General features: G+C 45.6%; 3 protein-coding genes across 10 annotated transcripts; all 3 read left to right on the forward strand.

Moving 5' to 3' along the window:
• The first annotated feature begins 6,093 nt into the window (after nucleotides 1-6,093).
• Sp1 (Sp1 transcription factor) lies at nucleotides 6,094-30,791 on the forward strand. Of its 4 annotated transcripts, none has more exons than XM_045152474.1 (6): nucleotides 6,094-6,219; nucleotides 7,812-7,966; nucleotides 8,425-9,937; nucleotides 20,921-21,089; nucleotides 27,212-27,411; nucleotides 29,416-30,791. In XM_045152474.1, exons 1-6 carry the CDS (start codon nucleotides 6,213-6,215, stop codon nucleotides 29,727-29,729), a joined length of 2,358 nt encoding a protein of 785 aa, XP_045008409.1. In that variant the 5' UTR covers nucleotides 6,094-6,212; the 3' UTR covers nucleotides 29,730-30,791. The 4 variants fall into 4 exon arrangements, with proteins under 4 accessions (XP_045008409.1, XP_045008413.1, XP_045008410.1 ...); XM_045152478.1 differs by having other exon boundaries at nucleotides 8,569-9,937; XM_045152475.1 differs by lacking the exon at nucleotides 6,094-6,219 and adding an exon at nucleotides 6,283-6,300.
• Nucleotides 30,792-46,531: 15,740 nt separating this feature from the next.
• On the forward strand, nucleotides 46,532-61,553 carry Amhr2 (anti-Mullerian hormone receptor type 2). Of its 3 annotated transcripts, XM_045153396.1 has the most exons (11): nucleotides 46,532-46,580; nucleotides 46,888-47,070; nucleotides 47,282-47,473; nucleotides 47,743-47,817; nucleotides 48,021-48,133; nucleotides 48,218-48,448; nucleotides 55,282-55,396; nucleotides 57,460-57,632; nucleotides 59,560-59,707; nucleotides 59,846-59,982; nucleotides 61,284-61,553. In XM_045153396.1, exons 1-11 carry the CDS (start codon nucleotides 46,532-46,534, stop codon nucleotides 61,551-61,553), a joined length of 1,686 nt encoding a protein of 561 aa, XP_045009331.1. The 3 variants fall into 3 exon arrangements, with proteins under 3 accessions (XP_045009331.1, XP_045009334.1, XP_045009332.1); XM_045153399.1 differs by lacking the exon at nucleotides 61,284-61,553 and having other exon boundaries at nucleotides 59,850-59,932; XM_045153397.1 differs by lacking the exons at nucleotides 59,560-59,707; nucleotides 59,846-59,982.
• Nucleotides 61,554-63,697: 2,144 nt separating this feature from the next.
• On the forward strand, nucleotides 63,698-69,191 carry Prr13 (proline rich 13). Of its 3 annotated transcripts, none has more exons than XM_004649899.2 (4): nucleotides 63,698-63,782; nucleotides 64,310-64,348; nucleotides 64,869-65,233; nucleotides 68,557-69,191. In XM_004649899.2, the coding sequence occupies exons 2-4, from the start codon at nucleotides 64,330-64,332 to the stop codon at nucleotides 68,596-68,598; spliced, it is 426 nt and encodes a 141-aa protein (XP_004649956.2). In that variant the 5' UTR covers nucleotides 63,698-63,782; nucleotides 64,310-64,329; the 3' UTR covers nucleotides 68,599-69,191. The 3 variants fall into 3 exon arrangements, with proteins under 3 accessions (XP_004649956.2, XP_045008651.1, XP_045008652.1); XM_045152716.1 differs by having other exon boundaries at nucleotides 63,710-63,782; nucleotides 64,866-65,233; XM_045152717.1 differs by having other exon boundaries at nucleotides 63,772-63,807; nucleotides 64,866-65,233.
• Nucleotides 69,192-69,967: the final 776 nt, after the last annotated feature.

Consider the following 69,967-nt stretch of genomic DNA (forward strand, 5'->3'; position numbering starts at 1 on the left):
TCTTAGAATCATAGCAAAACACAGGCTTTAGAAATAGCTACAGAATAGTTATAATTTAACAAGTATTGTTTTGTTGAGACATTGTCTCACTCGATGACACAGGTTCTCTCACTTTCCCCGTTTAGCGTCCATAGTACTAGGATTTGGGGAGTGTGCTACTATACTCACCTTAACACACGGGACCACAATTCTATGAGCTTAAGAGACTGGGGGCCAAGGGATGGCTTAGCCCCTAAAGATACTTGTTACAAAGCGTACTGGCCATGTTTCAGTATCTACATATATCCACATGCACAAAGTGATGCATGTATCTGGAATTCCTAAACAGTGGCAAGAGGCCCTGGTGCACTCTTTGGTCCCTCTCTCAAATAGCTGGGCATGGTGGCACGCACCTTTAATTCTAGCCCTTGAGATGCAAAGGTTGGTGAGGCAGGAGGATCACCAAGAGTTCAAGGCCAGCCTGAGACTACATAGTGAATTCCAGGTCAGCCTGGACTAGAGTGAAACCCTACCTTGAAAAACAAACAAACAAACAAACAAAAATAACAGAAAAAATTACCTGAAGCCAGGTGTTGCGGTGTACACTTTTAATCCCCACAGTCAGGAGGCAGAGGTAGGAGGATCATCAAGTGTTGGAGGTTACCCTGAGACTATATAGTGAATTCCAGGTCAGCTTGAGCTAAAGTGAAAACCTACTTTGAAAAACCAAAACCAAACAAACAAAAAAACCCAAAGTTACCTGGGTGTGGGTGTGGTGGTGCATGCCTTTAGTTCCAGCACTTGGGAGGAGTGCTGTGAGTTCAAAGCCACTCAGGGACCACAGAGTGAGTTCCAGGTCCGCCAGATTTTCAACTGGGCATAGTGGTTGGTGCACAGGAGTGATTATCCCTTTCACTTTCAAATCTGAGAACTTTGGTTGCTCAGGACAGCTAGGCTACAGTGAGACTGTTCAAAATACATGTAAAATAATAAGATAAAAATAAACTTGAAGTAATACAAATAAGGCCAGTGTAATGATCCACTGCTTTAGTTCCTCACCCCTCCACCTCCTTGGCAAGTTAGATGTGAACTTCTGAATACACTAAACAGCTGTTAGAATCTTCAGAGCTTGGTAACCAGGATGAGTAATGCCGTTTCTTCCTTCCAGGAAGTTTCATCCATTTTGGAAGTTTCTGCTCTCCAGTCTCTTATATTTTAAATTAATTATTTATTTTTTGAGGCAAGCTCAACAGACTGGCTTTCTTTTCTTTTTCTTTTTCTAATGCTGGAGAGCAAGCAAGTGAGAGAGAAAGAGAATTGGTGTACCAGGGCCTCAAGCCACTGTAATCAAACTCCAGATGCATGTGCCTTCTTGTGTACATAATTTAATTTTGTTTTTGTTTTTTGAGGTAGGGTTTTGCTCTAGCCCAGACTGACCTGGAATTAGTCTCAGGCTGGCCTTGAACTCAGAGATCCTACTACTTCAATCTCTTGAGTACTGGGATTAAAGGCCTGTGCCACCACACCTGTCTTACTTATTATTTTTAATATATTTGAATACATTTATATATACTTATTTACATTTATATAATACTTATTTACGTAGTTTTTTTTGTTTTTTGTTTTGTTTCTCAAAGTAAGGTCTCACTCTAGCTCAGGCTAACCTGGATTTCACTATGTAGTCTCAGGGTGGCCCTCCTACCTCTGCCTCCCTAGTGCTGTGACACCCGGCTATTTATGTAGTTTTTTTTTGTTGTTTTTGCAAGGTAGGTTCTCACCCTAGCCCAGGCTGAACTGCTCTGTAGTCCCAGGCTGGCCTGGAACTCAGAGTGATCCTCCTACCTTTGCCTCCTGAGTGCAGAGATTCAAGGCATCAGCCACCATACCTGGTCCAAAATACTGTCTTTTTCTTGTTTTTTGAGGTAGAGTCTCACTCTGGCCCAGGCTAACCTGGAATTAATTATGTAGTCTCAGGGTGGCCTGGAACTCACAGCAATCCTCCTACGTCTGCCTCCTGAATGCTGGGATTAAAGGTGTGTGCCACCACACCCAGCTCCAAAATACTTAAAATTATTTATTTTTTGAGAGAGAGAAACAGGGAGAGAGTGGGCACAACAAGGCCTCCAGCCACTGCAGTCACACTCCAGATGCATCTAGCTCCTTGTGCATCTGGTTTACATGAGTCCTGGAGAATTGAACCTGGGTCCTTTGGCTTTACAGGCAAACACCTTAAGCAGTAAGTATTCTCTCCAGCCTCCAAACTACTTTTGCAAAGGGTTTTAATGTTTTTGTCTCTTTATTTTCTTTTCTCCAGGTAGAGGGGTCTCACTCTAGCATAGGGTGACCTGGAATTCACTATGCAGTGTCAGGGTGGCCTTGAACTCAAGGTGATCCTCTTACCTTTTCCTCCTGAGTGCTGGGACTAAAGGTGTGTGCCACAATGATTTATTTGAGAGCGATAGACAGAGAGATTGGGGGGAGGGAGGGAGGGAGGGAGAGAGGGAGAGAGAGAGAGGGAGAGAATGGGCGCGTCAAAGCCTCCAGCCACTGTGAAGGAACTCCAGACGTATGCGTCACCTTGTGCTGCTGGTTTACGTAGGTACTGGGGAACAGAGCCCCGAACTGGTATCCTTAGGTTTACAGGAAGGCTCTTAACTGCTAAGTCATCTCTCTAGCCCCTACTGTGATTATTTTTTCCCTAGTGTGATTTTTTTGAAACAATGTTTTATTTATTTATTTTATTTTAATTAATTTATTTATTTGAGAGTGACAGACACAGAGAGAAAGACAGATAGAGGGAGAGAGAGAATGGGTGTGCCAGGGCTTCCAGCCTCTGCAAAGGAACTCCAGATGCGTGTGCCCCCTTGTCCATCTGGCTAACGTGGGACCTGGGGAACCGAGCCTGGAACCGGGGTCCTTAGGCTTCACAGGCAAGCGCTTAACCACTAAGCCATCTCTCCAGCCCAATGTTTTATTTTTTTATACAGGCTGGTCTGGAACTCATTATGTAATCTAGATTGTTCTCAAGATTTTTTTTCTTTTTTTTTTTTTTTTGGTTTTTTGAGTTAGGGTCTCACTCTGGCTTAGGCTGACCTGGAATTCACTATGTAGTCTCAGGGTGGCCTCGAACTCTCAGTGATCCTCCTACCTCTGCCTCCCGAGTGCTGGGATTAAAGGCGTGCGCCACCACGCCCGGCTTGTTCACAAGATTTTGTAGCAATCCTTTGTCTCAATTTAGCAAGTGCTGGGATTATTGGCAGGGGGGCACCATGCCAAATTATAGAGGACTAGGTGTCATACTAGTTAGCTTTTTAGTTTTTTTTAAACTTTATTTCTTTTTGTAGCTTTGTGATCTTGAGCAATATGCTTCTTAGCCTCAATTTTTTTTCCACTTAAAATACATAGTATCAAGCCGGGTGTGGTGGTGCATGCCTTTAATCCCAGCACTCGGGAGGCAGAGGTAGGAGGATCACCGTGAATTCAAGGCCACCCTGAGACTCCTTAGTGAATTCCAGGTCAGACTGGGCTACAGTGAGACCCTACCTCAAAACAACAACAACAACAACAAAACAAAACAAAAATCAAAAAACCATAGTATCAAGCTGGGGGTGGAGGCAAACACCTTTAATCCCAGCCCTAGGCAAAGGTAGGAGGATTGTCATGAGTTGAGGCCACTCTGAGACTACATACTGAATTCTAGATCAGCCTGAGCTCTACAGCAAGACCCTACCTCAGAAAGCCAAAAAAAAAAAAAAAAAAAACCCACAACAACCACCCAGAAAACACATAGTATCAGCCAATCTTGATGGCTTACTTTTTTTTTTTTAAATATAAGGTCTAGCCCAAGCTGACCTGGAATTCACTATGTATATGTAGTCTCAGGGTGACCTCAACTCATGGCAACTCTCCTACCTCTGCCTCCCAGTGCTGGGATTAAAGGTGTGTAATACCAAGACCAGCTCCACCACATTTTTTTGTTTTTCAAGGCAGGGTCTCACTCTGGCCCAGGCTGACCTGGAATTAACTATGTAGTCTCAGGGTTGCCTCAATTCATAGTGATTCTCCTACTTCTGCCTCCCCAGTGCTGGGATTAAAGGCGTGTGCCCCCACGCCCGGTTCCACCACATTATTAATCTCAGCATTTAGGAGATTGAGGTAGGATTATTTCCATGAGTTTGAGGCAAGTTTTGGCTACAGAGTGAGTTCTAGGTTAGCCTGGGCTAGAGTGAGACCCTACCTTAAACAAGCAAACAAAGCATAAAATAAATAAAATACATACTATCTCTAATGTGTAATAATATTTTTTTACGAGGATGACAAGTAATGTCTACCAATAACACTCAGCATAAGTAACAGCTAAAGCAACAGAGGGCTCAGTTCCTACTTTCAAAGAGCTTCTTTTAGGAGAATCCAGTTCTTCAAACATGAGGAAATACTAGGAAGTTCTGAATTGTAGTTAATGAAGTAACACTGCATTAAGATAAAAGTGCTAAAGCAAATGACCACACATTGAAAAGCCATCATAGGCCCGAGTGTGGTGTTGCCTTTTATGAGTCCGAGTTGGGAGAATCACCCGAGTTGCTGACCAATCTGGTACTACAAAGTGAGTTACAGGTTAGCCAGGGCTAGAGTGAAACGCTAAGGGGGTGGGGTGGGGGAAGACGGCGACGGACATTATAGGGGCTGAGGATATGGCTCATTGATTACAAAGTCTGTCAGCCTCGGTTCATTTCCCCAGTCATCTACAGAAAACTGGGCATGCATTTGTTTTCTGTTGCAAAAGACCCTGGTGCGTCCCCCACCACATACATACACACCCCAATAAATTTTTAAAAAGTCATCATGGACGACTCCACTCAAACAAGGTATCAAGATGGAGGTCAGGGATTCAAGTGCTCTGGGTAAAAATCTCCTTTAACTTTTGTGATTGCAAAAAGCAGGAACTAGGTTGCCTAGCTTTAAGCTTAGACGTTATTTACTAAGTTGGTGGGGAGGAAGTGGTTTAGGAGAACTTCACCCCACTAGGTTCTCCAATGCCTTGTTGAAAAGTTAAGTCTATCCTGAATATAGGGTTAGCTTAATAATGTGGCGTTTGCTGGTGTATTTCTTTAAAGAGCTTGCATATCGGTTAGCTAAGAATAAACTTGAGTTCGTAAGCACTATCAGCAGATCACGACCCGCCCGCAGCCGCAGGGTGAGAGGCATCCGCCCGCCCGCCGGTGGACCGGAGAGGTGTTTTATGCCAAGGATTAGATAAACCCTCGACCAGCCCCGCTGGCGAAACAGCACCGCGCTCGAGCGGCTCAGCTCTGACACTTGTTGAGTCGCAGGCCTCTGCCGAAGCTTACTATCTAATTACTGCAAAGATGTCCCCTGAGGAGGGCCAACATGGCGACGAACTCCTCTTGGCACAGCCCGGTTCCCTCTCATGATGGGCGGCCCCAGTAACGCCCATTGGCCCATTTAGAAGGCGGTGACGGGCTGCCTGCGCTCCCTCATTGGGCCGAGTAAACTGGTGGAGAAGCCAATTTTCCTCTGCCCATTGCAAGTTCCAGCCTTCGCATTTCACCCGGCCTTTAATTGGCTTTCAGTTCATGTCAATATACCTTCTATTTCAGCTCATTTCAGTGTTCATCCAATCATAACTTTCCGAACTGCCCGCCCGATTTCTGATTGGCTAGAATCACTTCGTTCTATCCCATTCCGGCCTTACTTCTTACTCTTTTTCCTAACCAGGACTTTGCCCAGGCATGCTCAGGGTTCTGATTGGTTGTTGTTCTGTCATTCCTGTCCAACCTCAACCTATCCCTATCGCCCAGGGAGGCCACTTGGTGGATGATTGGTTTATCTTCAAGTCACTCGCCGCCACTTCCCGCCCATACTCACTTCCTGAATTTCCCATTAGCTCTTAAAACTGAGAAGGGCGGTCTTTCTGGGCGGAGACCGCGAACGCAACTTCGTCTTTACACGCCTTAGCAGGGGATTGTGTCTTGCCATTGGGTAGTCTTCCCGCTTTTCTTCTGCAAGTCCCACCCTTCTCCCTCCCTCATTGGGCGGGGCGGTAGATAAGGGGCGGAGCATAGGCCGGGCTTGTGGCGCGCTACTCCCGCCTCCTTACCCCCCCCTCCCTGTCCGGTCCGGGTTCGCTTGCCTCGTCAGCGTCCGCGTTTTTCCCGGCCCCCCCCAACCCCCCCGGACAGGACCCCCTTGAGCTTCGTCCCTCGGCTGCCACCATGAGCGGTAAGGATGAGTCCACTCCGAGCGTAGGGGTGGCAGGGGAGTCAGGGGGCGCGCGCGAGGGCCGACCGGGCGGTCCCCGCGGTGAGGGGGGGCGGGCGGGAGGCGGCGGCGGCGGCCTTGGTCCCGCCCGGGGCGGAGGGAAGGGAGGGAGAAGGGGCAGTGGCGGGGCCTCGGAGGAGGAGGGGGATGGGCCGCCCGCCCCGGGGGAGGGGGCAGCGTGGCCTCGCCCGCCCCCTGCCCGCCCCGGCTACGGGGAGGGGGGGGACGAGCCTTACCCCCCACTTCTCGTCCCTGTGCCTGAGGCTCCTCCCGCCGGGGGTTGGTGTCGCGGGGGCGGCCCGATCACTGCAGGCCCCTCCTGGGCCAACCGCCTCCCTGGACCGCCCTCTGGTCACCGCCTGCCCCTAGGCCCTCCCTCCCCCTCCCCACGTTCCCCTCCCCCATACCGTCCCGCCCTTTCCACGCCCTCACCCCGAAACCGCCCCTTCCTTCTAGGGCCCGCCCTCTCAGCCCCAAACCTGAAGTTTAAATCTTAGACCACTTTCCTTCCCCCCCTTACCAGTATTCTCAGATGGTTCTCCACTGCTCTCTTGTTACTTTTTACATTCATATTTGTTTCATATTTTTCTTTCTCCATCCATCTTAACTTTAATTTGAGCAAGCTTTCTGTCACCCACATGTTGTGTCTCCTTTTTGCTAGGATGAGTTCTCTCCTTTGTTTGTCTCTGTCTCTCTCCTCCTCCTGCTACAGTCCTAAGTGCTGTGATTACATGGTGTGCCACTCTGCGACATTTCCTATCCTCAAAGCAGTTGAGTGTTTGCTAAGTTTATTTTTCGACTTGGCCTAGTTTTGGCAGCATCAGGACTAGTACATGGCCTGCATGGCTTAGGACTCTGGCACCTCAAATTCATCTTTTTTGTTTGTTGGTGGTTTTTGAGACAAGGTCGCACTGTAGTCAAGCCTGACCTGGAACTTACTATGTAGCCAGTGCTGGCCTTGGTATACTTTACCCCCAAAGCACAAACATCACCACATGTAAGTCCCTCTCCCCCCCCTTTTTTTTTTGAGGCAGAGTCTCACTGTAGCCCCAGACTAATCTGGAAGTCACAGATTCTCTTCTTCCTCCCTAGTGAGTGGTGGGATTATAGGCATGAATCATTGTGCTTGGCTTCCTTGCCCCTTCCCCCTTTTGGTGGGTTTTTCAAGGCAGGGTCTCACTGTAGCCCAGGCTGACCTAGAATTCACTCAGTAGTCCCAGACTGGCCTCAGACTCACAGTGATTCTCCTACCTCTGCCTCCCAAAAGCTGGGATTAGGTTTTTTCAGATTAGCTCTTTGGTAGCTCAGCCTGGCCTTGAACGCATTGATCCTCCACTATATGGCAGAGGGTGACCTTGAACTCCTATTTCTCCTGCTGCCACCTACTAAGTGTTCTGATTGCAGACCATCACCACACCCAGCTGCATTTTCATTACACTGGCACCTTTCACTGTCCTGTTAGTCATTGTTGTTTCATAGCTTCCTTTTACCCTTCCCCTCCATCTCTTTTTCTGCCTTCCACTTCAAGTTGTTTATCTTGTAATTCTTTTTAGACCAAGATCACTCCATGGATGAAGTGACAGCAGTGGTGAAGACTGAAAAAGGCGTTGGTGGCAGTAATGGGGGTAATGGTAATGGTGGTGGTGCCTTTTCTCAGACTCGAAGCAGCAGCACAGGCAGTAGCAGCAGCAGTGGAGGAGGAGGGCAGGTGAGTGATCATCAGAGTGGGGAAGGTCTTAAGGGCATAAGTGTTCTTAGAAATTGCCTTAATCTCACAGAAAACTCAGGAAAAAGACCAAATCATTTTTGCCAGATGTGGTGGCACACACTTTTTATCCCAGCGCTGGGGAGGCTGAGGTAGGAGATTCACTGAGTTCAGGACCAGTCTGAGACTACAGACTGTGTTCCAGGTCAGCCTAGGCTAGAGTGAGACCCTGCTTTGGGGCAACAAACAAAGAAAGATTAAATCATTTTTTTTTTAATAGGGAAATAAGCACATGTTTAGGAACATACCCAAAGATTAGTTTCAGCAATGCACATGTTAGAGCTCTTTTTTCTTCTATATTTTGCTCTTCATTTGTCTGCAGTGTTGCTGTTTATCCATTGTATACTGCCCCCTAGGCTGGCTGCTGGGTATTACTAACTCCTTTCCTCTTTTCTGGCCAGGAATCCCAGCCATCTCCTTTGGCTCTGCTGGCAGCAACCTGCAGCAGAATTGAGTCACCCAATGAGAACAGCAACAACTCCCAGGGTCCGAGTCAGTCAGGGGGCACAGGTGAACTTGACCTCACAGCTACACAACTTTCACAGGGTGCCAATGGCTGGCAGATCATCTCTTCCTCCTCTGGGGCTACCCCTACCTCAAAGGAACAGAGTGGCAACAGTACCAATGGCAGCAATGGCAGTGAGTCTTCCAAGAATCGCACAGTCTCTGGTGGGCAGTATGTTGTGGCTGCCCCTCCCAATTTACAGAACCAGCAAGTTTTGACAGGTCTACCTGGAGTGATGCCTAACATTCAGTATCAAGTAATCCCACAGTTCCAGACTGTTGATGGGCAACAACTACAGTTTGCGGCCACTGGGGCCCAAGTACAGCAGGATGGTTCTGGTCAAATACAGATCATACCTGGTGCAAACCAACAGATCATCACAAATCGAGGAAGTGGAGGCAACATCATTGCTGCTATGCCAAACCTTCTCCAGCAGGCTGTCCCCCTCCAAGGCCTTGCTAATAATGTGCTCTCAGGACAGACTCAGTATGTGACCAATGTGCCAGTGGCTCTGAATGGAAACATCACCTTGCTACCTGTCAACAGTGTTTCTGCAGCTACCTTGACTCCTAGCTCTCAGGCAGTTACTATCAGCAGCTCCGGATCCCAGGAGAGCGGCTCACAGCCTGTCACCTCAGGGACCGCCATCAGTTCTGCCAGCTTGGTGTCATCGCAAGCCAGTTCCGGCTCCTTTTTCACCAACGCCAATAGCTACTCAACAACTACTACCACCAGCAACATGGGAATTATGAACTTCACCACCAGCGGGTCTTCAGGGACCAGCTCTCAAGGCCAGACACCCCAGAGAGTAAGTGGGCTACAAGGGTCTGATGCTCTGAACATCCAGCAGAATCAGACAAGTGGAAGCTCACTACAAGCAAGTCAGCAAAAAGAAGGAGAGCAAAACCAGCAGACACAGCAGCAGCAAATCCTTATTCAGCCCCAGCTAGTTCAAGGGGGACAGGCTCTTCAGGCCCTCCAGGCAGCGCCATTGTCGGGGCAGACCTTTACAACTCAAGCTATTTCACAGGAAACCCTCCAGAACCTCCAGCTTCAGGCTGTTCCAAACTCTGGTCCCATCATCATTCGGACACCAACTGTGGGGCCTAATGGACAGGTCAGTTGGCAGACACTTCAGCTGCAGAATCTCCAAGTCCAGAACCCACAAGCCCAGACAATCACCTTGGCCCCGATGCAGGGTGTTTCCTTGGGGCAGACAAGCAGCAGCAACACCACCCTTACACCTATCGCCTCAGCTGCCTCCATTCCTGCGGGCACGGTCACTGTGAATGCTGCTCAACTCTCCTCCATGCCAGGCCTCCAGACTATTAACCTCAGTGCTTTGGGCACTTCAGGGATCCAGGTGCACCAGCTTCCAGGCCTGCCATTGGCTATAGCAAATGCCCCAGGTAAGACATCCAGTTTTTTGCATTTATTGTAAACTAGCTGAACCTAATGAATGTAAAGGAGGAAATAGACTCTTCTGAGATGTTTCCTCAGGTACTTATCATTTAGACAAGTGGATTATAAAAATAATAATTTGGGGGCTGGGAAGATGGCTTAGCAGTTAAGCACTTGCCTGTGAAGCCTAAGGACCCTGGTTCGAGGCTTGATTCCCGAGGACCCATGTTAGTCAGATGCACAAGGGGGCACATGCATCTGGAGTTGCAGTGGCTGGAGGCCCTGGTGTGCCTATTCTCTCTCTCTCTGCCTCTTTCTCTCTCTGTCACTCTCAAATAAATAAATAAAAATGATTTTTAAAAAATATTTTAAAAAATAATGATTTGGGGCTGGAGAGATGGCTCAGCAGTGAAGGGACTTGCTTGCAAAGCCTAAGGATCAGAGTTTGATTCCCAAGTACCCACATAAAGCCAGATGCACAAGGTGGCGCATGTACCTGGAGTTCCTTTTAGTTACTCAAGGCCCTGGCGCACCCACTGTCTGTCTCTCTCAAATAGATGAATAAAAATTTGCCAGGAGTGGTGACACACCTTTAATTCCAGGCTGAGGTAGGAGAATCATTGTGAATTGAGGCCAGCCTGTGCTAGAGCAAAATCCTATTGGACAAAAAAATAAAAATACAAACCAGGGGACTAGGTATGTAGCTCAATTGGTGAGTGGCTTATCCACCATGCACTCAAGCCCCTAGCCTTGATCTCCAACCACCACTAGGAGTGGAGGCAAATCCAAAAGAAGATGAGCCGGTAAGCCGGGCGTGGTGGCGCACGCCTTTAATCCCAGCACTCGGGAGGCAGAGGTAGGAGGATCGCCGTGAGTTCTAGGCCACCCTGAGACTACATAGTGAATTCCAGGTCAGCCTGAGCCAGAGTGAGACCCTGCCTCGAAAAGCCAAAAAAAAAAAAAAAAAAAAAAAGAAGATGAGCCAGGTGTGGTGGCGCATGCCTTCAATCCTAGCATTCCAGAGGCAGAGGTAGGAGGAAAAGAGATGAAACCAAAGGTCTTAAATAAAATAAAATTATTACCATGTTTTTTAAAATTAAAAATATATTTTATTTATTTATTTGAGAGAGGGAAAGAGGCAGAGAGAGAGAGGGGAATGGATGCTCCAGGGCTTCCAGCCACTGCAGAGGAACTCCAGATATATGTATCCCCTTGTGCATCAGACTTACATTGGTCCTGGGGAATCGAACCAAAGTCCTTTGGCTTTGCAGGCAAGTGCCTTAACCGCTAAGCTATCTCTCCAGTCCTGAAATTATTTTTATTATTATTTTTTAATTTTTTTTTGGTTTATTTTTATTTACTTATTTGAGAGTGACAGACAGAGAAAGAGGCAGAGAGAGAGAGAGAGAATGGGCACGCCACGGCCTCCAGCCACTGCAGACAAATTCCAGATGCGTGCGCCCCCTTGTGCATCTGGCTAACGTGGGACCTGGGGAATGGATCCTCGAGCTGGGGTCCTTAGGCTTCACAGGCAAGCACTTAACCGCTAAGCCATCTCTCCAGCCCTTTATTATTATTTTTTGTTTTTGTTTTTCAAGGTAGGGTCCTGCTGTGGCTCAGGCTGATGTGGAATTTACTATATAGTCTCAGGGTGGCCTTGAACTCATGGCAATCCTCCTACTTCTGCTTTCCAGGCACTGGGTGTGAGCCACCACAACCTGGTTGGTTTGCTTTTGTTTGTTTGTTTGTTTGTTTTGTTTTGTTTTTTGAGGTAGGGTCTCACTCTAGCTCAGGCTAACCTGGAGTTCACTCTGTATTCTCAGGGTGGCCTTGCTCGAACTCGCCACCCTCCTCCTCCTACCTCTGTGCTGGGATTAAAAGCACCACGTGCAACCATTAGTATAAGGGTAATATTTTTTAAAAATGCAAACCAAAGCCAGGTATGGTGGTGCACGCTTTTAATCCCAGCACTCAGAAGGCAAGACGTAGGAGGATCGCCATGAGTTCAAGGCCAAAACCGCAAAAAGGAAAAAAAAAAAAGCTCTAGGGGCTGGAGTGGTCAGGTAGTTAAGGCACTTGTCTGCAAAGCCTGCTAGCCCAGATTCAATTCCTCAGCATTCACATCAACCCAGCCACAAAGTGATGTGTGCATCTGGGGTTCATTTGCTACAGCAGCAAGAGACCCTGGCATACCCATGCAGACAGACCGACAGACAGACAAACAGACAGACACACACACACACACACACACACACACGCAAATAAGGATCAAAAAAATAATTTCCACTGGATGTGGTGGCTCATGCCTTTAATCTTAGCACTTGGGAGGCTGAGATAGGAGGATTGCTGTAAATTGCTGGTGAGACCCTACCCAGTAAACAACAAACAAACCAAAAATTCCTAGAAATTTAGGCTTTCAGGGTTTAGTTGCTACAAAGTATCAAAGTGGAAACAAAGTATCTCATTTTCCCACCTTTTCTGATTCAGTATTGTTTATATAATGGAAAACTCAAACTTCCTCAGCAACATTTGTAACCTTTTTATAGTGTAATGTATTAGAAAACCCATTGAGGGCTGGAGAGATGGCTTAGTGGTTAAGGCTCTTGCTTGCAAAGCCAAAGGATCCAGATTTGATTCTCCAGTACCCACATAAGCCAGATGCACATAAGGTGGTGCATGCATCTGCAGTTCATTTACAGTGGCTTGAGGCCCTAGCATTCCAGCTCCCAAATAAATAAAAAGTAGAAAGTTGATTGAATGTGAAATCATGTTGTAAACTACGTGTGTATGTGTGTGCGGTACAGATAAATCCTACAAGATGAGGTATTGTTGTTAATGATCATGGAAGACTGCAGCTTCCATCTATACTCAATCTTTTTACATTATTATCTTAATTTTAATTTTTTTGTTTATTTATTTATTTGAGAGCGACAGACAGACAGAGAGAAAGAGGCAGATAGAGAGAGAGAATGGGCGCGCCAGGGCCTCCAGCCATTGCAAATGAACTCCAGACGCATGTGTCCCCTTGTGCATCTGGCTAACGTGGGTCCTGGGGGATCGAGCCTTGAACCAGGGTCCTTAGATTTCACAGGCAAGTGCTTAACCGCTAAGCCATCTCTCCAGCCCTATTTTAAATATTTTTATTTATAATGAAAATGAGTTAGAGAGAATGGTCATGCCAGGTCCTCTTGCTTCTGTGAATTAACTCCAGATGCATTGCTTTTTAAAATTTATATATTATATATACATGCATACATACACACACACACACACACACACACACACACACACACACACACACACATATATATTTTTCCCCTTTGGTTTTTCAAGATAGGGTTTTCAGTCTAGCTCAGGCTGACCTGGAATTCACTATGTAGTCTCAGGGTGGCCTCGAACTCAAGGCTATCCTCTTACCTCTGCCTCCTGAGTGCTGGGATTAAAGGTGTGCACCACCACCACTACGCCTGGCTGTTTGTTTCTTTTTTTTTTTTTTTTAATTTTTTTTTTAATTTTTTTTTTATTTATTTGAGATCGACAGACACAGAGAGAAAGACAGGTAGAGGGAGAGAGAGAGAGAATGGGCGCGCCAGGGCTTCCAGCCTCTGCAAACAAACTCCAGACGCGTGCGCCCCCTTGTGCATCTGGCTAACGTGGGACCTGGGGAACCGAGCCTCGAACCGGGGTCCTTAGGCTTCACAGGCAAGCACTTAACCGCTGAGCCATCTCTCCAGCCCCTGTTTGTTTCTTTTTTGAAGGTAAGGTCTACCTGTAGCTCAGACTGACGTGGAATTTACTATGTAGTCTCAGGGTGGCCTCAAATCCACAGCTGTTCTCCTGCCTTTGCTTCCTGAGTGCTGAGATTATAGGCCTGTGCCACCATAACCAGCTACCTTTTCCTCTTTATCTGCAACTGTTTCTCACATATATATTTTTTTGTCTTCATAGCTTACCTCTTCTTTTGGTGTAAGGCTTCAGAATTTCTTCTCAGCTCTGCCAAGTACTGAAAACTCTTGCCATGGGTTTAGTGGGCAGCTTTGAAAAATTAAGTTTGTTGACTTCTTGGGCGTTCTGTATAATAGAGAATGCAAGGCTGGGTTTTGGCATTAGAATAGAACAGATTTTCTTGATGTCTTTAATTCATTCAAGAGCATTTTAGGCACTAAAAATAAAATTTTCACATCTGCTAGGTTTTATTGGGGTCAGGCAGATGTTTTGTCTTGAGTTAAATTGAATGTAATACCAGTATTGGTTTGCCAACAGTCTCGTTAAAGCTGAGGTCAGATTGCTGAGATGTAATTTGTTTAAAATAATGTATTTCAGATAGTGCATGTAAACATTAGTAATTAGTAAATTTAGACTGCAAAAATGCTTTCAAAATGATTTTTTTTAAAGAGTCCTGTGCTGTATAGTCTAGGCTGGCCTCAGACTCACTGTATAGTCCATGTTGTCTTCAAACTAGTGGCAATCCTCCTGCTTCAGCCTCCTGAGTCCTGGGAGTACAGGAGTGATTGAGTATATACGAACAACTAAAATAATATTTTGTACAAAGGTCATGTGATATAATAATTCATCTTCTCAAAGAAAGCACCAAAGGTACTGGGTGTGGTGGCACAAGCCTTTAATCCGATGTTAGTAGGCTGAGGTAGGCAGATTGCTGAGAGATTGAGGCCACTCTGAGGCTACATAGTCAGCTGGGGCTAGAGTGAGAACCTGCCTCAAAAAAAACCAGCTTTTGGGCTGGAGAGATGGCTTAGTGGTTAAGCACTTGCCTGTGAAGCCTAAGGACTCCAGTTCAAGGCTCGGCTTCCCAAGACCCACATAAACCAGATGCACAAGGTGTCGTACGCATCTGGAATTCATTTGCAGTGGCTGGAGGCCCTGGTGCGCCCATTCTCTTTATATATATCTGCCTCTTTCTCTCTCTGTTGCTCTCAAATAAATAAAAATAAACGAAAATGTATTTTTATAAAAAAGGTGGTTTTTTGCCGGACGTGGTGGTGCATGCCTTTAGTCCCAGCACTTGGGAGGCAGAGGTAGGAGTGTCACCCTGAGTTCGAGGCCATCCTGAGACTACATAGTGAATTCCAGGTCAGCCTGGGCTAGAGTGAGACCCTATCTTGAAAAACCAAAGAAAAGTTTTTTTTGTTTTGTTTTGTTTTAGGCGGTCCTCCTACCTCAGCCTACTGAGAGCTGGGATTAAAGACGTATGCCACCATGTTCTGCTTCCTTTGATTTTTTGAGACAAGGTTTTACTACCCTTGGTTGGTCTGGAATATGCTGTGTAGACCAAACTTGCCTCATACTCTTGGTAATCACCTTGTCTCCTCTTACTGAGCACTGGGATTATAGTGTGACAGTCACACCTGTGAAAAAATACTGGTTTTTCAGGCCAGAGAGATGGCTTAGCAGTTAAGATGCTTGCCTGTGAAATTTAAGGACTCAACGTTCAACTCTGCAAGTCCCACATAAGCCAGTTGCACAGTATGACGCAAGCACACGTGTCTGGAGTTCAATAACAGTGACTGGAGGCCCTGATGCACCACTTCTCTCTCTCTGTTAGAGAATAATAAAAAATATACATATTGGTTTTCAAGTAAGGCATGATGGCACATGCCTTTAATCTTAGCACTCTGGAGGCTAAGGTAGGAGGATCACTGAGTTTGAGGCTATCCTGAGACTAGATAGTGAATTCCAGGTCACCTGGGCTAGAATAAGACCCTCTCTTGAAAAGTCAAAAAACAATACTAGTTTTTATAAGGAAGCAAAAGTTTGCTGCAGATAATTTTAGTTAGATGCTAGATTTTACCAAGAAAAATTTCTGAAAACAGAAAACTTAATTTAGTAGAGAGTTGCTATATAATAAAAGCACGAGGAGAAAAAGCAAGCAAGTATATACTTATAGAATAGTAACATTTATACTTTTTTAAAAATATATTTTTTAGCTGGGCATGGTGGTGCATGCCTTTAATCCCACCACTAAAAACTAAATTATTAATATTAAATATTTTAAAATATATGTATTAGCCGGGCATGGTGGCACACGCCTTTAATCCCAGCACGCAGGAGGCAGAGGTAGGATCGCAGTGAGTTCGAGGCCACCCTGAGACTACATAGTGAATTCCAGGTCAGCCTGAGCTAGAGTGAGACCCTACCTCAACCCCCTCCTAAAAAAAAAAAAAAAATATATATATATATATATATATATATATATATGCATGCCTGTGAAAGTTAAGGACCTGGGTTTGATTCCCCAGTACCCACATGCAGCCAGATGCACAAGGTGGCACATGTGTCTGCAGTGGCTGGAGGCCCTGATATGCATGCATGCATGCATGCATGTATATGCATGTATATGTGTGTGTATGTGTGTGTGTGTGTGTGTGTGTGTGTGTGTGTGTGTGTATATATATATATATAATTTTTAACTGGGCTGGAGAGATGGCTTAGTGGTTAAGGCACCTGCCTGTGAACCCTAAGAACTATTCAAATTTCCAGGTCCCACGTGAGTACGCAGACAATGTCACACATGTGCATAAGAGGGTGCATGTGTCTGGAGTTTATTTGCAGCGGCTGAAGTCCCTGGCATGCCCATTCTCTCTCTCTCTGTCTCTCTCACTTTCTCAAAAAAATATTTATTTGGGCGGGAGGGGCAGATAAGAGAGAAAATGGGAAAAAAAAATTTTAAAAATTTAAAAACAGAGAGAGAGAGAATGGGCACGCCAGGGTCTGTAGCCACTGCAAAAAAAATCCGGGCACATATGCCACCTTGTGCATCTGGCTTATGTGGGTACTGGAGATCCAACTTGAGTCCTCAGGCTTCGTAGGTAAGTGTCTCAACCGCTAACACATTTCTCCAGCCCAATTAAAAGTATTTTTTTTAACAGCCAGATGTGATACATGCTTTTAATCCTAGCATTCAGGAGGCAGAGGTAGGAGGATTGCTGTGAGTTTGAGGCCACTCTGAGACTGCATAGTGAATTACAGGTCAGCCTGGGCTAGAGCGAGACCCTACCTTGAATTTATTTTATCTGCATGCCCTGGCACTGGGGAACCAACTCAGACCAGCAGGATTTTTAAAAACATTGTCTGGGGCTGGAGAGATGGCTTAGCAGTTAAGACCCTTGACTGCAAAGCCTAAGGACTCAAGTGTGATTCTTCAGGTTCCATGTAAGCTGGACTCACAGGGGGCACACTTGTCTGGAGTTTGCAGTGGCTGGAGGCTCTGGTGCTCTCATTTTCTCTCTCTCACATTAAAATGAAAAAAAAAGTCTGTTGGGCTTGCCTCAAAACAATATATATAGTATTGTCTTTATGTATGTATTTTTGAGGGAGTGTGTGAGTCTGGGCCTGCCAGGGCCTCCTGTTGCTGCAAATGACCTCCTGATGCACTTTGCATCTGGCTTTTTGTGAGTACTGGGGAGGGGGGGAGGAATCGAACACAAGGCCATCAGGCTTTGTAAACAATTGCTTTTAACCACTGAGCCCTCTCCATACCCCACAATAATTATTATTATTTTGTTTTTTCAAGGTAGGGTTTCCTTCTAGCCCAGGCTGACCTGGAATTTACTTGGTAGTCTCACGGTGGCCTCAAATTCACTGTGATCCTCCTACCTCTACCATTCAAGTGCTGGGATTTAAAGGCGTGCACCACTATGCTTGGCTTACAATTAAAAAAAAACAAAAAGAGGTAGGAGGATCATCATGAGTTTGAGACCACCCTGAGTCTACATAGTGAATTCCAGGTCAGCCTGGGCTAGAACAAGACCCTACCTTGAAAAACCAAAATAAATAATAGATTTAAAAATTATTATTTATTTATTTGAGAAAGAGGCAGAGAATAGGCATGCCAGGGCCTCTGGCCACTACAAACAGCAGACACACATGTCACCTTGTGCATCTGGCTTACTTGGGTACTGGGAAATTGAACCTGGGTTCTTAGGCTTCACAGGCTTACCATTAAGCCATATCTCCATCCCTATACCTTGCATATTTTTGAGGCAGAATCTTGCAGTATAGCTCAGGCTGGCCTTGGACTTGTCCTGCTCTTGCTGCTACACTAAGTGCTAGAATTGTAATCATCATGCAACTTGCCCTGTCCAGTCTATACCATTAGGGACATGCTGGATAATAGAATTAGTAAGAGAATATTACCAAAAATGTGTGCTTTCCTCCTTTTCTTTCCCTTCTTTTTTGATCTTCCACTTCTTGCCTTGGGTGGGGAAGAGTTAACCATTTAGTTATAGTGACACCTGCTGGTGAAAGCCTTTGCCACTGTTGTACTGAGAAAACCACCATTTTCAGTACCAGTTCCCCCCCCCCCCCACTGGCCAGGCTGACTATGCAGTCTCAGGGTGGCCTCGAACACACAGTGATCCTCCTACCTGTGCCTCCTGAGTGCTGGGATTAAAGGCGTGTGCCACCACGCTTGGCTCCAGTTCTTTTTTTTTTTTTTAATATTTTTTTAATTAATTAATTTATTGATTTGAGAGCGGCAGACACAGAGAGAAAGACAGATAGAGGGAGAGAGAGAATGGGCGCGCCAGGGCTTCCAGCCTCTGCAAACGAACTCCAGACGCGTGCGCCCCCTTGTGCATCTGGCTAACGTGGGACCTGGGGAACCGAGCCTCGAACCGGGGTCCTTAGGCTTCACAGGCAAGCGCTTAACCGCTAAGCCATCTCTCCAGCCCTCCAGTTCTTTTTTAAATAAATAAAAATTTTATTTGTATTCATTTATTTGAAAGAGAGAGAGAATGGGGGGGGTGCACAGTGCCTCCAGCCACTGCAAACAAACTCCAGACACATGAGCCACCTTGTGCATCTGGTTCACGTGGGTCCTGGGGAATTGAACCTGGATCCTTTGGCTTTGAAGGGAAGTGCCTTAACTGTTAAGCCATCTCTCCCCCCTGTTTTGTGGTAGGGTTTTACTGTAGCTCAGGCTGACCTGGAATTCACTACGTAGTCTCAGGGTGGCCTCGAACTTAACAGTGATCCTCCTACCTTTGCTTCCCAAGTTCTGGGATTAAGGATGCCCAGCCCTCCAGCCCTTTTTTTGAGGTAGGGTCTCACTCTAGCTCAGGCTGACCTGGAATTCACTAGGTTGGCTTTGAACCATAATCCTCCTACTTATGTCTCATGCTTACTGGAATTACAGAAGTGTGCCACCATGCCTGACTTCTTTTTTATTTTTATTTGTTAAGATTTATTTGGGGGGGAAAGGGAGGGAAGGAGGGAGAGAATGGTCGTGCCAGGATCTTTGGCCACTGTAAATGAACTCCAAATGCTTGTGTCACCTTGTGCATCTGGCTTAAGTGGGATCTGGAGAGTCAACATGAATCCTTAGGCTTCGCAGGCAAATGCCTTAATCACTAAGCCATTTCTCCAGCCCCCCTACTTTATTTATTTATTTTTGTGGTGCTAGGGCTTGAATCTAAGGCATCGCACATGTTAGTCAAACATTTTATCCGTGAGCTACGTCCCCATTTCCATGTTCCAATTCTCTTAATATTTTATTTATTTATAAAATAGAGAAAGACACATAGAGAAATTGGGTACACCAGGGCCTCTGGCAGCTGCAGATGAACTCCAGACACATATGCCACCTTGTGTATCTGGCTTTACATGGGTACTGGGGAAATATTTTTTCAAGGTAGGGTTTCATAGCCCAGGCTGACCTGGAATTCAGTCTGTAGTCCCAGGCTAGCCTAAAACACTCATAGCAATCCTCCTACATCTGTCTACCAAGTGCTGGGATTAAAGGTATGTACCACCACACCTGACTTGTTTTTTTGTAAAATTATTTTTAAAACTCAGTTTAGTGTTTGGGTGTGCATTTGCTTGCTTGCAAAGCTTGTTGCCCCTTATTTGAGTGCCCAACACCCATTTAAAGTTGGATGAAAAAGTGCCTCATGAGCCAGGCATGGTGGCGTATGCCTTTAATCCCAGCACTGGAGAGGTAGTAGGATCACCGTGAGTTCAAGTTCAAGGCCACTCTGAGATTACGTAAAGGTCAGGTTGAGCTAGAGTGAGACCCTACCTCAAAAATACAAAAAAAAAGGAGGGGGGCTCATGCATCTGACTTTTGCAGTGTTCAGAGACCCTAGTGCACCCACACATACATACATATATACACACACAACACACTTACAAATATATATGTATATTTTTTTTGGTTTTTCGAGGTAGGGTCTCACTCTGGTCCAGGCTGTCCTGGAATTAACTCTGTAGTCTCAGGGTGGCCTTGAACTCATGGCGATCCTCCTACCTCTGCCTCCCAAGTGCTGGGATTAAAGGCGTGCGCCACCACGCCCGGCTCACAAATATTTAAAATAAATAAATAAATAAAATAAACATGCCTTTAATTCCAGCACTGAAGAGGCTGAGGTAGGAAGATTGCTATGAGTTTAAGGTCAACCTGTGCTACAGGGAAAGCACTAGAATGAGTCCCTGCTTCAGAGGGCCTTATATCCTGGAGTATTACCAGTCTTTTTTGTTGCTCAGGTTGGCCTTGGACTCTAGGGCTCAAATAATTACTGTGCATTAGCTTCCCACGAACTGGGCTGTACTGGGGATTGAATCCAGGATCTTTAGCTCTACCACTTCACTGTGGCCCCAGTTCAAAGCCAAACTAGGCAGACAATAGCAAGACTTTATGTTGGGAGGGGTCAAAAAAGAGTTTGAGAGGCTGGAGAGATGGCTTAGCAATTAGGGCACATGCCTGTGAAGCCTAAGGACCCAGGTTTGATTCTCCAGGTCCCACATAAGCCAGATGCACATGGTGGCACATGAATCTGGAGTTTGTTTGCAGTGGCTAGAGGCCCTGATGTGCCCATTCTCTCTCTCTCTAATAAATAAATAAATAATAAAATCGTTAAAAAAAATGAGTTTGAAAAAAAAAAGAGTGCTATGAATGTGATGTGTATCAGTAAGATGCGTGTGGCTGTTTTGTCCTCCCCCACCTCTACCTTGACCCTTTTCTCTCTTAATTTCAGGTGATCATGGAGCTCAGCTTGGCCTCCATGGGGCTGGTGGTGATGGAATACATGATGAAACAGCGGGTGGAGAAGAAGGAGAAAACAGCCCTGACCCCCAACCCCAAGCTGGTCGGAGGACCCGGCGGGAAGCATGCACCTGTCCATACTGTAAAGACAGTGAAGGAAGGTGAGTTGACCCCACTGATTGTTGTGAGTATAAAGAAAAATGGACATGGTTGCCCACACCTTTGATCCCAGCACTTGGAAGGGAGGCAGAGGTAGGAGGATCACTGTGAGTCTGAGGCCAGTTTGAGACTACATAGTGAATTCTAGGACAGCCTGGGTTACTGTTAGACCCTAAGAAAACAAAAGAAAAGAAAAAAACTTGGGGAGGGTTAGGGATATAGCTTAGTTGGTAGAGTGTTTGCCTAGCATGCATGAGGCCTTAGTTTTGATCCTAGCACCACAGAAGCCAAGCCTGGTGGTGCCTGTCTCTAATCCAAGCACTTGAGAGATGGAGGCAGGAAGATCAGGAGCTTCAGGTGAGCTGTAAAACAAGTTTGAGCTAGCATTGGCTGCATGAAATACTGTCTCAAAAGACTAGGAACAGGGTACAGTGGTTCACACGGGTGTATGAGGCAGAGGTTGGAAGATTGCTGAAAGTTGTGTCACAGCATGGTCTACATAGTGACAGGCTGGTTAAGGCTACATAGTTAGACCCTATGTTAGAAAGACAGTCTGAACCCTTGAGGCCAGCCTGGGGCTACGGCACGAGTTCCAGGTCAGCCTAGGCTAGAGGGAGACCCTGCCTCTAAACAAACAAAAACAACTAAAACAAAAATCAACAAAAAGACTCAGTAAGGTTGCAAAGAGATAATGCAGTACATTTTCAAAATTTATTTGTTTATTGTACAGTACATTTTAGTATGTCATATTATGTTGTTGTTTTTGCCCCAGACATCGTCACTTTGTAACCCTGTCTGGCCTGCTGGTCTGAAACTCAACTCTGTAGACCAGGCTGACCTCGGACTTATAGTAATCCTCCTGCCTCTCCTTCCCGAGTGCTGAGATTACATGCAGGTTCTACCATACCTGAACCCATTGGTTGATTTTTCAAGACAAGGGTCTCTTTCCAGCTGGCCTTTAACTGGCTATGTAGCCTAAGTTGGCTTCAAATTCACAATCTTTTCCACCTTATTGGGACTATATCGATGTGCATCACCCACACACTTGGCTTCATTGGATTAAAAATGTTAGTGGGGCTAGTGGATAAAGCCCTTGAGTTCATATTTCCCAGAACCCACATTTGTTGGACATGGTGGCACATGCCTTTAATCCCAGCACTTGTGAGGCAGAGATAAGAGGATCACAGTGAATTCAAGGCCACCCTGAGACTACAGAGTGAATTCCAAGTCAGCTGGGACTAGAATAGACCCTACCTCGAAAAACAAAATAAAGCAAAACAAACAAAAAAAGCCTGATATTCTGACAGGCCTCTGAAATCTCTTGGTGCCCCTACAGCAAGAAGGGAGGGAGGGAGAATTTCCCAAGAGCTGTGAATCGTGTCAAGAGCATGCGGTCCCTCCTCAGACAGAGCGAACCGCCAGCACTGGCGCACGGTTATCCTCTGGCCGCCCTCCATGTGCGCCCACAGTCACACAGTCACACACATACCCAAAAAGGTATTTTCTATGTGTGTGTGGTCCTAGGAATTGAACCCAGATCTTGCATATGCTAATAAGCAAGTGCTGTGTCACTAAGCTGTACTCCTAGCCCCCCCCCCCCTTTTTGGTGTTTTGAGGTATGGTCTCGCTGTAGCCCAGGTGACCTGAAATTCACTATGTAGTCTCAGGGTAGCCCTGAACTCTTGGTGATCCTCCTACCTCTGCCTCACAAGTGCTGGGATTAAAGATGTGCACTGCCATGCCTTCCCTCCCCCACACCCTTTTTTTTCAAATCCCTGCTCTCTCCCTGCCCCCACCCTTTTTTATATATTTATTTAGTTATTAGAGAGAGAGAATGGGCATGCCAGGGGCTCTAGCCACTGCAAACGGACTCCAGATGCATGTGCCACCATTGTGCATCAGGCTTATGTGGGACTTGGAGAATCGAACCTGGGTCCTTAGACTTCAAAGGCATGCGCCTACACTGCTAAGCTATTTCTCCAGCCTAGCCCCCCCACCCTTTTTAAATCTTGGTTTTAGACAAGATCTCACTAAGTTGCTCAAATTGGCCTTGAATTTGTGAGTCTGCTGCCTTGGACTCCCAAGTAGCTGAGATTAGGAGTAAATACCACCATGCCTAACCTTTCATTGACTCTTAAGACTTGGGGTTATAATAGAACCCCTCTTGCACCTGCAGATAAGGAAGTCAAATCAAATACCTGTTCAGAGATTTATTTTATTTTTTGTTTTTTCAAGGTAGGGTTTCACTCTAGCCCAGGCTAACCTGGAATTCACTAGGTAATCTCAGGGTGGCCTCAAACTCATGGCGATCCTCCTACCTCTGCCTCTCAAGTGCTGGGATTAAAGGCATGTGCCACCATATCAGGGGCTTTTGCTGCTGCAGATGAATTATGAACTCCAGAGGCATGTGCCTCTTTGTGTACCTGGTTTTATGTGGGTACTGGGGAACTGAACCACTGAGCCTTTGCTCCAGCCAAGTACTTTTTTTTTTTTTTAATTTGTTTCTGTTTTTCGAGGTAGGGTCTCTCTGTAGCCCATGCTGACCTGGAATTCACTATGCAGTCTCAGGGTACCCTCAAACTTATGGTGATCCTCCTACCTCTGCTTCCCAAATGCTGGTATTAAAGGCAAGTGCTGGGATTAAAGGTCTGTGCCACCATGCCTGGCTGTCTTCTGCCCACTTTAATCTAACAGTTGGGAATTGGTAATTTCCTGGTCAGTTTGGGCTACAGTGAAACCCTACCTCAAAAAAACAACAAAATAAAAAAGTCTAGTTACCCATGCTCATGGCCTCACCCACCTGTTCATATTGGTTCTGTCAACTTGCACCATCTTTCAGGCATACCCCTTCCCCCCCAGTCTCACTCTAGGTCAGGCTTACCTGGAATTTACTTGTAGTCCCAGGCATGCACCACCCAGCCCAGTGAGCCGCCTCCTTTTTAAGATAATTCAGAGTGGAGATGGGCACACCAGGGCCTTTGCCACTGCAAGTGAGCTCCAGGTGCATACATGTCTTTGTGCACCTGGCTTTCCATGAGTACTGGGAAATCAAAGTTGGCCTGGAAGGCTTTGCAAGGAAGTACCTTTAACTGTTGATCCATTTGTCCAGCCCCTCATTTAAGTCTATCAAACTGATAACTTGCCTTTTCAGTTTTTGATTATTTTTCAAGGTAGGGTCTCACTCTAGCCCAGGCTGACCCTAAATTCACTGTGTGGACTCTGGCCTTGAACTCTCAGCAGTCCTCCTACCTCTGCCTTCCAAGTGCTAGGATTAAAGGTATGCTCCACCACAACTGGCCCTGGCTCAGCTTTTATTTATTTATTTGCTTTTTATTTTAGCGACAGAAAGAGAATTGGTGCGCCAGGGCCTCAGCCACTGAAATCAACTCCAGATGCTTGCGCCACCTAATGGGCATGTGTGACCTTCACTTGTGTTTCTTTGTGCATCTGGCTTACGTGGGATCTGGACAGTCAAACATGGGTCCTTAGGCTTTGCAGGCAAACACTTTAACCACTAAGCCATTTCTCCATCCCATCTTTTTTTTTCAAGGCAGAGTCTCACTCTATCTCAGGTGGACCTGGAGCTCACTGTAATCCCAGGCTGGTCTCAGTTTCCCAGTGATCCTCCTACCTCTGCCTCCCAAGTACTTGGATCAAAGGCATATGCCACCATGCCTGAATGAGATCTGGTTTTGACTAGAAGAATTAAATTAACTTTATAAAAATACTGGGCTGGGGAGACTGCTAAGTTTGTAAAACACTTGGTGGGCAAGCAAGAGGATCTAACCTACACCCTTGACACTCATGTAAAATTCCAGATGTTTGCTGGGGAGATGGCTCAGCTATTAAAGGCACTTTGTTGCAAAGACTGCTTACCTGGTTATATTTCCCCAGTGCCACATAAAGCTGGACACAAAGTGACATATGTATCTGGCATTTGCTTGCAGTAAAAAGGGATTCTGTTTTGCCTATATTTTACGCAAGCATGCAAATAACTTTTTTTAGAAATCCAGGTATGGTGATGAGTGCTGATAACCCAGCACACTGGCAAGGTAAAAACAGAATTGCTTTGGCTCACTTAGTGAGCTGTAGGTTCAGCAAGAGAACCTGTCTCAAAGAGTAGAGTAGAGAGCAAGGAAGTCCCCTGACATTGGCCCCTGGCCTCCACATGCACACACACACACATGCATTTTTGTTTTGTTTTGTTTTTGAGGTAGGGTCTCACTCAGGCCTAGGCTGACCTGGAATTCACTATGTAGTCTTAGGGTGGCCTTCAGAGCGATCCTCCTACTTCTGCCTCCTGAGTGCTAGGATTAAAGGCATGCACTACCATGCCTGGCTTACATGTATCTTTATACACAGAAAAAAACTTTTTAAAATTATTTTGTTAAAAAAGCAAACAAACAAAAAACAACAAGCCAGGGCTGGAGAGATGGCCTAGTGTTTAAGGCATGTGCCTAGGACATATATAAACCAGATCCACAAGGTGGTACATGCATCTGGAGTTCATTTGCAGCAGTTGGATGCCCTGTGCACCCATTCTCTCTTTCTCCCTCTCTCTCAAATAAATAAGTAAATGAATGAAAATAAAACATACATAAAAAAAAATAAAGGGGCTGGAGCGATGGCTTAGCAGTTAAGTGCTTGCCTGTGAAGCCTAAGGACTCTGGTTTGAGGCTAGATTCCCCAGGACCCATGTTAGCCAAATGCACAAGGGGGCGCATGCGTCTGGAGTTTGTAGTGGCTAGAGGCCCTGGTGTGCCCATTCTCTATCTGCTTCTTTCTCTGTCGGTTGTTCTTAAAATAAATAAAAGTAAACAAAAAAAATTTAATAAAAATTAAAAATAAAGGGTTGGAGAGACGGCTTAGCTATAAAGTTCTTGCTTGCTAAGCCTAAGGATCCAGGTTCACTTGCCCAGGACCCATGTAAGCCAGATGCACAAGGTGGCACATGCATATATGGCAGAGGTAGGAGGATTGCTGTGAATTCAAGGCTACCCTGAGACTGTATAGTGGATTCTAAGTCAGCTAGAGTGAGATCCTACCTTGAAAAACAAAACAAAACAAACAAAAAACACAGCAGTGATGGGGAGAAGGCTTAGCAGTTAAATTGCTTGCCTGCAAAGCCTAAGGACCTGGGTTTCATAACCCACTACTCACATAAAGCCATATGCACAAAGTGATGCATGCTTCTGGAGTTTGCAGTAGCTAGAGCCCCTGGCACACCCATGTGCATACACACACATCTGTCTCTGCATACAAATAAATAAGTATATATTTTTTTCCCTGAGATAGAGTCTCACTCTGTAGTTCAGTCTGTTCTGGAATTCACTCTGTAGTCTGAGGTGACCACAATCCGCCTACCTCTGTCTCCCAAGTGTTGGGATTAAAAGTGTGTGCCACCACCCCTGGCTTAAATAAGTAAAAATTTAAAACTATTAAAAAAAATAGCATGGGGCTGGAGATATGGCTCAGCAATTAAGGCACTTGCCTGCAAAGCCTAAGGACCTGGGTTTGCTTCCCCAGTACCCAGGTAAAGCCAGATGCACAAGGTGGTGCAGGCTTCTGCTTGAGGGGCTGGAGAGATGGCTTAGCGGTTAAGCGCTTGCCTGTGAAGCTTAAGGACCCCAGTTTGAGGCTTGTTCCCCAGGACCCACGTAAGCCAGATGCACAAGGTGGTGCATGCATCTGGAGATATTTGCAGTGGCTGGAGGCCCTGACGCACCCAGTCTCTTTCTCAAGTTTGGGGCAGAGTATGGTGCAGCATGCCTGTAATACCAGCACTCACTTAAGGCCAACCTATGCTACTTGAGACATTGAATTGAAAACAAGCAAGCTGGTTGTGGTCCTCATACCTTTCATCCCAGTAGGTAAAAGTGGGAGGATTGCTGTGAGTTTGGGGCCTGCCTGTGACTACATAGTGAATCCCAGGTTAGCCTGGGCTACAGTGAGATCCTACTTCAAAATACCATAAAAAATATTTTAAAAGCAAGCAAATAAACTACTTAAGTTATTGAAAGTTTGTGTTACCTTGAATGGATAAAGTAATAGGTATTTGACACTTAATGTTTCTTTAATTTCTGTCCCCGGAACAAGTGATAAATAATTGTGTTCTCACTTTCAGGAGTTCTGGTGATCCTGGCAAAAAGAAACAGCATATTTGCCACATCCAAGGCTGTGGCAAAGTATATGGGAAGACCTCACACCTCCGGGCACACTTGCGCTGGCATACAGGGGAGAGGCCATTCATGTGTACCTGGTCCTACTGTGGGAAGCGTTTCACACGTTCGGATGAGCTTCAGAGACACAAACGCACACACACAGGTGAGCAATAGCATAAGACAAAGAATAGTAACAGACCAGAATAGAATATAGAAGGTATAATGTGATTTGTGAAATAACTAAAAATTCTGAGCAACTTACATTTAAAGGTGAAATCGTAGGGCTCTAGTGGAAATGGAGCTAGCATAGGGGCTTGATTTCAGTTGTTATGTTTTGTTTTGTTTTTTTCTCACTGTAGTCCAGACTGACCTGGAATTCACTATGCAGTATCAGGATAGCCTCAAACTCTCACAATGATCCTCTCACCTCTGTCTCCCAAGTGCTGGGATTCAAGGCATTGTGCCACCATGCCTGGCTTTTTTTTTTTTTTTTTTTTTAATGCATGAGAGAGAGAGAATTGTCATGCCAGGGCCTCCAGCCATTGCAATCAAACTCCAGACATGTGTGCCAGCTTGTGCGTTTGCGTTACCTTGTGTATCTGGCTTATGTGGGACCTAGAGAGTCCAACATGAGTCCTTGGGCTTTGCAGGCAAGTGCTTTAACCTCTAAGCCATCTCTCAATTGGGACTTTTTAAATACATATATTTTATTTATATTTATTTATTTGACATAGAGAGAATGGATGCACCAGGGCTTCCAGCTGCTGCAAACGAACTCCAAACACATGCATCACCTTGTGTATCTGGCTTATGTGGGTCCTGGGGAACTGAATCTTGGTCCTTTAGCTTTGCAGGCAAGCGCCTTAACTGCTAAGCCATCCCTCCAGCCCCTCAATTGGGATTTTTTTTTTTTAAAGAAAATATTTATTTCTATTTTTATTCATTTGGGGAGAGAAAGAGGTAGGTAGAGAAAGAATGAGTATGCCAGGGCCTTCAGCAACTGCAAACAAATTCAAGTACCCACATAAGCCAGATTCAGAAGTTTGTTTGCGGTTGCTAGAGGCTCTGGTGCATTCATCCTCTCTATCTGCCCTTCCCTCTCTCTTCCCCCCTTCCTCTCTCTCTTTCTGTTTTATTTTTCATTATTATTATTATTATTATTATTATTATTATTATTATTTTGTTGTTGTTTTGAGGTAGGGTTTTGCTTTAGCCCAGGTTGACCTGGAACTTACTAGTTAGTCTCAGAGTAGTCTTGAATTCACAGCGATCCTCCTACCTCTGCCTCCTAAGTGCTGGAGTTAAAGGCATGCACCACCAGCACCTGGCTTGCTTTCTTTTTTAAAAAAAAAATATTTTTTTTTGTCATCATTGTTGTTTATTCTTTACTTTCTTGAACCCAACCTAGTCAGATATAGCAAGAGCCTTCCCTATACAGATAAGTAGAAGTAAGAAATATGCTTTTCCTCCCTCCTGCTAGATACACCTTCCTGTCACATGACTTTCCTGTGTAGCTGCAAGAAAACATATATTGGCACTAACAAACCAGAGAAAGGGTTCTGTCAAAGTTCAGTTTGGTGAACCAGTGAGTTTACTAGGGTTACATCCAGAAGTGTGGGTGAGTCATGAGCAACTTACAGATAGCTCTACCACCTTTTACTAAGTAAAAGAAGTTGTACCGTTGAAATGTCACCCTGGAAAATGTAAGGACAGCTACATTAACAAAAAAAGAGGAGGCTGGAGAGATGGCTTAGCAGTTCAGGCATTTACCTGTGAAGCCTGAGAACAATACCCTAATACCCACATAAGCCAGATGCACAAGGTGGCGCATGTGTCTGGAGTTTGTAAAAAAATATTTTATTCTTAATATTTTTTATTTATAAGAGAGAGAATGGGCATGCCAGGGCCTCTTGTCATTGCAGATGGACTCCAGATGCATGTGCCACCACCTGGGTTCTTAGGCTTCGCAGGCAAGTGCCGTAACCATCTCTCCACCCCTCTGTCTTTCAAATAAATAAAAATAAAGAAAAAGATACTTATCAGATTGCCCTGTGTCACTGTCTAAGACTGGCTGTCCTATTTAATGTAGTTTGTAGGTGGTGAATTGAGCCAAGAACACCATTTCCTAACATGTCAGCTTCTCATATCTTTCTCTTCTGTTACCTAGGTGAGAAGAAATTTGCCTGTCCTGAATGTCCTAAGCGCTTCATGAGGAGTGATCACCTGTCAAAACATATCAAGACCCATCAGAATAAGAAAGGAGGCCCAGGTGTAGCCCTGAGTGTGGGCACTTTGCCCCTGGACAGTGGGGCAGGTTCAGAAGGCAGCGGCACTGCCACTCCTTCAGCCCTTATTACCACCAATATGGTAGCCATGGAGGCCATCTGTCCAGAGGGTATCGCCCGTCTCGCCAATAGTGGTATCAACGTCATGCAGGTGGCAGATCTACAGTCCATTAATATCAGTGGCAATGGTTTCTGAGATTAGGCATTCTGGGCTACAGACATATGGGCCAATACCCACCAACCCGGGGATGCAAGGTAGTGTGGGTCCAAGAGACATGTGGAAGAGAGAGCCATGAGGCATTAAAATGCATGGTGGTGGGAAGAATTGGGGGAGGAATACAAGAGATGGGATTCTGGCACCCACCTATGTCATCATCAGTGCTTCCTTGAAAGTGGAAAATGTTAGTGAAAGTTCTATTGGTGCCACCCATTGATGAACATTTGTTTGATCCCAATTTCTTACCCTTCTTTCCCCACCCTCCCCTTCCTGTGTTTTCCTTCTCAGCTCTCCTATGATGGATTCCCTTCCCTTTTCCTAAAGCCATCATGCCTTGATAAATATATATGATCATTGAAATACTTTTTAACAAAAACAGATTCTATATTATATATAAATATATATATAAAGATATATAGAGATGCATTCACAGGGGTTAGCTGAGAGGAGGAAAGAGACCATTCTATGATCAAAAGTTCTTTGGTCATTTTTTTTTTATATTGCCTTATTTCCCTATGGCTGAGCCTTATTGTGACACATCAAGCTTTTCTATAGCTGTTGTCCTGGCATCCCACCAGAGTGAGCATTCATATGCTCTGCTTTTAGTTATATATACATATATAATGTGTTTTCTTAATTTTGTCCTTATTTGGGATCAGCTTCTTGCACTGCTTTTCTGTCTCAATCCTTTTTGTCTCCCCTGATCTCTCACCTGATCACTTTATGTTTTGTTTTAGAAATTGATCCCTGGATTAGGCATTTCTGTCAATCTTTTAAAGACATTAGTCCCAGCAGCAGAATGGAAAAACCTCGAAGCCCAGTCTGATGCTTGAGGTAGCTGTAGAGGGAGTGTTTAGCATACTACTGACGCAGGCACCTTCTTGGTGCTGGAGATCAAAAGCATCTCCCTTCATTAGTTGCTGTAAACATCAGGAATCAGAAGTCTTTCTGTGGAATTGGGTAAGAGACCCTTTGAAAGATATAATCGGGGATTAGCATGTGTAAACTGTCAAAAAAAAAAAAGTCAGACAGTAGACATCAGTTTTCTCTTAGGCAAATATGAACTCAGAAGTAACTCATGGTCGTTGGGTTCAGAAGTCAGTGGAGTTACTGGGTACAGTTGTCTTCCATGATAGCTCTAAGACTTGATGTTTGGGCTTCTGAGTTCATATTCTGAAAGGAGGTACACTTCCTCTTTGACCATTTCTGTAGTTTGCTTTCTGTTACGTGGTTACCTAGCATCAGCCAGTGAATCTTCTCCGGGTTTCCATTCTGCAGAATTTAGAGCATGTGTCAGTGGCAAGACAGATTCCTAAGATTTTCCTAAGACTTTCCCTGGACTCTTCCCTGTATGTACTTGGGTGGTTCCTAAGGGAAGAGGAAGCACACAATTGTGGGAATGATAGCCTAGAACAAAAAGAAAAGAAATCTTGTCTTACCACTGTGGTTTACAGGAGAGATTGGGAGAAATCATTCTGCTTTCTCCATGGCCTGATTTCAGGAGCGAGTGATTCAAAATTATAGCGGCAGGGAACTCAGTGCATTTAGCACTGGGATTTAAACACAACCAGAATTGTCCTCTGGGCCCAGCCATTAAAACATTGTCTCTCTTGACCTTTTGGTATCTTGTCAGAGAGCTTTTCACTGTGAGGAAGTACGGAAATGGCTGTGTGTGTGTGTGTGTGTGTGTGTGTGTGTGTGTGTGTGTGTGTGTAATCTGTTAGGTTGAGGATAGGTTTTCTGTGAGCCAATATTTAAAGATTATCTGCAATAAAAGATTACCCTGATCTGATAGAATAAGTGAAGTGTTTGTGTATGACTGTGTGTGTGAATGTGTTTTTCTGCCCATTTATATTTACATACAGATGGCCAATTATATTTGAAATTGTTGGAAAATAAATCAAGTTCAGATCAAAATGCCTTTCAGGCCCATTACCTAAAAAATCTTTCTTAAACCCTAGGTTCCTGTGGTCAGTTCTGCTTATATTAATCAGTGACAGTTATGAATGGGAGATATTCTACTGCACTTTCTAAAGATGAAACTATTTTTGTGTTTAAAAATGAAGTCAATATTCAGATCTGTAGCAGAGTCCTTGTTCTTAAGCTTTTTTGGCTACAAGTAGATACTATGATATTACATGTTTTATGTAAAAATTCATCTAAATTGGGTTCTCAGTAAATTTGTGGTATTAGCCTGAACTATAGTAGCTGTTATTACTCTTAACAATATTTCACTCCATTTTGTCCTTCTTTGAAGACTTAATACTGTTCTCAGTACTCAGGAACTATTGCAAGAAACTTTCCCCAGACCACATTCTGTTAATACTGAATTAAAGTTATCCACACCCAGCCACCATCACACCCTTTATTCCCACAGAGAAGCAGAATGCAAACCTTGTTATTTTATGTCTTTGCTGTCGCGTAATCACGTACTTTGGAATTTGTTTGAGGAAGGGGGCAGTACTTTGATAGATCATGTCAAGGAACAGAGTCTTCTGCAGCATGAAATCATTTATGGAAGCCATCCTTATGATGCCGAGGACTGTAAGCTTTTAGATGAAGCTACTTGATGGTGTTTCTCTCTTGGGTGAAGAGCTGATGTTTTACCCTTAACATCTGCTTCATTAAATTACCACGAGTGAATTTCTATCTGAGTCTTTCAACTTTTCCTATTTATTTCCCCAGTGCCCTATCTGACCTTAAAGTGGCAGCAGTTTCTTCTGTCTACTAGCAGCAGTGAGCCACTCTTGTCTTTTCCACAGGAAGTAAGAGGCTACATTCCTTGAATCAGGAGCTCATTACTGAGAAATTTCCATTCTTTGGCCGGCAGAAATTAATGGAATTGACATGGGTATTGATGTGAAAAAAAATTTTTTTTCCATGAAGTTTCTATCTGTTTTGATTCTGGGTTTGTTGTTGTTGTTGTTGTTGTTGTTTTTTGTTTTGTTTTGTTTTTTTAGGGTTTTTAAAAAAAGTCTTTTTCAAGGTAGGGTCTCACTGTAGCCCAGGCTGACCTGGAACTCACTATGTAGCTCCAGGCTGGCCTCAGACTCACTGAGATCCTGTCTCAGCCTCCGGAGTGCTAGGATTAAAGGCATGTGCTACCATGCCTGACTCTTGGTTTGTTTTCTTGACACAGGGTCCCATTCTGTAGCTCAGGCTGGCCTGGAACTCACTATGTAACCCAGGCTGGCCATGAACTTTCGGTAATCCTCCTGCCTCAGCCTGCCAAGTGCTGGGATTACAGATGTTTACCACCATGCCTGGCTTTTCATGAGTTTTTAATTAATTTTTTAAATGACCAAATCTCTTTCAGGGTGGTGAATAACCAGAGAAATGGTGATTTTAAAGCACTCATCCCTTTGTCTTTTTTTTTTTCTCCTTTTGAGGTAGGGTCTCAGTTTAGCCCAGGCTGACCTGGAAGTCTCTTTGTAGTCTCAGGCTGGCCTTGAACTTACAGAGATCCTACTACCTCTGCCTCCCAAATGTTGGGACTAAAGGCTTGTGCCACCACACCCAGCTTCCCTTGTCCTTTTTAAGTTGCCCATTTATATTCATCTGCTTAATATTTGACTATCTCCCCTTTTACTCAGAGAGGAATGACCCACACCATCTTCCTTCAGGGATCTCCCAGCTGGTACTCTGTTTTGGGGTGCTATATAAAATGCAATATAATGAATATTTCTCAGCCTGGTTTCAGAATAAATAAAACGTTTAATCCCAGAAAGTATAGACTGAAGTATGGGATGAAAGTTATGATTGGGGAAGGGTTAGAGACAAAAGCTGTAAATTACTATGGCTGATTTATTTCTACTATATACATATATATTTTTTGCTTTTGTATATTCTATAGGAAACTAAGCATTGTATTTTTTTAACAAATCTGAGAAAGCACTATGAACTGCAGGTGTTTGACTTTCAGAATATATTTTGTATTGTTAATACTTCACATTGTGTGAATACTGGAAGCTGCAGATCTTTGCTAGGGCGCAATAAATTTCTCTACTTTGTGAGAGGTTCTTTTGGGGGTGCTAATCAGACATCTGTTATGCTTTGAGGGAGCCCTGGTGCTACACAATTAAAGTTTTCATTCAATCTTAAGTACCATAATGCCTTGTGGACCTTGGGATCAGATCAGGAAGGTTTGGAGATCAACCAAGGGAATGAGGACAGTAGAGCTGCCTCAAGCGAGTGCCCCTTTAAGTGGCTCTCATTTCCCCTAGACAAAGCTGGGTAGCCTCTTGAGGTTGGGAGGAAAAAGGTTTGAAATCTCAACGTTTCATCTTCCTTTAGAAGAAAGTCAGTAACTCATGTATGAGGATGAAAAGTGGCAGCAGTACCTTTGGGGAAGAGGAGGATATGGCACTTCTCCAACCCCGGAAAACATTGCTTTTGAACACTGCTGATAAAATATGGGCAGGTTATTACTTTTGTTTGGGAGCCTGTGTTCTCTCTAGTGCCTCTTCTTGGCTCTGTTCCGGGGATGCAGACCTCTTCTAGGAGGGTGAGCAGACCAGCTTTGAGGTTGACCTGCTTTTTTTCTTTGTCTGCCTTCCCTAAATATGATCCACCAGGAAGACATTAAGCAGCCGTAAGCTTGTTGCTACTCCCTCTAACAGAATTGGCTGGCTTGCTATAGATTGAACGGGGGAAGAACAGAGGCAGTCCTTGGCTTCATTCTGCCCACAGGTCTTCACTACTCTGACTTGAGAGGAGGTTTTTTAATTCACATTTGCCACTTCCTCATTACCAAACTACCCCAGCCTTCCTTGTCTGGGCTGAGCACAGGTTCAGTGATCTGTCCCTCTATTCTTCTTATGCCCCAGCTCAGTATCCAAAAATAAAAATCATGACAAATAGGATTAGGCTGGGGCTTCAGCTAGGGAGGACTTTTGATTATCCCCTGGGTGTGTGCTTCCCTATTTCTTGCCTTCAGGAATCACACTGTGCCTTCACTGAGGAATGAGCTCTTATCTACCCAACTTTTCCAGTAACTGCTCTTGCAAAATGCAGACAAGGGCAGTTCTTCATTTTTCTGAACATCACTTTCTCCCGATGACATCCTAGAGCCCTTCACCTAGAGTCTATAGGGCCTAAAGGCTTTGGGGAGAATAGCTGAGATTGAACTGAGGAGATCCATGTGCCACACACCAAAGGCAGCTGTCCAGAGCCTGCTCCCTCTCCAAGTCTGTCATCCTCCTTCAGGTGAGGGGTGACGCTCTAATCTTGGTGCCTAAAATAAGTTTATCTTTTTTAACACTGGCAATAACCAGTCTCCATACCACTGTTGCCTTTAAACCTCTTTAATAATCTCGTGCTGTTTGTTGTGGGTTCCAATCCAATTATCACCAGGGCTGTGTTGCAGAATACTTCTAAATGCTCGCTCATCCTGCTCTCCCCCATACTTACTCTTTTGTATGTGTGATGCTAATCTCTCGTCTTTCTTCCTGATCCTTGTGTATCTTTCTTTCTTGTCTCTCTCTCCCCCTACCTTTTGTCCCTGGGTGTTTTGGGACTCTTTTTTTTTTCTCCCCCTTTTTTTTTTTTTTTGGCCTTTTGTACAAAGATGAGTTTCAATGTAGTCTGTAGCTCCTTTGTAAACCAATTAAAAAAAAAAAGTTTTTTTTTAATAAAGTCGTGTCTCTGGTGTATTGAGAGCATTGGGAATGGGGAGTATATGATTATAACTTCACAGACTGAACCCAACAAATGTTCCAGCTACATTCTGTTATGTTTCCATACATTCTAGTCAGTGTAGTCACTACACTTTAATCCTGGCCAGATCAGTGCTAATGACTGCATGAAAATATGGAGGACCACCAAGTGTGGTAGTTTATGCCTGTAACCCCTTTCAAGAGGCTGAGGCAGGTGGGTTGCTGTGAGTTAGATAGAGGTCAGTCTGGTCTATTTAGGGAGTTCCAGGCCAAAAGAGAAAGAAATGTGAAGAAACAAGAACTGGAGGTATAGCTAAATGGTAAGTCACTTAATATGCTCACGGCTCTAAAATTGACCCCTGTACCTCAAAAAATTAACTGAAAGACTGCGAGGAACAGACAGCTCCAACTTTTGCATTCTGAGAGTCTGTGGCTGGCTCAGTGGTAGGGTGGTAAGAATGCTCGCCTGGCATGCACAAGGCCCTGGGCTTGATTCTCAGCACCATAATATACCAAAAAGTCCAGCACACATAAATTAAGGGTCTTGCTATTTAGCCCAGTCTGGCTAAGAATTCCTGAGTTTCCTGCTTTATCTCTAGGCCCAGCTTTAAGCACTTGTTTACAAATTCTAACAACTCTGGTTTGATTTCTCCAGTACCCATGTAAAACCAGATGCACAAAGTGGCACATTTACCTGGAGTTCATTTGCAGTGGCTGGAGGACCTGGTGTGCCCATTCTTTGTGTGTGTGTGTGCGTGCGTGTGCACATGTATGTGCACATAAATAAAATACTTTTAAAAATATTTTTATTTATTATTTGACAAAGAGGGAGAGAGATAGAGAGAATAGGCATGCCAGAGCCTCCAGCCACTGCAAATGAACTCCAGATGCATGTGCCCCCTTGTGCTTCTGGCTAACATGGGTCCTGGGGAAAAAGGAAAGAGGAAGAAGTACAGAGAGTTCCAGCCATGAGGGGTTAAAGCCCCAAATCAGCCTTTTGAGTGTGTGTATTTTTATAAATATTTATTTTTTATTTGAGAGTCACAGAGAGAGAAAGAGGCAGAGAGAATGGGTACACCAGGGCCTCCAGCCACTGCAAACGAACTCTAGATGCGTGCGCCCCCTTGTGCATCTGGCTAACGTGGGTCCTGGGGACTCAAGCCTCAAACCGGGGTCCTTAGGCTTCACAGGCAAGTGCTTAACCGCTAAGCCATCTCTCCAGCCCCCTTGTGTGTGTGTTTTTTTGATTATTTTAATCAATTTGTAAGCAGAAAGAGAAAAGAGACAAAATGGGTGCCCAGCTGCTTCAAGCAAACTCCAGATGTATGCACCAGTTTGTGAATCTGGCTTTTTATGGATACTGGGGAATTGAGCCTGAGTTGTTAGGCTTTGTAAACAAGCACCTTAACCGCTGAGCCATCTTTCCTGCCCCTTGAATTTTTTTTTTTTTTCTTCGAGATTCACTCTGTAGTTTCAGGGTGGCCTTGAATTCTCCTACCTCTGCCTACCTCCCAAGTGCTGGGATTAAAGGGGTGTGCCACTACGCCCTGCTTCCTTTGTGTTTTATTTTTTAAGATATGGTTCTTAGCCTTCACTGGCTAGAATTTCCTTTGAAGCTGAGGACAACCTTGAACCTCTCGTGTGCTGTGATTACAGGTACATGTGGCACCATATCCCATTTCTGCTGTGCTGGGAATCAAACCCAAGTAAACACTTTCACAACTGAGCAATATCCCTTGTTCCCTAAGCAACATTTTAAAAATAAGATGTTTATTTTTGAATGTATTTTGTTTAAGTGAGAAAAGGAATCATTTTAGACTCAGAATATTTATTTTTAGAAAAGTTGAGTTTCGGTTAGCCGCTTGCCTGTAAAGCCTAAGGACCCCAGTTCGAGGCTTGATTCCCCAGGACCCGCTTTAGCCAGATGCACAAGGGGTGCATGCATCTGGAGTTTGTTTGCAGTGGCTGGAGGTCCTGGCGTGCCCATTCTTTCTCTCTTTCTCTGCCTCTTTCTCTGTCTGTCGCTCTCAAATAAATAAAAATAAACAACAAAAATGATTAACCTTTAAAAAAAATTTGTTTCATGGCTGATGAGATGGCTCAGCAGTTAAAAGCACTTGCATACAAAGCCCAGGTTCAATTCTTCAGCCACCAACACAAGGTTAGATGATCGTTTGTTTGCAGTGGCAAGAGATCCTGACACACCTATATATACACTTTAAAAAGTTGAGTTTTGCCAGTCGTGCGCACTCCTTTAATCTCAGCACTTGGGATGCAAAGGAAGGAGGATCACTGAGTTTGAGGCCGTCCTGAGACTACATAGTGAATTCCAGATCAGCCTGGGCTGGAGTGAAACCCTACCTTGGGGGGGAGGGGGGAATGAGCTTTGCCCCAGCACTTGGGAAGCAGAGGTAGAATCGCCATGAGTTGAAGGCCACCCTAAGACTACATAGTGAATTCCAGGTCAGCCTGGGCTAGAGCAAGACCCTCAAAAAAATGTTGGGCTGGAGAGATGGCTTATCAGTTAAGGAGTTTGCCTGCAAAGCCTAAGGATCCAGGTTCAATTCTCCAAATCCCACGTTAGCCAGTTTTACAAGGAGGCACATGCGTCTGGAGCTCATTTGCAGTGGCTGTAGGCCCTGGCACACCCATTTTCTCTCTCTCATCCCTCTCCCTCCGTCTCTCTGTCCCAAATAAATAAAAAAAAATTCTTTAAAAACAGAAAAGTAGCCGGGCGTGGTGGTGCACGCCTTTAATCCCAGCACTCGGGAGGCAGAGATAGGAGAATTGCTGTGAGCTCAAGGCTAACCCGAGACTACATAGTGAATTCCAGGTCAGAGTGAAACACTACATCGAAGAACCAAAAATAAAAAATAAATAAAATAAAAATTATTGAATAAAAAACGTTGGGCTGGAGAGAGCGGTTGCCTGCAATGCCTAAGGAACCTGGTTCAATTCCCCAGTGCCCACACAAAGCCAGATACACAAGGTAGCACATGTGTGTGGAGTTCATTTGCAGTGGCTGGAGGCCCTAGCGCCCCCATGCTCTCTGTCTCACTTCTATTTCTCTGCTTGCAAGTAAATAAATAAAAATATTATTTTTAAGAAGTTGAATTTCCATATAACTTAGCAAGTTCCCAAACACTTGATGGAGGGAGACAATGTCTCCCTATATCCTCTAGGCTGATCTTGATCCTCAAGGCTATCCTGTCTCACCTAGGTATACACCACATATACTAGGTATACAGCCCCTCCTTGGCTCCCTCTCTTCTTTTCTTTTCCTTCCTTCACTCCTTCTTCCCTTTTTAATTTTATTTTTCCTAAATTTTATTTTATTTTTTGAGTTTATTTGAGAGAGAGACAGAAAGAATGGGCGCACCAGGGCCTCCAGCCACTGCAAACAAACTCCAGATGCATGCACCCCCTTGTGCATCTGGCTTGTATGTGCGTCCTGGAGAATCGAACCAGGATCCTTTGACTTTGCAGGAAAGCACCTTAACCACTAAGCCATCTCTCCAGCCCCCAATATTCTTTTTTTTTTTTTGAGGTAGGGTCTCACTCTATCCAGGCTGACCTGGAATTCCCTATGGAGTCTCAGGCATGAGCCACTATGCCAGGCTACCCAATATTCTTTTTGTTGTCATCTTTTTTTTTTTAAATTTCCCCCAAGGTAGAGTCCCACTCTAACCCAAGCTGATCTGGATTTCACTCTGTAGTTCCAAGCTGGCCTCAAACTCACAGCAATCCTACCTCTGCCTCCTGAATGCTGAGATTAAAGAAGTGTGCCACCATACCCAGCTACATTTTATTTATTTACTTTATTTTTATTTTTATTTTTTGGTTTTTCGAGGTAGGGTCTCACTCTAACGCAGGCTGGTCTGGAATTCACTATGGAGTCTCAGGGTAGCCTTGAACTCATGGCAACACTCCTACCTCTGCCTCCCGAGTACTGGGACTAAAGGCGTGCACCACCACTCCCGGCTTCTTTATTTACTTTCTATTACTTATTATTTTTGTCTCACACTGTAGTCCAGGCTGGCCTAGAACTCAAGCTGGTCTCAATAATAATCCTGTGGCTGGAGAGATGGTTTAGTGATTAAAATGCTTGCCTGTGAAGCCTGAGGACCCAGGTCTGATTCTCTAGATAAACTAGATACACAAGGTGGCGCATATGTCTGGAGTTCATATGCATTGGCTAGAGGCCCTGGTGTTCCCATTCTCTCTCTGTGTCTCTTTCTCTCAAATAAATAAAATAATCCTACCTCAGCCTTCTGTGCTGCGATTATAAGCATGAGCCACCATGTCTGGCTTCTGGATTATTCCTAGTTTCTTTTTTAAAATGTTGTTTATTTGTTTTTTGTTTTTGCAAGGTAGGGTCTCACTCTGGCCCAGGCTGACCTGGACTTCACTATGTAGTCTCAGGGTGGCCTGGAACTCAGGGTGATCCTCCTACCTCTGCCCCCCGACTGCTGGGATTAAAGGCATGTGCCACCAGACCAAGCTAAAGATTTTTTTGTTTAGAGACCGAGAGATAGAGGGAGAGAGAAAGAAGCAGATAGAGAGAAAGGATTTGCCAAGGTCTCTAGCCATACAAACAAGCTCCAGACATATGTGTCACTTTGTGCATCTGGTTTACGTGAGACCTGTAAAATTGAACCTTGGTTCTTTGGCTTTGCAAGCAAGAGCCTTAACCATTAAGCCATCTCTCCAGCTTGATTATTCCTATTTTCAAAAGGTGTAGTTACCAGGTGTAGTGGTGCACACCTTTAATCCCAACACGAGGGAGGCAGAGGTAAAAGGATCACCATGAATAATTCAAGGCTACCCTGAGACTACATAGTGAAGTCCAGGTCAGCCTGGGCTAAAGCGAAATCCTACTTCAAAAAACCAAGACAGTCAAAGGGGAAAGTGTGGGGGGTGGGGAGGGAGGAATTACCATGGGATTTTTTTTTATAATCATGGAAAATGCTAATAAAAAAAAAACAAAAAAAAAAAAACCAAGAGAGGCCAGGCGTGGTGGCGCACACATCCCAGCACTTAGGAGGCAGAGGAAGGAGGATCACTGTGAGTTCAAGGCCACCCTGAGACTAAATAGTGAATTCCAGGTCAGCCTGAGCTAGAGAAAGACCCTACCTTGAAAAAAAAGCTGGGTTTGCTGGCTCATGCCTTTAGTCCCAGCACTGGGGAGGCCTAGGTAGGAGGATTGCTGTGAGTTCAAGGCCACCCTGAGACTACATAGTGAATTCCAGGTTAGCCTGGACCAGAGTGAGACCCTACCTGGGAAAAGCAAAAAAAGGAAAGAAAGAAAGAAAAAAAGGAGTACTTTCCCAAGATTTGGCTTTGTTGTCTCATCCTTACCTTGTTCCCACCCTTGAGACAGTTTCCAGAGACATTTTAGACAAAAGAAGCTATTTGACCTTCAACCGCCCACATTCTCCACTCATCTGATCTGGAACCCAGCGCAGCATTCCACCTCAGGCGTAGCCCTGCAGTCTTCCAGAAGGGCCCGAGGAGTGACAGGAAGCGTCTCCAGCCCTGGCTGGTCCTCCAGCTGCTGATTCACAGCTAGGGAAGCCTACTCTTGCTTCCTTTCACACAAGCTCCTCAGGAGAAAGGGCCCAGCATTAGTCAGTCCTCAGACCCCCACTCCAGGTCTAAGACAGGCCATGCTCACATGGGGTTTCCAAGCAGCCATTAAGGGGACAGAAAGTAGGAAAACAGAGAACCAGTTCCCTCTAATTCTCTTGGAAGTCAGATGCTCACAGGCATGGAAATGATTACCTTGGCTGGGAAGATGGCTCAGTAGATAAAACGCTCGCCATGCAACTCTGAGTTCAGACCCAGGCCAGAAGCTGTGGTGGGTCTTAGGAATCCCAGTGCATCCACAGCAAGAAAGGAAGCGGAGACGGGAATTTCATGGAAGTTGTAAACAGATGGGTAAGCCTGTCTAAGGCAATGTGGAAGGTGAGGACTGGCCGGAAGTTGTCCTCTGACCACACAGGCACCATGGCACTTGCACATGTGCACACATGCATGCACACACAAACATGCCAAGTAAATAAATTAATTAAAACATGTATAAGTGGGCTGGAGAGATGGCTTAGCGGTTAAGCGCTTGCCTGTGAAGCCTATGGACCCCGGTTCGAGGCTCGGTTCCCCAGGTCCCACGTTAGCCAGATGCACAAGGGGGCGCACGCGTCTGGAGTTCTTTTGCAGTGGCTGGAAGCCCTGGCGCGCCCATTCTGTCTCTCTCTCCCCCTCTGTCTTTCTTTCTGTGTCTGTCACTCTCAAATAAATAAATTAAAAAAAAAAAAAGGACTAAAAAAAAAATGTGTAAGTTAGGCTGGAGGGATGGCTTACCAGTGAAGGCACTTGCCTGCAGAGCCAAGGACCCAGATTTGATTCCCCAGGACCCACGTAAGCCAGATACACATGGTAGCACATGTGTCTGGAGTTTGTTTGCAGAGGCTGGAGGCCCTGGCACACCTATTCTCTCTCTGGCTTTTCCTGTCTGCCAAATAAATAAATAAAAATTAAGTTAAAAAAAATGCATTGAGCTGGGCATGATGGCACACGCTTTTAATCCCAGCACTTGGGAGGCATAGGTAGGAGGATCACCGTGAGTTCAAGGCCACCGTGAGACTCCATAGTGAATTCCAGGTCAGCCTGAGCTAAAGTGAGACCCTACCTCGAAAAAACTCCACACAAAAAAATGCGTAAATTGGGTTTGAGAGATGGCTTAGCAGTTAAGGCACTTGCCTACAAAGCCAAAGGCTCCAGGTTCGATTCCTCAGGACTTACATAAACCAGATAGTGGCTGGAGGTCCTGGCACGCCCATTTTCTCTCTGTCTGCCTCTTTCTCTGACTCTCAAATAAATACATAAAAATAATAAATAAATTTTTTTGTTCATTTTTATGTATTTATTTAAGAGTGACACAGAGAGAGAAAGAGGCAGAGAATGGGCATGCTAAGGTTTCCAGCCACTGCAAACAAACTCCAGACGCATGCACCCCCTTGTGCGTCTGGCTAATGTGGGTCCTGGGGAATTGAGCCTTGAATGGGGTCCTTAGGCTCCACAGGCAAGTGCTTAACCACTTAGCCATCTCTCCAGCCCTAAATAAATATTTTTTAAAATGCATAAATTGCTGGACATGATGGTGCACACCTTTAATCCCAGCACTTTTTTTTGTTTTAGCTTTTTTTGAAGTAGGGTTTCACAGCAGCTCAGGCTGACCTGGAATTATAGTCTCAAGGTGACCTCGAACTCATGGTGATCCTCCTACCTCTGTCTCTGGAGTGCTGGGATTAAAGGCGTGCGCCAGCACACCTGGCTTAATCCCAGCACTTTTGAGGCAAAGGTAGGAGGATTCCTGTGAGTTCAAGGCCACCCTGAGACTGCATAGTGGACTCCAAGTCAGCCTGAGCTAGAGAATAAGACTCTACCACAAAACAAAACAAAACAAAACAAAACAAAACAAAACAAAACAAAACAAAACAAAACAAAAAGATAAAAAGCTGGAGAGATGGCTTAGCAGTTATGGTACTTGCCTGCAAAGCCAAAGGATTCCAGTTTGACTTCCCAGGACCCACAAAAGCCAGGCGCACATGGTTGTATATGTGTCTAGAGGGTTTGGCATGCTTATTCTCTCTCTGCCTATTTCTCTCTCTCTGTGTGTCTCAAACAATTCATTTTTTTTTTTTTTTTAGAGAGAGAGAGAATGAGCATGCCAGTGCCTCAGCCACTGCAAAGAAACAAACTCCAGATGGTTTTGCCACTTAGTGGTTATGTGCGACCTTGCGCTTGCCTCACCTTTGTGTGTCTGGCTAATGTGGGATCTAGAGAGTAGAACACGGGTCCTTAGGTTTTGCAGGCAAGTGCCTTAACTGCTAAGCCATTGCTCCAGTCCCCAAACAAAAAATTAAATAAAAAAGTACAAGCCTGGTGTGATGGTTCATGCCTTTAATCTCAGCACTCAGGAGGCAGAGGTATGAGGATCATGAGTTCAGGGCTACTCTGAGACTACATACTAAATTCCAGGCTACCTTGGCTAGAGGGAATCCTATCTTGAAACAAAGAAGAAAACAAGCAAAAAGATTTGGAGAGATGGCTCATCAGTTTAGGTGCTTGCTTGCAAAGCCTAAAGGCCTGTATTTGATTTCCCAGTGCCCATGTAAAGTAGGGTGATAAGTAAGATATAAGTTATCCAGCTACAGAAAAAAGATCCTAGATAATATGAACTTTTTGTTTTTTTGAGGTAAGGTCTTGCTCTAGCCCAGGTGGACCTGGAATTCACTATATAGTCTCAGAGTGACCTCGAATTCATGGCAATCCTCCAACCTCTGCCTCCCAAGTGCTGGGATTAAAGATGTGCACCACCATGCCGGGCCTACAATTTGTTTTTTTACTGAAACAATAAAACACTTCTGTTGATTTGGGGGGAAAAAAAGAAATGATGCGCTGGGGAAGACGACTCAGCAGATAAAGGCGTTTGATAGTAAAGAGTGCTGGCCCAGGTTCAATTCTCCAGTACCCACATAAAGCCAGATGCACAAAGTGGCACATGTTTTTTTCTCTCTATCATAAATCATAAATAATTATTTATAAATTATACATATATAAATTATAAATACATAAGTTATATATAAATAAAATATATGACCTTTTTTTTACGCCAAGGAAATCCCTTGGAGCTGAGCTCCTGTGTCTACTGCCATACAAGCCAAAGACCTTCTTCCATATCCATACTGACCTGCCTTCTACACATCTTCTGTAGGTATGAAGTCCTGCAATAGGAAGCACACTATGAATATTTGTCATCAGAGGAGGCCCTTTCTCTTGGCACAGACCAGTTTCTCCTATGTCTGCTGACCCCTGGTGATGATAGTTGGAACTGCACCCCTTTCCAATTAGTGGCTTGTTGGGTAGATGATGCCGTGTGTAACACATTTTCTCAACAATCCAAATTCAAGTATTGGGGAAAAAAAAAAAAAAAGGCCAGTCTGTTGGGCTGGCCTCAAAAAAAAAAAAAAAAGATTTTGGTTTTTCAAGGTAGAATCTCACTCTAGCTCAGGCTGAACTGGAATTCACTATGTAGTCTCAGGGTGGCCTTGAACTCACGGCGATCCTCCTACTTCTGCTTCCCAAGTGCTGGGATTAAAGGTATGTACCACCACGCCCAGCTTAAAAAAATTTCTTTTGCAGCAGTGTCTCACTCTTTTTCTGACTTGGAACTCACTCTGTAGCTCAGGCTGGCCTCCTTGCTCAGCCTTTTGAGTATTGAGACTACAGATTTGTACCACGGTCCGGAGAGGTGGCTTAGCGGTTAAGCGCTTGCCTGTGAAGCCTAAGGACCCCAGTTTGAGGCTTGATTCCCCAGAACCCACGTTAGCCAGATGCACAAGAGGGAGTGCGACTGGAATTTGTTTGCAGAGGCTGGAGGCCCTGGCGTGCCCATTCTGTCTCTCTATCTTCCTCTTTCTCTCTGTCTGTCGCTCTCAAATAAATAAATAAAAATAAACCAAAGCCGGGCGTGGTGGCACGCTTCTTTAATCCCAGCACTTGGGACGCAGAGGTAGGAGGATCGCCATGAGTTCAAGGCCACCCTGAGACTACAGAGTTAATTCCAGGTCAGCCTGGACCAGAGTGAGACCCTACTTCGAAAAAAAATAAAAAATAAAAAATAAATAAATAAACCAAAAAAAGACATGTACTACCACATCCAGCTCAAATATTGAAATATTGTATTCAATGGAAATATTTCTTGGACTTAGTGTTTGCCTAGCATGCAAAAAGCCTTGGGCTTGATCCCATGAAACTGGGTGTATAGCACATGCATGTGTTCACATCATATGGGAAGTGGAGGCAGGCGGATGAGGAGTTCATAGCCATCCTTGGCTGCATAGCAAATTCCAGGCTTATCTAAACTACACAAAATCCTGTCTCAGCCAGGTGTAGTGGGACGTACCTTTGATCCTGGCACTTGAGAGGCAGAGGTAGGAAGACAGCTGTGAGTTCAAGGCCACCCTGAGAGTAACTACATAGTGAATTCCAGGTCAGCCTGGGCTAGAGTGAGACTGTACCTCAAAAAAAAAAAAAAAAAAAACAAAGAACAAACAACAACAACAACAACAAAAAGATATTTTGAAGATAAATAAAGTAAAATTATATACATGGCTCTGAATGTGCCCTGGTACATAGTAGATGGTCAATAAGTTATTTCCTCAGTGTGTGTGTCAATGTGGTGTTTTGTAGCGCTGGTTCTAGGGACTAATCCTCGGGCTCTGCACATAGTAGGCAAATATTTTGTCATTGACCTAGCTGTGTTCTTTCTTTTCATTACAGCAAAATACACAACTAAATATATTATTCTAACCATTCCCAGTGCAATTTGTTTTGTTTTGTTTTGTTTTTTGAGGTAGGGTCTCGCTGTAGCCCAGGCTGACCTAGAATTCATTATGTAGTCTCAGGGTGGCCTGGAACTCACAATGATCCTCCTACCTCTGCCTCCCGAGTGCTGGGATTAAAGGCGTGCGCCAACACACCCGGCTTCCAGTGTAATTTTTTAAACTCTAACCTTTTTATATACTTTCTAATTCTTGAATTTTCAAAATGCGGTCAACTCTGATGTGGACTGTGAAGGTTTCCTTTACCTGGAGAGCTTACAGATCTGAGCCCTGAATATATGGATGAGAAAGAATTTTGGGCCAAGCTAAATAGCTTTGGACATTTAACATCACTTTGGTTTCCAGCCTGAGAAAGGCTGACAGGGTCCACCACCTTCTTCCAAGGTCAGCACAGGGCAGAGATTTGGAGTTAGTTATCACAGGATTCTCAGCTAGGCCTCCAAGGTCCCCTCCTCCCACTCTGCAGAGAAAAGAGGAGGTGGTTGAAGAAAGGAGGATATGAGATTGGTTCTCTGCTCCTCCCTTTCTTTCCCTGTTTTCCTCACACTCATCCTCTCCCCCACAGCAGTCTTCTCCCCGACAGACACTGGGGTAGGACAGAGGAGGTGGAGTTGGGGACTGAGGGCTTGGAAGCTCCCTAGTGCCCTGGTATCTGAAGGAGACTTTGCCTGGGCCAGCTGAGCTGGTTCATGCAATCCTCCTTCTGCCATCCTTTAGCAGGATGCTGGGGACGCTGGGGCTTTGGACATTGTTTCCTGTGGCTGTTCGGGGTAAGTGTCTACACAGAGGGGCAGGGGCTTCCCACCCACCCAGTAAGGGAAAAGGAATACTTCAAGTAACACACTCCTCACTTAGAAGAGGTAAGTGAGCTGGGTGAGTGCGGATGAAAAGCACAACCATGTGTCCCATGGTGGGGTCAGAAGATCCCAGGTTTCTATTGCCCCTGGGGTTCCTCGTTACCTCTACCCTACTGATCCTTGGATATGAAGTCATGTTTTGTCTGTCCCTTTGCCTACTGCTTTGCCCCTGCCTTCACTGCCTTCTTGAATCCTCCCTTTTCCTCATCCTGGTCCTCAGCACCTCCAAACAGGCGGACCTGTGTGTTCTTTGAGGCCCCTCGAGTGCAGGGAAGTACAAAGACACTGGGGGAGCTTCTGGAAGGAGGGCCGGGGCCTCCCCAGAGTATCCGCTGCCTGTACAGCCACTGCTGCTTTGGGATCTGGAACCTGACCCAAGGCCAGGCACAGGTGGAGATGCAAGGTGAATGGCAGGTGAAAACTAGGGTAGGAGACAGGCATGTCTTGGGGTGCATGTGGCAGCCAGGGGGGAAAGGGGAGAGACGGGATATGTGCAGGAAAGGAAGAGCACTGGGATGGAAGGGATGCCCTTGATAAGGAATTTACCCTCTCTGTCCCCACGCCCCATTGTGCTCTGTCTCTCTCTTCTCCCACTCTTAATCCCACCCTACTAGGATGCCGAGACAGTGATGAGCCAGGCTGTGAGTCCCTCCGTTGTGACCTAAGCCCCAGAGCCCAGCCCAGCCCTGGCTCTACTCTCTTCACTTGCTCCTGTGGCACTGACTTCTGCAATGCCAATTACAGCCATCTGCCTCCTCTGGGGAATCAGGGGGTTCCTGACCCCCAGGGTCCCCAAGCTGCCCCAGGTAGCTGCCCTCTTGGGGGAGCTGGAGCTTAGTGTGTGGGGGGGCACAGATCAGGATGAAAGGTAGAACCAGGGGGGGGTTCCCATCCCACCCCCACCTCCGCCCTCCTCCTCCTGGCCTTGGGAAGTTGGTTGCCCTGGTGACTGGGAGATAAGTGGCTTGTGACCAGGATGGGGGTGGGTGGGAAAGCAAGCTCTCTGAGGAGGGGAGTGGTTTCAGGGAGCTGCTGGGACAGTTCTCACCTACTGTGTTTTTGCCTTGTTGCTCAGGTGGGTCCTTCTGGATGGCGCTGGTGCTGTTGGGGGTGTTTCTCCTGCTTCTGCTGCTGGGCACCATCCTCCTGGGTACCAATCTCCCCCACTTCTCTCTTGTGACACCAAGACACTGCCCTAAAGCTCTGAGCTCTGTCCAGACCCCGCTGATCCCGTGGTCCTGGGATCTATCTCGCTAGTATCTATTCTTTGCACAAAGCTTCTCTTACTACATAACCCACTTTGCTGTCCCGTGTGCCTGTGCGCCTCCGCCCTAAGGCTCTTCTCTCCCCCAGTGCTGACCCAGCGGAAGGTCTGCAGAGCGCAAGGTGGGTCACGGCCAGAGCCAGACTCAGGCAGAGACTGCACTGAGGACCTGCCCAAGCTGCCCGACTTGTGCTTCTCTCAGGTGCCCCAGGGAGGGAGGGTGGGCTCCTCGGGGTACTCCTCGGGGCTCTGCTGGAGTGAAAGCCCAGCACAGTGTCCCCGCCAGGTAATCCAGGAAGGAGGTCATGCAGTAGTATGGGCTGGGAGGCTGCAAGGCGAGCTGGTAGCCATCAAGGCCTTCCCCCCAAGGGCAGTGGCCCAGTTCCGAGCTGAGAGAGCAGTGTACGAGCTGCCAGGTCTACAGCATGACCACATTGTGCGCTTTATCACGGCTGGCCAGGGAGGCCCTGACCCCCTGCCCTCCGGGCCCCTGCTGGTTCTGGAACTATACCCCAAGGTGAGGACCAAGGGGTGTATGTCATGTATATTATACCTGTGTGTGTGTGTGTGTGTGTGTGAGTTCATGGAGCTGGGGGACTGCATTTATTCTTTTGCTTTACACTTTCACTTAAAACAATTTTTTAGGTCAGGCATGGTGGCGAACCTTTATTCCCAACAATTCAGGAGGCATTGGTAGGAGGATCACCTGAGGCCAGCCTGGAACTACACAGTGAGTTCCAGGTCAGCCTGGGCTAGAGTGAGACCCTACCTTGAAAAACAAATACAAGCCAGGTATTGTGGCACATGCCTCCAGCCACTGCAAACAAACTGTGGATGCATGCCTCCCCACCTTGTGCATCTGGCTTACGTGGATTCTGGGGAATTGAACCTAGGTCCTTAGGCTTTGCAGGCAAGTACCTTAACTACTAAGCCGTCCCTCCAGCCCTGACTCTCTTCTCTCTGTCTCTCTCTGCTTGCAAAGAAATAAATGAATAAATAAAAGTACTTAGAAAAAACAAAAACAGAATGATATCATGCCTTAATCCCAGCACTCAGGAGGCAGTGGTAGTAGGATCACCATGAGTTTGCATCCACCCTAGGACTACAGAGTGAATTCCAGATCAGCCTGGACTAGAGGGAGACCCTATCTCAAAAAACCGAAAAAGGGGCTGGAGGGATGGCTTAGCAGCTAAGGTATTTGCCTGCAAAGCCAAAGGATCCAGGTTCCATTCCCCAGGACCCATGTTAGTTAGGGGGGGCACACATCTGGAGTTTGTTTGCAGTGGCTGGAGGCCCTGGAATGTCCATTCTCTCTTTCTCTGTCAAATAAATAAACAAATAAAAATAAAATATTTTTTAAAATCCCAGAATGAAGAGGAAGAAGGAGGCAGAGGTCAGAACAAGTTTATGGGATTGCATTTTATGTTTTAGGTGTCACACTTTGAACATATTTTCACACCTTACCTTCAGGATAACACTATGAGTTGGAAATCACTATGCATAACGTCTCAGAAAAAAAATAAGTTAATTTGCTCAGGATCTCTGTGACTTTTTTCAAATTTTAATATATTTTTAATTTATTTATTTGATAGAGAGAAAGAGGTAAAGAGAGAGACGGAGGGAATGAGTGCTCCAGGCCTCCAGCCACTGCAAATGAACTCCAGATGCATGCACACTCTTGTGCATCTGGCTCCCATGGGTCCTGGAGAATTGAACAGGGATCCTTTGGCTTTGCAGGCAACCACTTTAACCGCTAAGCCATCTCCCTGTCCCGCCTTTTTTTTTTTTTTTTAAAATAAATTTAATCTCTGTGACTTTTAAGCCTTGTTCCTCATTGTGTCGTTGCCTCTCTCCTGTTTGCCCCACCATCAGCACTCTCTGCTCATTTGGATTAACTCCTAATCCCATTCTGTTCAGTCTCCCCAGCCTGCTTCAGTGCCCAGATGGAATGAGCCTTCCCTGGTTTTTATCAACTCCTATAGCTTCTCTGCCTCTGAGAACTTGAATTCTGGAAAGCTCCCTCTGACCAAGTTCTCTTGGTCCTGTTCAAAAATCACTTTGTGTTTGCTTCACTTTCTCTGACTTCCCTGGCAGGGTTAGTCATTCCCAGTTTACAGCCATTGCATTGGTTTATGTTCGCATTGTGGGTTTTACAGCTTTCTTTTTTGTTTTTCCGAGGTAGGGTCTCACTCTAGCCCAGGCTGACCTGGAATTCACCATGTAGTCTCAGGGTGGCCTCAAACTCTCGGTGATCCTCCTACCTCAGCCTTCAGAGTGCTGGGATTAAAGGCGTGCACCACCACACCCAGCATTTTACTGCTTTAAAAAATTTTTTTTTTAAATTTTTATCTATTTACATGAGGGAAAGAAGGGAGTGGGAGAGAGAAAGAGAATGGGCAAGCCAGGACCTCCAACTGCTGCAGATAAACTCCAAATGCAAGGTTCACCTTGTGCATCTGGGTTTGGGTTGATGTGGGTTGTGTGGAATTGGACCTGGGTCCTTGGGCTTTGCAGGCAAGAGCATTAACCACTAAGCTATCTCTCTAGTCCTTTTTTTTTTTTTGAAGTAGGGTCTCACTCTAGTCCAGGGTGATCTGAAATTCACCATGTAGTCTCAGGGTGGCCTTGAACTCACAACGATCTTCCTACCTCTGCCTCCCAAGTGCTGGGAATAAAGGTGTGTGCCACCACACCTGGCTGTTTTTTATTTTTCTATTCCCCCCCCTTTTTTTTTTCAGTGTTGCCTTGAACTCACAGTGATCCTACCTTTGCCTCCCAAGTGCTCTATTTTCCCTTTTTATTTTATTTATTTATTTGGTTTTTCGAGGTAGGGTCTCACTCTGGCCCAGGCTGACCTGAAATTAACTATGTAGTCTCAGGATGGCCTTGAACTCAAGGCGATCTTCCTACGTCTGCCTCCCAAGTGCTGGGATTAAAGGCTTGTGCCACAACGCCCAGCTTGTGAGTTTTATTGCATCCTGGGTTAATATATCATTATCATCTTCTGTTCTTGAGTCACACTGGAGTCTTGGTACAGTTGTTTACACACACTGAAGGTGATCAATAATGTTTGTTCAATGGGGGCCTCCATTGCTCTTTTTGCCTCTTATTACCATTTGCTTCCTGTCCACCAGCTGCACTGACATGTCTTCCCAGGCCTGATATTTCATATCTTGCCCTGCCTTCTCTGTCCTCTGTCTTTGTCCCAAATTCTGACTACTTGGATTCAAGTTCCATTTCTTCCTCCCTCCCTCTTGATTTAGGGCTTTATTTTTTTCTTTGAGATAGGGTCTCACTTGTACCCAGGACCCAGGCTGACTTGGAATTCATTATGTAGTCTCAGGCTGGCCTCTAACCTCAAACTCATGGCAATCCTCCTCCTACCTCTGCCTTGTGCCTAGTGCTGAAATTAAAGGTATGCACCACCACACTTGGCATTTAGGTTTTTGTTTTAATTTTTCTTTTTTAAAAAGCTTATTTTCTTTTATATTTTATTTCTTTGAGAGAGAGAGATAGAAAGAGGCAGAGAGCAAGAGAGAGAGAGAAACAATGGGCACATCAGAGCCTTCAGCCACTGTAACTGAACTCCAGAGACATGAGCCACCTTGTACCCCTGGTTTACATGGGTCCTGGGATTGAACATGGGTTTTTTGGCTTCGTAGTCAAACACTTTAACCGCTAAGCCATCTCTTCAGCCAGAGGTTTTATTATTATTATTTTATTTTTAAGGTAGAGGTAGAGTCTCGCCCTAGCTCAGGCTGACTTGGAATTCACTTTGTAGTCTCAGAGTGGCCTTGAACTCGCAGCGATCCTCCTACCTCTGCCTCCCAAATTCTGGGATTAAAGGTGTGCATCACCACACCTGGTTTGATTTAGGTTTTGGGTTTTTTTTTGTTTTTGTTTTTTTTTTTTTTGGCTTTTCGAGGTAGGGTCTCACTCTGGCTCAGGCTGACCTGGAATTCACTATGTAGTCTCAGGGTGGCCTAGAACTCTAGGCAATCCTCCTACCTCTGCTGGGATTAAAGGCGTGCATCACCACACCTGGCTTTGGGATTTAAAAAAATATATTTTATTTATTTATTTGACAGAGGAAGAAGGTGAGAGAGAGATAAAATGAATGGGCATGCTAGGGCCTCCAGCCACTGCAAACGAACTCCAGACACATGTGCCACCCTGTGCATCTGGCTAACATGAGTCCTGGGGAATCAAACCTAGGTCCTTTGGCTTTTTAGGCAAACGCCTTAACTGTTAAGCCAACTTTCCAGCCCATGATTTAGTTTTTTGAAGTGGGTCTCACTGCAGTCCAGGAGCTCAGTTTGTAGCCCAGATTGATGCTGAACTCGTGGCAGTCCTTTTTCCTTTTAATTTTTTTTATTTTTAAAATATTTTTTGTTCATTATTTATTTATTTATTTGAGAGTGACAGACACAGAGAGAAAGACAGATAGAGGGAGAGAGATAGAATGGGCGCGCCAGGGCTTCCAGCCTCTGCAAACGAACTCCAGACGCGTGCGCCCCCTTGTGCATCTGGCTAACGTGGGACCTGGGGAACCGAGCCTCGAACCGGGGTCCTTAGGCTTCACAGGCAAGCGCTTAACTGCTAAGCCATCTCTCCAGCCCCCCCCTTTTTTTTTAATTTTTATTAGCATTTTCCATGATTATAAAAAAATCCCATGGTAATTCCCTCTCTCCCCCCCCCCACTTTCCCCATTCTCCATCTCAATCATTCCATTCTCCATCTCAGTCATTGTACTTACATATATAAATATCAACCTATTAAGTACCCTCCTCCCTTCCTTTCTCTTCCCTTTATGTCTCCTTTTTAATTTACTGGCTTCTGCTACTAAGTATTTTCATTCTCACGCAGAAGCCCAATCATCTGTAGCTAGTATACACATATGAGAGAGAACATGTGGCGCTTGGCTTTCTGGGCCTGGGTTACCTGACTTAGTATAATCCTTTCCAGGTCCATCCATTTTTCTGCAAATTTCATAACTTCATTTTTCTTTACCGCTGAGTAGAACTCCATTGTATAAATGGATCATGGAGGTCCTTTTACTTCAGCCCCTGAGTTGCTGAGATTACAAGAGTGAGGCACCACGCAGTGCTGAAACTCGACCTCTCTAGACTTACAACTGATCTCAAGTTACTTGGCTTTCTCTAACCACACTATGAAGCAGAGATTACTATGCACAGCTCAGAAAAGAAAATTAATTTGCTCAGGTTCCTCTTAGTGTGGAGGCAAGAATATTATTGATAATTTGAGGCCAGCCTCATCTACATAGTTCTATGCCAGATTGGGCTACATAGTGAGACCCCGTCTCTAAGTAAATTGAATAAATAAATACTCCTCTGCTGTAAAAATTGGAGAGGTCAGGACTGAGAGATGGTTTAGCAATTTTGGCACTTGCCTGTGAAGCCTAAGGACCCAGGTTCAATTCCTCAGGTCCCACCTAAGCCATATGCACACAGTGGCTCATACATCCAAAGTTCATTTGCAGTGCCTTGAGGCCCTGGTGTACCCATTCATTCTCCTACTCTCCCCCGCCCTCTCTGTCTCTAATAAATAATTTTTTTAAATATTGGGGAGATCATAGTACCTCCATCCTAGGATCTTCATGAGGATTAAAGGAGGCCCTATGCCTGGGCCACAGTAAATTCTCAGCTCAATTGGCCTCAAGCTACTTTTTCTTTTTTTCTCTTGAGACAGAGTGTTCTCGTGTAGTTCAGGCTGGCCTTAAACTCAGGAGCAGGTTGGGGAGATGCTCAGTGGGTACTTGAGTTCAGATTCCCAGACTCATAGAATTACCAAATGGAATGGAACATGTTATCATCTCAGCACTGGGGATGTAGGGACAAGCAGATCCCTGTAGTTTATTGGTTTGCTAGTCTGACTAAATTGGTGAAGAGTTCTCAAAAAGAAATAAGAAAGCCAGGCATGCATGCCTTTAATCCTAGTATTTGGGAGACAGAGGTAGGAAGCAGCTTGAGACTACATAGTAAATTTCAGGTCAGCCTGGGCTAGAGTGAGACCCTACCTCAAAAAACCAAACAAAAAAGAAATAAGTGAGCCAGGCATAGCAGTGTATGCCTTTAATCCCAGTAGTTGAGAGGCTTAGATAGGAATAACACCAAGAGATTGAGGCCAGCCTGAGCTGTAAAGTAAGTTTTAGGGTTTTACTCAGCTTTGGCTGGATTGAGACCCTGCCTCTAGAAAACAGAGCAACTCCCCTCACCCCAAAGAAATGTATGTAGAAGAGAAAGTCGAAAACAACTGGAGAAGACATTCAACATTGACCTCTGGCCTCTGCCCATCTGCTCACCTGCATGTGCACACAGCTTCATATAAGCACACACACACACACACACACACACACAAGATTCAAGGCTGGGGGCTGGCTTAGCAGTTAAGGTGTATGCTGGTGAAGCCTAAGGATCCAGGTTTGATTCTCCAGGTCCCATGTAAGCCAGATGCACAAAGTGGTGCATGCATCTGGAGTTCATTTGCAGTGGCTTAGGCCCTGGTGCGCCAATCCCCCCTCCCCCCCCCGCCCTGTCTCTAATAAATAAATAAATAAATAAAATCTTTTTTAAAAAAGATTCAACGTTGGCCTCTGCCAGATCACTGTCCGTAGAAATACTCTGTCTCAAACTCAGAAGCCTTCTGCGTCAGCCTCTTGCGTGTAGGGATCACAGGTGTATAATACCATATCTGGCTAATTTTTTTGTTTGTTTGTTTTGTTTTGAGGTAAGGTTTCACTCTAGCCAAGGCTGACCTGTATATATATTTGAGAGAGAAAGATACAGGCAGGTAGAGAGAAAGAGAGAATGGGCATGCCCGGGCCTCCAGCCGCTGCAAATGAACTCTAGATGCATGTGCCCCCTTGTGCATCTGGCTTATGTGGGCCCTGGGGAGGTGAACTTCCATCCTCTAGCTTTGCAGGCAAGAGCTTTAAGTGCTAAGCCATCTCTCTAGTCCCTGGTATTTATTTTTTTATTTTTTTATTTTTTTTGAGGCAAGGTCTCATGTAATTCTCATGTAACTAAGGCTGGCTTGGAACTTACTATGTAGCCAAGATGGCCTTGAACTCCTGATCCTCTTGTCTCCATCTCCCATGTGCTGGGATGACAGGTGTGTGACGCCACACGTGGTGAGAGTTACTATATTTTCTTGTCACTCTGACTGATGCACATTCTCACTCCTCTGCTGTCTGTACTGTCTTGGCCTGGATCTGTCAGGATGTCTCTGTTCTGGGTATGTGCAGAGTGGGGGAAGTGTGTCAGTGGATTTCTCTTCCCTGGGATCATCAGTTGACTCTCTGTGCCCCTCCTCCTCTCTGCTTTTCCCCAGGGCTCCCTATGCCACTACTTGACTCAGCACACTAGTGACTGGGGAAGTTCCTTGCAGATGGCTCTGTCCCTTGCCCAGGGCCTGGCATTTCTCCATGAAGAGCGCTGGCAGAATGGTAAGGGAGCTGGGCTGCAGGGAGCCACATTACTACATGTCCAAGCCCCCTTAGCTTCGGTCAAAAGAGGGAGGCAGAGGCTGGGGAGATAGTTGTAGTAAAAGTGCTCTTATGCAAACACGAGGATATGAATTCTGGTCCTCAGCGCCCAGGTAAAACCAAGCATGGCCTGATGTCCGTCTGTGTTCTTCATACATACCCATCCACGTGCACCCCACACATACACACACACACACACACACACACACACACGTACTAAAAATGAGTAGGAGATGAATGCCTTTAAATCCCACCATTTAAACCGGGTGTGGTGGCGCACGCCTTTAATCCCAGCACTCGGGAGGCAGAGGTAGGAGGATCGCCATGAGTTCCAGGCCACCCTGAGACTCCATAGTGAATTCCAGGTCAGCCTGAGCTAGAGTGAGACCCTACCTCCAAAAAACAAACAAACAAAAAATCCCAGCACTTGGGAGGCTGAAGTAGAAGGAAGGCCTTGAGTTTGAGGATAGCCTGGGGCTACAGAGTAAATTCCAGGTCAGCCTGGACTACAATGAGACCACACCTTGAACAAAAGCAAACAATAAAATTAAAAATGATCCAGGCATGGTGGTGGTATACTCCTAGCACTAGGGAGGTAGACGTAGGAGGATCACCATGAGTTTGAGTCCAACCTGAGACTATATAGTGAATTCCAGGACAGTCTGAGCTAGAATAAAATTCTACCTTGAAAAACAGAAAAACAAAAATTAAAAATGAAAGCCGGGCGTGGTGGCACACGTCTTTGATCCCAGCACTCAGGAGGTAGAGGTAGGAGGATCACTATGAGTACAAGGCCACCCTGAGACTACATAGTGATTTCCAGGTCAGCCTGGACTAAAGTGAGACCCTACCTTGAAAAACCAAAACAAAACAACAACAACAAAAAAATTAAAAATGAATTTAAAGACCAAGGCCTCTGGGCAAAGAATGTGGTTTAGGGATAGAGAGCACTTGCCTAGCAAGCCCAAGGTCCTGGGTTCAATCTCATTATTTACCCAAAATTAGGAATGTTGGAGCTGTAGAGATGACTCAGTGGTTAAAGGCACTTGCTTGCCAACCCTGATGACCCAGGTTCTATTTCTCATTACTTGTATACACCCAAATGCACAGTGACACATGCATCTGGAGTTCATTTATAGTGGCAGAAGGCTGGACACACCCATACTCACTGTCTCTCTCTCTCTCTCTCTGTCTCTCTTTCTGGGTCTGCCTCTTTCTCTCCATCAAAATAAATAAATAATAAATAAACAAATAAATAAATATTTTCTAAAAAATAAGGAGTGTTAGGCCGGGCATGGTGGAGCATGACTTTAATCCCAGCATTCGGGAGGCAGAGGTAGGAGGATCGCCATGAGTTTGAGGCCACCCTGAGACTCCATCGTGAATTCCAAGCCAGCCTGGGCTAGAGTGAGACCCTATCTCAAAATCAATCAATCAATAAATAAATAAAATAAAAGAATGAAAAGTCAGGCATGGTGGCACACACTTTTAATCTAATCCCAGCACTCAGGAGGCAGAGGTAGGAGGATTACTGAGAGTTCGAGGCTACCCTGAAAGTACAGAGTGAATTCCAGGTCAGCCTGAGCTAGAGTGAGACCCTACCTCGAAAAACCAAAAAAAAAAAAAAAAGAGAATGAGAAAAAAAACAAAAAACAAAAGGACGTTAAAGAATTGAGGCAGGCAAATTGCTTCAAGTTTGAGGCCAGCATGAGTCACATAGCAAGTTACAGGCCAGGTACCTTACCCCTCCCTCAAAAATAAAAAAAAAAAAAGAATGTGCAGCTTTGGAAGCTAAAACTGTAGCTGCCAGTAGTGGTGGTGCATGCCTGCCTAGCACTTGGCCACTTGGGAGACAGAGGCAGGAGGTTCTGGAGTTAAAAGACAGTCTCAGCTACATAGGGAATTGTAGGGCAGCATGGGCTGTATGAGAGCATATCTCTGAGAGAGATTAGATAGATAAATCAGACCTACACATGATTGACAGAAAAGGGACCTTTGTCCCTTACCTTGGATTTCCCTCACAGGCCAATATAAACCAGGTATTGCTCACCGAGATCTGAGCAGCCAGAATGTCCTTATTCGGGAAGATAAGTCATGTGCCATTGGAGACCTGGGCCTTGCTATGGTGCTCCCTGGCCTCACTCAAGGCCCTGCCTCAGTTCTTACTCAACTCCGAGGCCCGGCTGCTATCTTGGAGGTAAGTGCTCTGGGTGAGAGTGAGGCTCCACTGTTAAAGGTGCTTGTTTGTAGAGTCTGTTGGTTGGGTTCAATTGCCTGTTGCGTGTGTAAATAGGACACAAAAAATGGTGCAAGTAGCTGAGCGTGGTGGTGCACACCTTTAATCCCAGCACTTGGAAGGCAGAGGTAGGAGAATCGCTGTGAGTTTGAAGCCACTCTGAGACTACATAGTTAATTCCAGGTCAGCCTGGGCCAAGTGAGACCCTACCTCAAAGAAAAAAAACCACACACACACAAAAACACAAACAAACAAAAAAGGTGAAAGTGCCAGATGTCTGATGTACGTTTGCAGTACCAAGAGGCCCTGACACCCCCACCCCCCGCCACATGCACACATGCATGTAAATAAATTTAAAAAATTAGAGCTGGAGAAATGGCTTAGCGATTAAGGTACTTGCCTGTGAAGCCTAAGGATCCATGTTTGACTCCCCAGATTCCAGGTAAGCCAGATGCATAAGGTGACGCATGTGTAAGGTCATAAGGTGGTGCGTGCATCAAGTTCAATTCTAGTGGCTGGGGGACCTGGTGTGCTAATTCTCTCTCTCTCTCATATATATATTTTTAAATACAAGTAGCTGGGCATGGTAACGCATGCCTTTGATCCTAGCACTTGGGAGGCAGAAGTAAGATGATCACTATGAGTTCAAGGCCACCCTGAGACTACAGAATGAATTTCAGGTCAGCCTAGGCTAAAGTGAGACCCCGACTCAAAAAAACATACACATAAAAATGATGATAATAACAATAAAATAAAATAAATAGGGGGCATGGTGGTGCATGCCTTTAATCCTAGCATTTAGGAAGCCAAGGTAGGAGGAGTACTGTGAGTTCAAAGTGAGCCTGGGACTACAGAGTGAGTCCAGGGTAGAGTAACACCCTATCTCAAAAAATCAAAAGCAACGAAAATTAATTATTTATGGCTGGAGAGATGGCTTAGTGGTTAAGCCACGGTCTTCATAACCTAAGGACCTGGATTTGATTCCCTAGTACCCACAAAAGCCAGATGTACAAGGTGGCACATGTGTCTGGAGTTCATTTGCAGTGGCTAGAGGCCCTGGTGCACCTGTTCTTTCTGCCTCATTTTTTCTCTGTGTCTCTTAAATAAATAAAATAATTTTAAAAGTTTTTATTTATTTAAGAGACAGAGAGACAAAAAAGGAGAAAAAGAAAATGGGTATGCTGGGCTCTCTAGCCCCTGTAAATGAACTCCAGATGCATGTGCCACCTTGTGCATCTTGTTTATGTGGGTACTGGGGAATTAAACCTGGGTTCTTAGGCTTCACAGATGAATACCTTAACCTCTATACCATCTCTCCAGCCTCAGAGGTGATTTTTTTTTGAGGCAACCCCAACAGATAGGCCTTTTTTAAAAAAACTTTTTTTTTTTGGTTTATATTTATTTATTTGAGAGAGAGAGGTACATGGAGAGAAAATGAGCATTCCAGAGAGAGAGGTACATGGAGAGAAAATGAGCATTCCAGGACCTCAAACCATTGCAAATGAACTCCAGACACATGCACCACCTTGTGTATCTGGCTTATGTGGGTACTGGGGAATCGAACCTGGGTCCTCAGTCTTTACAGGCAAGAGCCATAACTGCTAAGCTATCTCTTCAGCCCATGGCCTTTTATTTTTTTTAATGTAAGAGGGAGAGAGAGAACTGGTGTTCTAGGGCCTCCATACACTGTAATTGAACTCCAGACAAGTCTGCCCCCTTGTGTGCATGTGCGACATTGCATGCTTGTGTCACTGCATTTGGCTTACATGGGACCTGGAGAGTTGAACATGAATGAGTCCTTAGGCTTCGCAGGCAAATGCCTTAACAGCTAAGCCATCTCTCCAGCCCTCCAGAGGTGATTTGTGACCCTTCACACATTGCTTTGCAGGCTGGCACCCAGAGGTACATGGCACCCGAGCTCTTGGACAAGACTCTAGACCTACAGGACTGGGGCACAGCCCTCCGACGAGCAGATGTTTACTCTCTTGCTCTGCTCCTTTGGGAGATCCTGAGCCGCTGCTCAGATTTGAGATCTGGTAAAAACAAACAAAACAAAACAAAAACCTCCACCCCGGGTATCCCACCAGTGAAGGTTGCCACCTTCTTTTCTGTCTTCTCTACATGGGAGACAGTCCCAGGATAGGCCAACACTCTACCCCTGTACTTTTCCCCAGACAGCAGACCACCACCCTTCCAACTGGCCTATGAAGCTGAATTGGGAAGCACCCCGAGCACCTGTCAGCTCTGGGCCTTGGCAGTAGAGGAAAGGAGGCGCCCTTACATCCCATCCACCTGGAGCTGCTTTGCCACAGTAAGAAACCACCACCACGGGCTGGCTGCTGGGTCCCTGGAGACCAGGGGCTGGGTATGAGCTTCAAGGACTTCTCTGCCAGGGCCAGTCCATCTCTCCTTGTGTCCGCTCCTCTTCTTCCCCCCCCCCCCCCAGGTTCTTTTTCAGCTGCAACTGGAAAACATTCAGTGGCCCCCCAGTCCATTCTTTCCTCATCTAAGAGTCACATAAATGGATCTGTCCACTTGAGACACACATGTTCCTATTGATCCTTCTCTAGTCTCTCAGTCAACTCCTCCATTAATGAACCCTGATCTTCAGTCCTCTTGTCCAGATATCTCTTTGACTATGTTCCCACTAGGAGATCTGCTCCTATGATAGTGCCTCTCCTGGTCCAGTGGACCCCGGAATTCAATCTAGTGATTCCTCATTTTGTTCTATACATCTGTTTTTTTTGCTGTGACATAGTCAGCTGACCTGGAATTCACTCTGGATTCTCAGGGTGGCCTCGAACTCAGTGCAATCCTCCTACCTCTGCCTCTCCCGAGTGCTGGGATTAAAGATGAATGATTTCGCTGGGTGTGGTGGTACACGCCTTTAATCCTAGCACTCAGGAGACAGAGATCAGGCGGATTGTTGTGAGTTCGAGGCCACCCTGAGAATCCAGAGTGAATTCCAGGTCAGCCTGGCCTAGAGTGAGACTCTACCTCGAAAAACCAAGAAAAAAAAAAAATGAATGATTTCAGTCTAGTACTACATAGTAAATTCCAAGTCAGCCTGGGCTAGAGTAAAACCCTATTTTGTAAAACCAAAACCAACCAACCAAACAAAAACAAACAATGAAAAACCAGAACAAAAAAAGAAAAAAAGATGAGGCAGAGGTAGAAGGAGCACCGTGAGTTCAAGGCCACCCTGAAACTACATAGTGAATTCCAGGTCAGTTTGAATTAGAGTGAGACCCTACTTCGGAAAAAAAAAAAGCAAGCAAGCAAGCAAGCAGGCAAGCACTGGTTGACTGAGGATAGTAATTTTCCATTAATATGTTAAGTTGTTAGATTGAATTAGTCCTGAGGAAAAGGTAAACTAGAAAGCACTCCAGGAGCCTGTCTAGTGGGATGGACTTCAGTGAGGGAGGAGAGGGGCCCTCCAGAAAGGATTGGAAGTGGAGTGGTGCAATCAGGAATTGGGGAGCAGCTCTGTGGCACAGAGGCGTGGGGAGAGAGAAGCAAAATAGGAATGATAAGCATTGAAAATACCCTTAACTGTGGGGTTCATTAAGATCTGATCTGGAATCAAGCCTGCCTCCCAATCTTTCCTTCCAGGACCCAGCGGGTCTAAGGGAGCTCCTGGAAGACTGTTGGGATGCAGACCCAGAGGCTCGGCTGACGGCTGAGTGTGTGCAGCAGCGCCTGGTGGCCCTGGCCCACCCTCGGGAGACTCACCCCTTCCCAAAAAGCTGGCCGCATGGCTACCCACAAGACTGTCCTTCAACACCTGACCCTGCCCTAAAGGAGAGTGCCTGCCACCTCAATGTTCAGCAAGGCCTGGGCTCTAGAAATTCTCAGCCTGCCAGCACCACTTCTCATGTATAAGTGAACAATATGTGGAATCTGTGTGCATGCCAACATAAATGTAGTGATCATATATAACTGTGTGAACTGTCTACCACTGCCTTCCCCACTTTATGAATCCGTGGATTCTTCTGTGGGTTTCAAATCCACAGGGTTCTAACCTGCTAATAAGGTATAGGAGTGCACAGAAAAGAGAATGAAGTCACCTTTCCTAACTCTTGTTCTGATCTTCCTTTTTTCCTATGACCCCAAACCTTACTTCTGCTTTTCCACCAGCATCTATTTCCTCCCCCCCCCCATCCTCTGAGGCAGGGTCTCACTCTAGCCCAGGCTGACCTAGACTTCACCAAGTAGTCTCAGGGTGGCCCTCGAACTCACAGCGATCCTCCTAACTCTGCCTCCCGAGTGCTGGGATTAAAGGTGTGTGCCACCATGCCTGGCTTATTTACCTTTATTTTTTGCTTATGAGAGAGATGGAGAGAGAATGGGTACACAAGAGCCTTCAGCCGCTACAAGCAAACTCCAGATACATTTACTACTTTGTGCATCTTGCCTACATGGGTCCTGAAGAATTGAGCCTGGGTCTTTTGGCTTTACAGGCAAGATTCTTAACCATTAAGCCATCTCTTCAGTCCCTACTTTTTTCTTTAAATGTTTATTTATTTACTGAGAGAGAGAGAGAGACAGACAGAGAGAAAGAGAGGAATAGGCAGATATAAAGAGAGAAAGGGTGTGTCAGGCTTTCTAGCCACTGCAAATAAGCTCCAGGCACATGCATCACTTTGTGCATCCAGTTTAACATGGGTACTGAGGAATTGAACCAGGTCCTTAGGATGTGCAGGCAAGTGCCATAGATGCCAAGACATCTTTCCAGATATTTATCTTTTTTTTTTTTTTTTGAGGTAGGGTCTTGCTGTAGCTCAGGCTGACCTAGAATTCACTATGGAGTCTCAGGGTGGCCTCGAACTCACTGTGATCCTCTTATCTCTGCCTCCCAAGTGTTGGGATTAAAGGCTTTATTTTTTTAATGTTTATTTATTTATTTGTGAGAGAGAGGCGAGAAAAAGGGAAGGAGGGAGGGAGGGAGAGAGAGAGAGATGATGGGGAGAGAATGGGTGTGCCAGTGCCTCTAGCCACTGCAAATGAACTCCAGATGCATGCGTCACCTTGTGCATCTGGCTTATGTGGGTATTGGGGAATTGAACCTGGGTCTTTAGGCTTCACAGGCAAGCACCTTAACTGCCATCTCTCCAGCCCTCTATTTACTTTCTTTAAAAAAATATTTTAGTTATTATTTATTTGAGAGAGAGGGAAAGAGAGGAAGAGGCAGATAGAATGGGCACACCAGAGCCTCCAACCACCGTTAACAAACTCCAGATGCATGTGTCCCCTTGTGCATCTGGCTCACCTGGGTACTGGGGAATCAAACCTGGGTCCTTTGGCTTTGCAGACAAGTGCCTTAAGTGTTAAACCATCTCTCCAGCCCTGGGCTTTTTAAAATTTATTTTTAGTTTTTTAAACTTTATTTTTATTTATCTATTTGAGAGAGAGAGAAAGAGGTAGAGAGAGGGAGAGAGAGAATGGACACTCCAGGGCTTCCAGCTACTGCTAACTCCAGACGCATGTATCCCCTTGTGGTCCTGGGGAATCAGACCGAGGTCCTTTGGCTTTGCAGACAAAGGCCTAAACCGCTAAGCCATCTCTACAGCACCCGGACTCCTTTTTGTGTTCCCATTATGAGGTACAATGTAAGTTGGGCGTGGTGGCGCACACTTTTAATCACAGTACTTGGGAGGTAGGTGGATCGCCCTGAGTTCCAGGCCACCCTGAGACTACACAGTGAATTCCAGGTGAGCCTGGGCTTGAGCGAGACCCTACCTGAAAAACAAAACAAAACAAAACAAAAAGAACAAGGTACATTGTAAACTCAAAGACCAAAGACACCTTCTAGTGACCCAGGTCTAGGCTGGCAACCAGCTCCGACCTGGATGGGTGTGTCCTCGGAAGCTTTCTGGGGGAGCGGTTTTCCGCCCAAAGGACTCTGCTCTGCTCCGAGAGCAGACGTTTCCGCCTACTTTAGTAGTAGCGCGGAGATTGACACGTCTCTTCTCCAATCATCAGCCGAGTCATCATCTAACCACCAACGAGGCAGTAGCAGGGGCGGTGCCAAAGCATGAGGTGTGGGGGTGACCAGGAAGCGAGAGTCCAGACTGGGAAGGAGTACGGTTTCGGCTCCGGCGCTGCTGCGAGGTGACGGGGCATCTGGGCTCTTCAGGTCCCTTCTTCTCCCTCTACTGGGTGGGGCGTCCCTGGGCCGCTGGGAACTGGGACCCCCCCCCCATTTACCCTTTCTTTGGAGGGAAGGGGTGTGTCGACTTGTCGAGAGTTTGAGGATCTTGGGCTTCCTCTTGTGGCTTCGAGGCCGGTGCTTGGGTTAGCGGAAGGTCGGGGTGCCCCCGGGGCGCGCAGTGAAGGCTGGCGGGGATTCCTGCCCGGCGGGTTTGGGGTGAGAGCCCCGGGGACTTCGGTGGGGACCTGGGGTTCGCTGACGGCACCGGCTTCCCGGGAGTTAGACGCTCGGGTGCGGCTGGAGGTAGTGCAGGGGACTCCTGCGGCGAGTTAGGAGCCGGGGGCTCGGGTGGGTGTGCAGGGCATTTACGTGGAGGCCCAGGTAGTTCTGCGAGTGGCAGAGCCTACGCGGGGCGGCAGGTGTGCGGCTGGGGCTCGGCCTTTCCACCTCCGGGGCGGTCAGCTCTTTGCATTCTCTTTCTCCTCAGGCTTTAGCGAACAGCTGAACATGTGGAATCCCAATGCCGGTAATTGGGGGGGCTCTCCTCTTCTACCCCAGCTCATGTTCCGATGGGCTGCACGACAGGAAGTTTCTGTATCTGTTTCCCGCATTCCCTCACCTGCAAAAGCAATTTCCCTGGACCATTCTGCTGCGAATCTTGTGTCTTTAAAAGTTCACTGTCCTTTCCCAGCCCTGCCAGGGACATTTCCCTTTCTCGCCCTAACTCAGGTTTGGTTTCTACCCTAATCTTTATTCTCCTTACACGTCCATCAAGCCCCGCCCCTTTTATTTATTTTTAGGTAGGGTCTCACTCTAGCTCAGGCTGACCTGGAATTCACTATGTAGTCTCAGGCTGGCCTCCAACTCACGGAAATCCTCCTGCCTCTGCCTCCCGAGTGCTGGGATTAAAGGTGTGCATCACCATGCCTGGCTCTATTTCCCTTTTAAGTGTTAAGAAAGACAGTCATTTTTGTCATTTGTTGACAGAGATTCTGGGCAATTCTAATCTTTTTTTTTTTTTTTTCTCTCTCTGGTTCTTCCAGCAGGGCAGCCAGGGCCAAATCCGTATCCTCCCCCAGTAGGGTGCCCTGGAGGTTCCAACCCTGCCTATCCACCACCTGTCAATCCTGCCTTTCCTCCTGGCCCCTGTCCCACTCCTCCAGGACCTCCCCAGGTGAATCCAGCTTTCCCTCCAAGTAGGCCCCTTTATCCCATGCCACAGCCGGGGTGTCCAGGATACAAGCCCTCAGGGCCCTACCCTCCCCCATACCCTCCACCTGCTCCTGGCATGTGCCCTGTAAATCCTCTGGCTCCTGGCATGGTGGCCCCAGGGATGGTGATGGACAAGAAGATGCGGAAAAAAATGAAGAAAGCTCATAAAAAGATGCACAAACACCACAAGCATGGCAAGGTCAGTGTTTCCAGGAGCCTGGCTGGGAAAGGGATGCCCCTCACAGGGACTCGGTGGGCAAGGCAAGGCTTGGGAAAGGTGATTCAGAGTCTGGGAGCATGGAGGATGGCAACTGGATTGCTCTGGTAGACAGGAAATTCATTTTGTGAAGGAATCCTCCTGAGAGGAATCTAATCATCTTGAGAGATCATACTCTCATATCTGAAAGGGGGAAGCTGTCTTTTGGAATGAAGGTCAGAATAGAAGCCCCTCCCTTGTCTGCCTAACTCCCCCCACCCCTCCCCTAGGGTCTCACTCTGTAGCACAGGAGTTGTCTTACTTTTTCCCAGGACTTTTGCCTCCCCTAGCCCTCAGGCATATGCTTAGCAAGTTGAACATACATTAAGGTTGTCCAAATGTCAGTTGAGTCAGTTTTATATAATAATTAACAGAATAATATTCTAACCCTATACCCTATTTCCTTATCTCCCTTATCCTCAGGGCGTTGTGTTAATGACATAGGCACTCCTTCTGTGACTCAGCCTCAAAGCCTTGGGCTCAGGGCTTTTCGCGTGCAGTTCTAAGTCAAAGGATCCTTATTCCACCCGAGTACTTGTTAGCGTGGTGGGAACAATTCTGAGGACTTGGGAAGGAGGACCGGAGCCTGGATCTTGAGGCTTTTAGTTAGTTTACTGTCCAATATTTGTTTGTTTTGTGCATTTGGGTTCCAGATCCTGATTCTAGGTCATTCATAGAAGTGTGACAAGAAGGAAAGGTGAGAGTGAATGTAGGAGAAAATCCTGAGAAGTCCAAAACTTTTTTTTTTTTTTTGAGCCAGGGTCTCACTGTAGCTGAGGTTGACCTGGACCTGACTGTGTAGCTCTAGGCTGGCTTTGAACTCACAGTGATCCTCCTCTCTCAGCCTTCAAGTGTTAGGACTAAAAGTGTGAGTCACCATGGCCAGCCTAAAAACTACTACTTATTATTTTTTTGTTTGTTTTTTCAAGGTAAGGGCTTACTCTAGCCCAGGCTGACCCAGAATTCACTATTTAGGTTTTAGGGTGGCCTCGAACTCACAGTGATCCTCCTACCTCTGCCTCCTGAGTGCTGGGATTAAAGGCATGTGCTACCATACCTGGCTTATTATTTTTAAAATATTTTATTTTTATTTATTTGAGAGAGAACAAGGCAGAGGAAGAGAGAGACAGAGAGAGACAGAGAGAGAGAAAGAAAGAAAGAATGGGCATGTCAGGGCTTCCAGCCACTGCAAACAAACCCCAGATACATGCACTACCTTGTGCATCTGGTGTATGTGGGTCCTGGGGAATTGAACCCAGGTCCTTTGGCTTTACAGGCAAGCACCTTAACCACTAAGCCATCTCTCCAGCCCCCCCCCCTTTTTTTTTTAAGTTTTTTGTGGTAGGGTCTTGCTCCAGCCTAGGCTGACCTGGAATTCACAGTGATCATCTTATCTCTGCCTCCACAGTGCTGGAATTAAAGGTGTGAGCCACCACGCCCAGCTTCTTTTTTGTTTTTTTTTTTTTGAAGCAGGGTCTCACTCTATCTTAGGTTGACCTGGAATACATTCTGTAACCCAGTCTGGCCTCAAATTTATGGTGATCCTCTTACCTCAGCCTCCTGAGTGCTGGGATCAGAGGTGTGCACCACCACACTCAACCTTAAAAAAATGTTTTCTTTTTCAAGCTCTTATATTGACAACTTTCATAAATATAAACAATATGCCATGATCATAATACCCTCCCACCATCCTCCCTTTTCTCCCTCCCAAATCCTCCCTCCATTGAATCCCTTCTTGTCTCCTATTTTGATGTCGTCATTTTGTCCCCCTCCTATTATTCAGGTCTTGTGTAGGTCATGACTGTCAAGGGTACTTTGTGTTTGGAAGATGTATTGCTAACACTCCTCCCTTTTAAAATGTTCCCCTCCTCCCCCAAGTAGGGTTTCGACTCTAGCCCAGGCTGCTGACCTGGATGGAATTCACTATGTAGTTTCAGGGTGAAGTCACAGTGATCCTCCTACCTCAGCCTCCCCTATGCTGGGATTTAAATGCATGCATCACCCCAGCCAGCTCCAAATATATATATATATATTTGGAGATATATATAAATATGTATATAATATAAATGTATATATATTGGAGAATATATATATTTCTGAGGAAGGGACTTGCTCTAGCCCAGGCTGACCTGGAATTCACTATCACTATGTAGTTCAGGGTGTCCTCAAACTCATGGCAATCCACCTACCTCTGCCTCCCAAATGCTGGGATTACAGGTGTGTGCCACCACGCCCAGCCAAAAATATTTTTTAAAATTTTTATTTATTTACTTGATAGAGAATGGGCATGCTAGGGGCTCTAGTTACTGGAAAGGAACTCCAGATGTTTGTGCCACCTTGTGCATCTGGCTTACATGGTTCCTAGGAAATTGAACCTGAGTCCTTTGACTTTGTAGGCATGCACCTTAACTGCTAAGCCATCCCTCCAGCCCCATCCCCCCAATATATATTTTTTGTTTTTTTGAGGTAAGATCTCACTCTAGCCCAGGCTGCCCTGGAATTCACTATGTAGTCTCAGGGTAGTCTCAAACTCAGGTGATCCTCTTACCTCTGCCTCCTGAGCGCTAGGATTAAAGGCATGCACCACCACACCCAGCTCCCAAAAAGTACTTATTTATGTATTTTGTTTTTATTTATTTAGTTATTTTGACAGAGAAAGAGGGAGACAGAGAGAGAATGGGCACGCCAGAGTCTCCAGCCACTGCAGGCAAACTCCAGATGCAAGTGTTCCCTTGTGTATCTGGCTAACGTGGGTCCTGGGGAATCGGACCTGGGTCCTTTGGCTTTGTAGGCAAACGCCTTAACTGCTAAGCCATCCTTCCAGTCCCCCAAAATACTTTTTAATGGTAGAGTTGTTGGAGGTATATCTGTAAGGCTCCTTGAGGACTCCTCCAGCCTTCCCTAATTTTTCCATGTTGGTTGGGGCTTGGGAAGCAGAGCTGTAGACGCACTCTAGTTTGTTATGTCTCCAGCACATTACATGCAGCTAGTCCACAGGCACTGGTAAGGTAGCAGCTGTGCCCTGCCACTGTGCTGTACCTGTGCTTATTCCATGTTCCTTGCCCTGGCTCCAAAGGCAATATGGTAAGGATTTAGGACAATTCATCCATTCGTGTACACTCACTGCTGAAGGAAACCCTTGCTTTTGTTGTTTACAAGTCGCTATGGTACAAGACTTCTGCCTGTTGGGTTTTTGGGTGGAGGGGTGAGGTACTGAAGAATGGACCATGGAATGATGCTATGTCATTTCCCCTTTCCCCTTGCAGCATTCCTCCTCTTCCTCCTCTTCCAGCAGTGACTCTGACTGAATGCAGGGCTTGGACCCTCCTTCCCTCAAGTCTCACCAGTTCTGCTCTCCCATCAAGCTTCAGCTGCCATGTTGTACTGGAGGGAATTAGCCCCCTGCCCCCTGCCCCACCCCCACCTGTGCCCTGCTGCTCAGTCCTGACCCGGGCTAGGGAGAATGGAAAGAGGATTGCCATGGGCTAGCGAAGGCTGCCTTCTCCATCCCTGCCTGATAGCTCTTTATAGATGAAGAGTTTAGCAGGGGAGGTGTCTTTTGAAGATGGTGAGACCTCTGAGTTAAAGGAAGACAAGTTTGAGATCTTTAAAATATGACTTTTCATTTCCTTTTATGATACTTGTGGCTGGGAAGATTTGTGGAAATTTTCTTATGATGATGAAAAGCCTGTAATGTTTTGTAATGATAGCACATTAGGGTGGCTGAGTAGCAAATATATTCCTAGCACTTTAATTGATTGTATTAGCTACAAGGCTGCTGGGCAATGGAGTCCATTTGGTTGGTGAGCTCTTCTGGAGCCCAATCTTTCCTTAGTTCAGTATGCTATTTTAGGTATTGCTTCCCAGCTCTGAAGCCAAATAAAGGTTATGTTTTCTGGTCTCTGTTCACCTCTGACATTACCGTGGCTAGGCCCAGCACATTGGACTACTTTTGCTACCTTTGTCCAGACCGTTTAAAGTGTGTCACTTTTATGGTAAGGAACCAGTGTATCAGTTAGTGAAACATTACATTATTGCTAAGGTTAAGGAGCCCTTTCTTTCTTTAAATTTTTTCTTCTTTTTTTTTGCTTTCCTTTTTGTTTCCGTTTTTTGTTTTTCGAGGTAGGGACTCACTCTAGATCAGAGACCTGTACCTCATTCTGTAGTCTCAGGGTGGCCACCAACTCATGGTGATCCTCCTACCTCTGCTTGCCAAGTGTTGGGATTAAAGGTGTGTACCACCACGCCTGGATTTCTTTTTTTTAATTAGACACAGAGAAGGAGAGAGAGAATGAGAATGGGCGCACCAGAGTCCCTAGCCATTGCAAATGAACTCCAGACACATGCACCACAATGTCTATCTGGCTTATATGGAACCTGGAGAATCAAACCTGGGTCCTTAGGCTTCGCAGGCATGTGTCTTAACCACTATCTCAGCCCTGTTTTTTTTTCAATATTTTTTATTTTTATTTGGCAGAGAAAGAGGGAGATCATGAGAGAGAATGAGAGAGAGAGGGAAAGAGAGAGAAAGAATGGGTGTGCCAGGGCCTCCAGCCACTGCAAATGAACTCCAGACATGTGCACCCCCTTGTGCATCTGGCTAACATGGGTCCTGGAGAATCGAACCTTGGTCCTTTGGCTTTGCAGTCAAGCACCTTAGCCACTAAACCATCCCTC

Source organism: Jaculus jaculus, chromosome 6 (genome assembly GCF_020740685.1).
Source record: "Jaculus jaculus isolate mJacJac1 chromosome 6, mJacJac1.mat.Y.cur, whole genome shotgun sequence".
NCBI lineage: Eukaryota > Metazoa > Chordata > Mammalia > Rodentia > Dipodidae > Jaculus > Jaculus jaculus.

Coding starts and splice junctions, on each gene's coding strand:
- Sp1 (XM_045152474.1), top strand. Junction 21,090..27,211: donor TGTAAAGACAGTGAAGGAAG/GTGAGTTGACCC, acceptor TCTCACTTTCAG/GAGTTCTGGTGATCCTGGCA. Junction 27,412..29,415: donor ACACAAACGCACACACACAG/GTGAGCAATAGC, acceptor TCTGTTACCTAG/GTGAGAAGAAATTTGCCTGT.
- Amhr2 (XM_045153396.1), top strand. CDS start 46,532: ATGCTGGGGACGCTGGGGCTTTGGACATTGTTTCCTGTGGCTGTTCGG. Junction 48,134..48,217: donor CCGACTTGTGCTTCTCTCAG/GTGCCCCAGGGA, acceptor TGTCCCCGCCAG/GTAATCCAGGAAGGAGGTCA. Junction 55,397..57,459: donor TGAAGAGCGCTGGCAGAATG/GTAAGGGAGCTG, acceptor TTTCCCTCACAG/GCCAATATAAACCAGGTATT.
- Prr13 (XM_045152716.1), top strand. Junction 65,234..68,556: donor AACACCACAAGCATGGCAAG/GTCAGTGTTTCC, acceptor TTCCCCTTGCAG/CATTCCTCCTCTTCCTCCTC.